This window comes from Sminthopsis crassicaudata, chromosome 2 (assembly GCF_048593235.1).
Source record: "Sminthopsis crassicaudata isolate SCR6 chromosome 2, ASM4859323v1, whole genome shotgun sequence".
NCBI lineage: Eukaryota > Metazoa > Chordata > Mammalia > Dasyuromorphia > Dasyuridae > Sminthopsis > Sminthopsis crassicaudata.
In genome coordinates, this window is record NC_133618.1 from 555,973 (window position 1) to 628,061 (window position 72,089).

General features: G+C 42.0%; 1 protein-coding gene and 1 long non-coding RNA gene across 6 annotated transcripts; both read left to right on the forward strand.

Annotated features, from left to right (window-relative positions):
* The first annotated feature begins 1,583 nt into the window (after positions 1–1,583).
* LOC141553862 (KRAB domain-containing protein 5-like) lies at positions 1,584–38,494 on the forward strand. 5 transcript variants are annotated; one of them, XM_074285283.1, is made up of 5 exons: positions 1,584–2,059; positions 3,160–3,212; positions 6,597–6,723; positions 8,959–9,054; positions 11,863–16,798. In XM_074285283.1, the coding sequence occupies exons 2-5, from the start codon at positions 3,180–3,182 to the stop codon at positions 14,232–14,234; spliced, it is 2,628 nt and encodes an 875-aa protein (XP_074141384.1). In that variant the 5' UTR covers positions 1,584–2,059; positions 3,160–3,179; the 3' UTR covers positions 14,235–16,798. The 5 variants fall into 5 exon arrangements, with proteins under 5 accessions (XP_074141384.1, XP_074141383.1, XP_074141385.1 ...); XM_074285284.1 differs by lacking the exon at positions 1,584–2,059 and adding an exon at positions 38,349–38,494 and having other exon boundaries at positions 2,066–3,212; positions 11,863–12,021; XM_074285282.1 differs by lacking the exon at positions 3,160–3,212 and having other exon boundaries at positions 1,978–2,059.
* A 13,539-nt stretch (positions 38,495–52,033) lies between these two features.
* LOC141553873 (uncharacterized) lies at positions 52,034–58,520 on the forward strand. The gene is made up of 3 exons (XR_012485699.1): positions 52,034–53,782; positions 54,292–54,346; positions 57,020–58,520. It is a non-coding gene; the product is annotated as an uncharacterized LOC141553873 (long non-coding RNA).
* The last annotated feature ends 13,569 nt before the right edge of the window (positions 58,521–72,089 follow it).

The window sequence follows — 72,089 nt, forward strand, 5'->3', positions numbered from 1 at the left end:
TCCCCATTAAGAATTGAGGTAACCCAGGCAGATTTTAAGTGCTTGCCAAGGGGCACAGAGCTAGGAACTGTCTGAAGCTTGAGGTAAGCTCAGGCACTTCTGACTCTATGCCCAGGTGTCTCTTAATTGTGCCACCAGCTCCCCTTCACTTCTAGATAATGGAAACCTTGGGAGGAATAATCTTCTATGAAGAAGATGCCCCCAAACCCAGGTCCCTGTTGGTCAGGCTTGAGGCTGCTCTGGCCCAGTATCACTCCTCTGTCCAGGTGCTGGATTAGGACTCTCTTCCAGAATGGAGCCTGGCAGGAGAGGAGGCGGGACATGGACAAAGGTTTTGGGCTTTGCATCCCTTGTGCCCAAGAGCACCGTGTACATGGCAACAGAAAGACTGTGCGATGATCCTTTCTAATGGCTCTTCTCAGTGACGTGGTGATTCAGCCAAACTCCAGTACACTTGGGCTGGGGAGAACCATCTGTGGGCACTGAAAGTCGATCATAATAGAGTATTTTACCTTCTTTGTTGTTATTTGTTTGCTTTTCCCCCCTTTTTGATCTTATTTTTCTTGTGCAGCATGACAAATGAGGAAATGTGCATAGAAATGTCTAACGTACTTTGGGTCCCTTGCTCCCAGAGGAGGGAGTGGAGGAAGAGAGGAAGAAAAGTTTGGAGCCCAAGGTTCTGCGAGGGTGAATGTTGAAGACGATCTTTGTATCTACTTTGAAAAAACAAATAAATAAAATTTGAAAATAAGATTTGAAAAAGTAAATGAGAATATTTTGAAACATATTAAAAATAATTATACAGCAGAATAATGTGGCGAGTTGTATTTTGGGTTAAATAAGCACTGATTGTTCCGGGCCAGAACTAGCTACTTGGAAGGATTCTTACAAGGTGTTCAGTCAGCGGAATTGAGCAGACAATGGTTCCCTACTTTAGCGGGTGATTAACAGTTCTCTCGTTCAATGTCTGTGCTTCCTACTTAATACACTTTTACCAGATTGACACCTGTGCTAATGTCATTATAATAGAGCCCGTAAGCTGGGACAACCTCAGCCAGATTTCCAAATGTTTCTGAGCAGGGGCGTCCTGGGCTGGTCCCTGAATCTGTGTCTCCCCTCTCTGACAGGAGGAGGTGCACTCTGGGCCCGGCAGGTCCCTTCCGGAAGTTCAGAGCGTGGGCTCCCCTCCTTTGGGTAAGTCTCCTGAGGCAGTTTCAGCAGGGGGGGAGGGGGCCTTTCTGCCAAGGGGGAGGAGGGGCGAGTGTGGGAAGGGAGGAGGAGGAGGCGGCCCTGGGGAGGAGGAGGAGGTGGCGGCCCTGGGGAGGAGGAGGAGGAGGCCCTGGGGAGGATCGGGAGGAGGCCGAGGGGAGGAGGAGCTCTCAGAGATGAGCAGCCCGGAGGGGGGTGTGGCCCAGGAGCGATTTGAGCCCTGTGGAGGACTCGGGAGGTCTGGGAGGAGTTTAGGGCCGAAGATCTTTGTGTGAAGGGGGGCAGGGCTGAGGTAGGAGAGGCGCCGGAGGCCCAAACCCAGCCCCTCCCTGTGATTGGAGGAAAGGGCTCCACCGCCCTGGGGGAGGGACGGGGCGAGGTTCTTGGGAAGACCCGCCCGCGCGGGGCTGCCGGAAGCAGGAAGTGACACCGCTCTCCATTCCCTGCACACAAACTGCTCTGCCTTCCTCTGAAGTTCCTGTCTGTCCCCGTCTCCCGGAGCTCGGATCTGCCCCGTCTCCCGGAGCTCGGACCTCTCCCCGTCTCCCGGAGCTCGGATCTGTCCCCGTCTCCCGGAGCTCGGACCTGTCCCCGTCTCCCGGAGCTCGGATCTCTCCCCGTCTCCCGGAGCTCGGATCTGTCCCCGTCTCCCGGAGCTCGGATCTCTCCCCGTCTCCCGGAGCTCGGATCTGTCCCCGTCTCCCGGAGCTCGGATCTGTCCCCGTCTCCCGGAGCTCGGATCTGTCCCGTCTCCCGGAGCTCGGATCTGTCCCCGTCTCCCGGAGCTCGATCTCTCCCGTTCCCCGGGATCAGCGACACTCGGAAGCCGGGCCTGTCCTTGCAGCCCCAGGTAGGTCGGAGCCTGCAGCCCCCGGGCTTCCTGGCTTCCGTGGCCGCCCTGGCCTTGGGGTCTCCGCTCCGGAACTCGCGGCTCGGGGCCTCCGGCTCCGCCAGGAGCCCTCCTCTCCGCCGCGGCGTCTGTGCGATGAGCTCCCCCAGCCCTAAACCTTCGCTTCCGCACTTGGCCAGATTTCCCGTCGGGTCGGACATTCCCAGACTTCCTCATTTCTGCCTTCTAATGAGGCTCCGGGCCGCAGTGCTCCCAAGCCCCCGCAGTCCTCCCCTGCTCCGCGCTCCGTCAGGAGCACTTCCCTCCTCCCCATGGACGTGCTGGCCTGTGGCCTCCCGGACCCTGCTCCCCAAGCCTCCTGCTTCCTCCGCCCCTCTTCTCCCTGAGCCTTGGGGTTCAGTCCCAGACTGGATCCAGTCTCCGGGCTCTAGCTTTCCAGATCATTCCCGATCATTCCCCGGGGGCTCCATTCCTGCCCCTCCTGCACTGTGCTTTTACTGCCCAGGGGACCACAGCCAGGGTTGAGGTACGAGGTGCCTGAGACCAGATTAGAACTCGGGTCCTCCCGAATTCAGGGCTGTGCTCCATCCACAGCGCCCCCTCGCGGCCCCTCCTGCACTGTTCTGCAGGGGGCAGTCTGGAAGCCCTGGGGGACCTCGCACTCCAGGAGTTGCTGTGGGCTCCTCCTGCTCAGAAAAGAGGGGAAAGTCCCCTCGTCCTCTGGGAGCGTTTCCCGCTCCAGCTTCACGTGACCAAGGACTGGCCCCAGCAGGGACCGAGTCAGAGACAGACACCCAGAGTGGGTGGGCCCAAAGAGCGGTCCCCCAGGCCGGGAGCCCCAGGCAGTCCGCTGGGCTTCTCTGGCACAGGCAGAGGGGGGAGGGACGCTCCTGGAGCTGCTGGCCTTGCTCTGGGATTTCTGAGGGGCTTAGAATGAAAGCCCCAGGGTCCCCTGGGACCTCTGTCTGGAAGAGCTTTGGCCTTGTCACTTCTGAGGGTCCTTCCAGGGTGGGAGCAACAGGACCCCGGGATGGAGACCGGGGCCCAGAGGGAGGAAGTGGACGCAATGAGTCACTCTGGTTGCTTTGCCACCTCCACAGGGAGCCGGGAGCCAGAGGGGATGGGCCCCGGGAGCCTCGGACCTCCTCCTCGGGTGAGTGCAGTCCATCCCCAGACCCCAGCCCATCAGCAGCCACAGCCATCCTGGAGACGGGGGATGGGCTGTGGCGGGGGCAGGGCCTGATGGACGGGTCATTTCTTTACAAAAAGGGGGACACACAGCAGTAACAACCCTGCCGTGCCCAGCGGATTCCTTGGGCCCCTGGCATCTGGGCACCGAAGCCCGTGCACGCCCCCTGCTGGGGGTTATTTCATTACAGAGCACTGAGGAGGTGCTCCACTTGCTTCCTCAGGAATCTCCTTCCCAGGGGTCAGATCTGCTCCCTTTGGCCCCCCCCAGCCCCCTCCCCACCCCAAGTCTCTCCTGCTCTTGGCCTCCTGTGGCCACGCTGCCCTGAAGCTCCCGTCTCCCCCTTTCACCTGCTCCACTTTCCCTGGGAACAAATAAATCCAAGCCCCTTCCCACAGGGCCCGGCCCATCCCCCCTTCCTCCCCCCCTCCTCCCTTCCCCCCCTCCTCTGGCAGACAGCTGCTGCTCCTCCCTGATCCTCAGCTCCTGGCTGCTCTTTGTGCTAAGCTGAGGTCCCCGCCAGAGGGCGCACCTCCTTTCAGGGCCTCCCCTTCTGTGCCCTTCCCCATCCCCCACACTTGCACTGGGCGCAGTCCCGGGTCTCTGTCGGGGCCTCGGGCTCCTTTCCCCCTCAGACAGAAGGAGACTCACTCAGCTCCATCCCTTCCCATTGTTTTGCTCAGGACTGATCCCTCCCTCCCCCTCCCCCCCATTTCCCTCTCCCCCCTTTTCACTGGGTGCGCTCCTCCATTCATCTCCTGTCACTTACTCTTCCTTCCTTGGGCAGGCTGGAGGAGGTTCCCAAGGTCCCTCCCTCTGTGGAGATTTCTGCCTGCCGTGGGAGCGGCCCCAAGGGGGCGCCGCTGGGTCCGAGCGGCCCACAGCGGGGGAGGGGAGTGGCGCCCCCACAGGGACTTCCTCGGTATCACTGCCTGCTTCACTTGCTGCCTCCTGCTCTGAGGCTGTGTCAGCCATGTTGGTACTTGCCTGGAAGCAGAGTCAGTTCTCCTTGTTTCCTTCTCTGCTTTCTGAATCATTTGTGCCAGACTTGCCTGGGAATGTCCAAAGTCTCCACAAGGGGGCGCGGAGGGAGCAGACAGGAGGGAGGGGGTGGGGGAGGAGGAGGCGGCCTCCCCCCTGTTCACTTTCTCCTCCCTTGTCTCTCTCTTTCCTTCCTCTTTACTCACCTGGTCCCGCCTCCTCCCGCTCCTTCACATCCGCTTCCTGCTGCCCTCTCACTTCCTCTTCCTGGGGTCACACCCGCTGCTGACAGCCTTCCTCCCAGCCCCTTCTTCTCAGATTCTGGACCATAAAGGGGCGTTCCTTGGACGGTTGGGCCTTTTCCTCCTCCTGGTTTTCTTGTGGTGTCTCCTCTGCTGTTCGGCCCCGGACTGGATTTCAGGCTCCGTCCCCTTGATCCGAGTGGGTTTTCTTTCTGTTGGTCATGTTTTATTTCCCTTCTCATCACCACATCTTGTCTCTTGGGTTTATTTGGGTTTATTTGGGATTCGTTCCCATTTTTCTAGGTTTTTGTATAATGCTTAATCTTCCCTTTTCAAGTGAGTGTTTCCCCCTGAGGGCAGCTTAAGCGGAAACTCAGAAATTTTGGAACATTATTTAATTAATCATTTTCATTTTTCTGTTGTTTTTTATTGTGAGGGCATTGGGGGTTGAGTGACTTGCCCGGGGTCACACAGCCGGGCAGTGATAAGTGTCTGAGAGCAGGTTTGAACTCGGCTCCTCCTGGATTCAGGGCTGTGCTCTACCCACTGCGCCCCCTACTGCCCCCATTTCCTTTGACGGAGTTATCGCTGCCGAGTTCTGCTCTCGCACTCAGCCATGATGGAATTCATCCTCACGGGTCAATCTCCTTTTGGGTTTGTATTTCCGGTGCCGATCTCTGAGCCAGTTTTCACTCTTATTTCATTAGGGAATGAGAGGGAACATGGACCATTTCTACCTTCTTACATTCGTGGGCAGGATCTGTGATACAGTGAATTTTTCTAAAAGTTCCTTGTGTCGAAAAGAAATAGGCGTCTTCCTCTGTGGTCCCCCGTCCTGAGTCTTTTACCTCCACCTTCTCTAGACCTTTGTCCATCTCTTCTCCTCGATTTCCTCCTGCTCGTCTTCACCTCCCTTTCCCTTCAGTTCTCTCACACATTCCCCTCCCCCTCTTGCTCTTCCACTGGTCCTGTTCCTTGGCTTTCTAACTGCATCCCTTTCTCCCTCTCTAACAGGGACCCCCCTCTCTGCCCTTGGCCTCCATCTTCCCCTCCTGTTTTGCCTGGATTCTCATTCTCGGGCCCGGGGCTCTCTGCCCACGGGCGCTTTCTTTTTCCTTGACGCTTCTTACCCTCAGAGCCTCCAAGGCCCCGTTCTGAGGCTGTGCTGCAGGGGTTTCCGCCACTGCGTGTTGGCCAACGGCACAGACGCCTTGCTTTCAGAGCCCAGGGCAGGTGTTGGAGAGAACCCTGCTTCTGCTGGGGAACATCCCCTGCACATGATCCATCCTGCCTCGCCGTCCTTTCATTTTTCTCCACGTTCTCCTCCCAATGCCAACCCTGTGTCCATGCTGTCCTTCTCCTCCAAGGGCTCGTGTCTCCCAGGAGGGACAGCTCCCCAACCCCAAGACTAGTAGATTTTTCAGGCACTTTAGGTCCCCTGGCTCCTATGAGACCTTTCATCAGTGGAGCCCACCTCCTAAATCCGGCCTCCTGCTTTTCTCCACCTTTCCTAATTCCCACCCTCCTCCCCCCTCCCCATGTGGGCTTCTCCTTGGCAATCTCACAAACTATAAAAAAGCAATAAATTCCTCAGATGTTCAGAGGTGAAATAATAGATTAGAAGAAATAACCTGAAAATTGTGGCTTACACTTAGACCATGATGAGGTCAGGGTGGCAATTCCTTGTTTGACATAAACATGTCAAATTTACAATGGCCATTCTCTTTGGCAGAGATGGTTCATTTAGGAGAAAAGGTTATAGATAAAATGAAAACATAAAATGGGCATGAGAGGGAAATATGAAATGCGCTTGGAAAAGCAGAAGGATCACCAAGGAAACGAGTTTGGAAGAATTCATTAAAAGGACATGCCGTGGGGCCCAAAGATGCCATCCCATTATGTGTTGCATGATAAGTCATTTCTCAGCTTTATTTCAGCTGATCCCAAATTCTCTCAGTCTCTTAATGACCACAGTGTCAAGAGCTGACCCTGACTCTCACAAAGCCTGTGACCTTTGGGCAAATCCCTGCTCTGAGTTTCAGTTTTCTCCAGCAAATTGGAGCAGTTTGGATTCTACTTCAGAAGGCTCTTTCTGCTCCTCATCTTATGACTTTTGATGGTTTAGGAGATGGTGACATTCAAGGATGTGGCTGTGGAGTTCACTAAGGAGGAGTGGGAGCTCTTGGACCCCTCTCAGAAGGAGCTGTACAAGGAGGTCATGGTGGAGAACGCCAAGAACCTGCTCTCCTTGGGTAAGGGCACTTCCCCTGATGACGGCAGGTCTGCACTCAAAGGGAAAATCTCCATTCCCCAGGGTGCGAGATTGGGGGATGGGGAAAGAGAAGAGCAAGTGCTGGTCTTTGCCTTGCATGATAGGACCTGGGGATGTCCTTTGTTGTTCCTGAAACTCTCTCTTACCCATTCCAGATCAAAGATTAAATCAGGGGAAGCATCTGAAACATGGAACTAATCTTAGAGGTTAGCCTCTACCTGGACACAAATTGTGTCTGCCAAAGGTCTGAAAATTTCTCACACAGCGTTTCCTTTCAACTCATTCCTTTGGGGGATGGTTCTAGTATTTGGAATATTCTTCTTTTTTACAAGCATCAATTTGTAGCTCAAAGCAACTGTTGGTCCTAGAGTATGGGAAGTTTCTCTTTAATCTGCCTTAGTATTGCCTTCAAATTCCAGCAAAAGTGGTGAGACTCAGACAGCTAGGTGGGCATTTCTAAGTGGTGGGAAAGGAATGGAAGGGAAAAAGCATATTTTTTTTACCTACTATGTGCCCGGTGCTGTGCCATATGCTTTCTTTACAATACTATAACATTCATTAAGAATAACTTCTGAAAATTAGTTATTTTGACTATTTCTAAGTACCTAAATTAACGATAAATGACAAATCAAGAAAGATGCCATTTTCATCTAGAGAAAAAACTGAGAAATAGAAATATGGTGGTTTTGTTCTGGTTGGTTTTCTGGAGGTCTTGGAGCAGCCTTCCTTTCAGTTGAGTAATCACCACAAGAATAGCCAGGTGTAAAGTCCAAAGTCCAAATTCTTTATTGTCTCCTTGCCTGGCACCTGGGCTAGCTTGGTCTCAGTGGAGGAAATGCAGGAGGACAGGCCATACCACAGTAGGGTAAGATGGAGTGAATCTCTCTGAGTCCAAGGATTGTGCTCCAGCCTCCAGCCACCACAAAGGTGGACAATGAAATTAATCTGTTTCTGAATCCCCATTGGCTTCTTATATGCTCTGTTATAATTACATCATCAGAGGTGTGAATCCATCCTAGGTGGAACTCTGTTAAGTACTAAGTACGTGTACTGAACTAGAGAACTGTGAATCACCATGCTAGACTAGATAATTATTGCTTATCAGTTCCACTGAGTTAACACCTTGTAAGACTCCTTGTTTCAGGAACATAATTCTGGCCCATAACACATGGTTATCATAATTTTACATAAATATGTGTGATTGTGTATATGCATATATATATTTACATGTCTCTGTATTATTTATGTGTATATAAAAACTTCTGTGTAGTGGCAGTCATCTCTAGGTTGGGGACAGGCAAAGTGATGGGAAAAAATTTATGCAATAATTTTGTTGTCGATTTGAAAGTAATAGAAAGTTGTACATTATCGATTTACAGTTTCACGTGCACTCATCTTTTTTTAATGTACTATCATACGGAAATGTTTGTTTGTAAATTAAAAGTAAAATAAGATATTGTGTCACCTTATCCTTATCTTAACTTTCCAAGTTAGGGTGATTTTGATATCCCCATTTAAGAGTTGAGGAAACAGAGGAAAACAAACAGAATTTAATTGATTTGCCCAGAGGTGTACAGTTAGTAATTGTCCAAGGTTCCCTTCAAACTCAGGTACACTTGTTCAGGACTCGCCACTGAACCAGGGGCTCTCTTTAAGTTATGGAAAATGGAAACTATGCAATGAGTCTATCCTTCTGTAAAAAAAAGGTGTACTAAGTTCAAGGTCTTTCTTGATCGAGTCTGAGGCTGCTCCTACCCAGGAAGTCTTTTTACCCAGGCTTGGGATTAGAAGTTTCTGCCAGGAGCAGCTAAGTGGCTCAGTGGATAGAGCACTAGCCCAGAATTCAGGAGGACCCGAGTTCAAATCTAGTCTCAGACACTTAACACTTCCTAGCTGTGTGACCCTGGGCAAATCACTTAACCCCAGCCTCAGAAAAAGAAAAAAAAAGAAGTTTCTGCCAGAAGGGAACCTCATAGGACAGGAGGTGGGAGGAAGAGCCTTTGCCTCTATATGGGAGGAAGCTGTACAAATAGTGGGCATGTCCTGTCTTAGGTGACTTGCTTTACAAACCCCAGTGGGTGAGTATTATTGGATATGTCTGAACATGAGGAGCTGAATTTCATCAGGGAACAGCTCTGGATCCTCACTTTTCCCTAAGGGGAACTCAGTGATCAACTTCTCTCCATCTTCTTCTCTTTCTGATTTCCCTGCCCAGGGCTTCCAGTTCTCAGAGAAGAGGTGACCTCTTATTTTGAGCAAAGGGAAGCACTGTGGATGCTGGACCAAGAAAGCCTCAGGAGCTGCTCTCCAGGTGAGTCAGGTGAAAGCAGGTCCATGAGAGCTGCGGTTACAAAACGCTTCTGGGAGTTACACTGAAGTTAATGCTCAGTTTGGGGGAGAAAGGCCAGACTTGGAATTCTGTAATGGATATTTCTTGGCAGCAGTGGCCAGGGCTCCTCAGTGTACCTTGGTTTCCCATCTACAAAATGAGTGGGTCATACTCCATGGCCCTGTAGGGCTCTTACAGTGCTCATCTGTGATGCTGTAAAAGCCACTGTTAGGGATTTGGCACAATGGAACTCTCTTTAAAGTGCCCCAAGGATTAGGTTTGGAACATGAGCCATTCTTAGAACTTCTGGTCAGTAAACAATTAATAGCCTGCTACAGGGCAGCCCTGGGCTAAACACCAGGAACACAGAGAGATGTGAGGGACATGCCCTGCTCTCCTGGAGGTCACAGAGTGGTGGGACAGACAATACACCAGCGACTGTGGAGAGACCCACTGTGCACCAGATGAACTGAATAATTTAGTGCTTCACTGCATCATTAATTGGCGATGATCATAATGGTTTAAGAAGGAGAGCAGAACTGGGGAGGAAAGAGCCAAAGTAAAGTAAAATAGCTAGCATTTATACAGCCCTGTTTACAATGCTCTGCATTGTCTTATTTTATCCTTATGGGAATCTGAGGACTTAAGTGCTATTACTATGCATTTGACAGATAAAAAAACTGAATCTCACAAAGGTCTTATAACTTGACCAGCAAATTAGTGAAGTGGGGTTAAAATCCTGGTTTCCCTGTTCAACGCACTATCCACATGCTATCCACTGTAACTGTATTTTTATTTTTATTTTGAAATAGATATGATGAACATAGTCATATATGTATGAGATAGAAAACAGGAGAATTGGACAAGTTCCTTTGGAGACATGAAAATTCCTTTTTTAAACTGTAGTTAGTCAAAGCAATTGCTAATTAGTATAAAAAAAAGATTTATATTTATGTTGGCTCTTGACAAATATTGCACTAAATGACAACTGTACTCACGGGTCCATTTCAAATATTGCTTTATGTTGCTTTTCTATAATATTTACATACTCACAACGTTTGAAAGGGTAGTAACTGAACCTGTACTGAATTACCAACCCATGTGCCCAACCAATTCCTTTGAGAAACTACTCAATAGGAGAAGAGTAATATAATCAGAGGAAACGTTCAAATTAGAAAATAAGCTTACACATGTCAATGAGTGGCACTTTAAGGTCTGATTTTCTGGAAAGATTGTGGCCTTTCATGATGATTTCATTATGGCCTCTCCTGTCCCTGCCTCCTGACCATGGTTTTCAAGTAGCCTGCCAGCACTGCTGCAGGATTGCAGACCCAAGTCACATCTTACTCAGGCAATTAGAGATGGAGTTGCTAGGTAACCCAGGAAGGAAAGAAATACACTGGTCCAGGGAGAGACAGCCCCAAGGGTCTTTGCCCTCCTTTGGCCATTTGTATATGAATGTTCAACCTTCCTGGAATGGTGGGAATACTTTGGTTTCAATTTGAGAAACCAAAAATTAGAAGCATTTAGAAGTAGCCAGAGTTTGATGGGATCACTGCACAATCCTCCTCTGCAGTGTGTTGGTGATTCTGAGAGCTTGAAATTACTGAAAGACAACTGTTAAGGTGGAAATGTGCACATCTGTCTCAGAGGACAGCTACCTGTATAACAAAGTAAGACATTTATTTACCACTGAAGGTGCCACTGAGACATTTTTGGGTCAGATCCCTTGAATCATTATCTCAATCCTTCAAGGGATTTGTGAGGTTCTTGAAGGGAAAGGATTGCCATAGTGGAACTCCCTTCCATATCACAGGATGAGGAACTCAATTTTCCATATGAAACCCATTTTCAGATGTGGATATTTTTGTACATTTAAAAAAAATTGTGTTTGTTGTGTTATGCAGGGGACACATAATGATAAAGGGTTTTTTTTTTTTTTTTCTCCTGAGGCAATTGGGTTTAAGTGACTTATTCAGGATCACACAGCCAGGAAGTGTTAAATGTCTGAGAGCAGATTTGAACTCGGGTCCTCCTGACTTCAGGATGTTATTCACTATGCCACCTAGCTGCCCCATAATAATTGTTTAAAAAAGAAATAACTAGTAGCTATCTTTAAAAAAAGTAATGTCAGTACAAAATTACTTTTCTATAAGTTATACTCAGGTATAAGTTACAAATTATAACAAGTGGGTTCTGTAACAAGTAGCCTTCTGAATATGACCTCAGATGATGTAATAGAAAAAATTAAAGTTGAAAGTGATTATCATGGAAATTTGTTATGATTACAGTTAAGATGGATCATAAAATAACTTGAGTATTTAGTATATATGCACCACATGACATGGTGCATATATGGAAAAAGCATTGAAAGTACAAATAATGAAAGGAAAAGGGAAAAATTGAGTGGAGATTCTTCATCGCATACTGTGGGGAGAGCATGTCCATTCACATTATGTCAATCCTAGTATAAGCTGCTCAGATTAAGGTCAATCACTCAGCCATTCTGACCTGAGTTGTGCACCTGATCAGAATGAAGGTTTATTCTGAGGTTCCACTGTAAATGTGCATGAAGCTTCTTATTTATATTTGGAATGTAAACTAATGAGATTTAAAGTGATTGTTTCTGCCTATTTAAAATTTTTCTCTTTGCCTAGGAAAAGAGAAACAACTGAGTTTCTCTTTTACTCATGGAAAGAAGGGGATATAAACAAAACATTTATATATATGGCCTGCATCAAGTTTCTATTTCTTTAATTATTTGTTGTTTTCTTTCTTTCTTGGAAGCAGAGATCAGACTTGGAATGAAGGGAACTCCTGCAGAGCTAAGCCATTCTGTGTTTGAAACTCACAAGCAAAGACTCATGGTTGATGGTCCCTGTGACTTTACTTGGAGAGAAATCTGTGAATCACATGAGAGAATCCAGATTAGAGAGAGACATTATGAAGGTAACCAAAGTGGAAAAGATTTTATAAAAAAGGAAACTCTCATTGTACATCAGAGAATCCATACTGGAAGGAAGCCTTATAAATGTAATCAATGTGGGAAAGCTTTTGTAAAAAAAGGAAATCTTACTAGACACAAGAGAATCCACACAGGAGAAAAACTTTACGAATGTAATCAATGTGGGAAGGCTTTTAGACATAAGAGTAGTCTTACTACACACCAGAGAATCCACACAGGAGAAAAACCTTATGAATGTAACCAGTGTGGAAAGGCTTTTAGACAAAATAGAGGTCTTATTATACATCAAATGATACACACTGGAGAGAAACCTTATAAATGTTATCTATGTGGGAAGGCTTTTACAGACAAGGGAACTCTTACTGGACATCAAAGAATCCACACTGGAGAGAAACCTTATGAGTGTGAACAATGTGGAAAGACTTTTAGAAGAAAGGGAGCTCTTAGTAAACATCAGAGAATCCACATTGGAAAGACACCTTATAAGTGTGAACAGTGTGGAAAGGCTTTTAGAGTAAAGGGAACTCTTACAGCACATCAGAGAATCCACACTGGAGAGAAATCATATGAATGTAACCAGTGTGGAAAGACTTTTACAAACAGCGACTCTCTTATTGGACATCAGAGAATCCACACTGGACAGAAACCTTATGAATGTAACCAATGTGGAAAGACTTTTATACAAAGGGTATCTCTTACTATACATCAGAGAATCCACACTGGAGAAAAACCTTATGAATGTAACCAGTGTGGAAAGGCTTTTACCAAAAGGGAATCACTTACTGTACATCAGAGAATCCACACTGGAGAAAAACCTTATGAATGTAACCAGTGTGGAAAGGCTTTTACAGAAAGAAAAACTCTTACTGTACATCAGAGAATCCACACTGGAGAAAAACCTTATAAATGTAACCAGTGTGGGAAAGCTTTTACAGGAAGGTATGCTCTCACTGTACATCAGAGAATCCACACTGGAGAAAAACCTTATGAATGTAACCAGTGTGGAAAGGCTTTTACAGGAAGGTATGCTCTTATTGTGCATCAGAGAATCCACACTGGAGAGAAACCTTATAAATGTAACCAGTGTGGAAAGGCTTTTAGAGGAAGGAATGGTCTTACTGCACATCAGAGAATCCACACTGGAGAGAAACCTTATGAATGTAACCAGTGTGGAAAGGCTTTTACAGAAAGAAGAAGTCTTACTGAACATCAGAGAATCCACACTGGAGAGAAACCTTATGAATGCAATCAGTGTGGAAAGGCTTTTACAGGAAGGAATGCTCTTACTGTACATCAGAGAGTCCACACTGGAGAGAAACCTTATGAATGTAACCAGTGTGGAAAGACTTTTAAAAAAAGGTTATCTCTTACTGAACATCAGAGAATCCACACTGGAGAGAAACCTTATGAATGTAACCAATGTGGAAAGGCCTTTAGAAGCAAGGGAGGTTTTATTGGACATCAAAAAATCCACACTGGAGAGAAACCTTATGAATGTAACCAGTATGGAAAGGGTTTTAGACAAAAGGGAGATCTTATCAAATATCAAAAAATTCACACTGGAGAGAAACCTTATGAATGTAACCAGTGTGGAAAGGCTTTTACAGAAAGAAAAACTCTTACTGTACATCAGAGAATCCACACTGGAGAAAAACCTTATAAATGTAACCAGTGTGGGAAAGCTTTTACAGGAAGGTATGCTCTCACTGTACATCAGAGAATCCACACTGGAGAAAAACCTTATGAATGTAACCAGTGTGAAAAGGCTTTTACAGGAAGGTATGCTCTTATTGTGCATCAGAGAATCCACACTGGAGAGAAACCTTATAAATGTAACCAGTGTGGAAAGGCTTTTAGAGGAAGGAATGGTCTTACTGCACATCAGAGAATCCACACTGGAGAGAAACCTTATGAATGTAACCAGTGTGGAAAGGCTTTTACAGAAAGAAGAAGTCTTACTGAACATCAGAGAATCCACACTGGAGAGAAACCTTATGAATGCAATCAGTGTGGAAAGGCTTTTACAGGAAGGAATGCTCTTACTGTACATCAGAGAATCCACACTGGAGAGAAACCTTATGAATGTAACCAATGTGGAAAGGCCTTTAGAAGCAAGGGAGGTTTTATTGGACATCAAAAAATCCACACTGGAGAGAAACCTTATGTATATAACCAATGTGGAAAGGATTTTATATAAAAATCTGATTGTTAATTGCCAGATCTGTGAAGAAATGTAAAGGCATTAAAATAAGGAGGAAAATGAATTAGGGAGAGACTCCTGGAAGAAGATGTGGTAGTGCTGATGCCTTTTGTACTTGGCCACCTCTAACTATAACGGGAAAGTGAGGAAGGTAAAAGAGGACTAGAGGGGGCTGTTAACTTCTTAGGCATATTGGATCCTTTTTTTCCACCTGGTCACCTACTTGAAAGGCAGCATCAGAATGGAAGGGCACTATATTTGGAGTCAGGACATGGGTTGAAATTTTGATTCTGCAATTCTGGGCTTGGGAAAGTAATTTTATTTGACTGGAGCTCAGTCTAGGGTTATGTTCTGTTCCCACCCTAAATCCTTTAAGAAGCCAAAGAAGAGTTTTAAAATGAACCCTATGCCTCCATGCCAATTATTACTGGTTCTCAGCTTCAGATTAGGGGTAGTGACTTAGATGACATCATTAAACCTTCTGGGTAAGATATGGCAGTTTTGAAGAGTCAATAAGATATCACCAATTCTAATCGTAGATCATTGTTGATGTAGGAAACTTGCACATCCTTCTTAAATAAACAACTCTGTGCAACTAATGAAATAGGATTCTTGCTATATTTGTTCAGGCAGAAGATATTTTATTAAGATGCATTTAAAAATGAAAGCTTTCAACTTTGAGGTTTCATCTTAAATCCTTCCAATTGACAGTAATAATCCCAAAAGCTGGAAATAGCACTGGGGAAGGGTGGTTTATTGAATTAGATACACAGTAATACAATATATGTAGCTATGTATTGATGGTCCAACTTTGTGATAAAGAGACCCTGCAACAAGGCACGAACTCTAAGGAAGTGATGGAAAGAAGGATTCCATCTACACTAAAATATTCATTGCCGTGGATTTTTTTAAATTAGTTTGTTTTTTTTTGTTTGCAAATAAAAAATTGATGAATTTTAGTTGGAGAATGTCTAAACAAGTTATGATAATGCACATACTGGAATATTGTGCCATGAAAAAAAAGTGGATAGGAAGAATTCAAAGAAGTATGGGGATATGTAAATGGAGATAGACTGAATTGAGAATAAGCAAGAAAAACTAGCTACATGGTGATTCCCTCAAATACTCAGATATCCTGATTGATTTCTTCAATTCGAATTTCTTCCAACAATGTAGATCCAGCAATGTCTGTCTGTCCATCCTCTGCGACTCTTGCCCAGGTTTCATGTAAGTTCATCACAGAGCATCTATCATGTATGATGGAATCCTTCTTATTCCTTTCTGCTACCATTTCAAGGGCACTTGTAAAGTGTTCTGGCTAACTACTCATCAGCCCTCTTCCTTACCATGTGACCAGCTCCTCTCCTCTTGTCCCACAATTCTTTAATGTGAAGAATGAGCAAAGTCAGTTATTCCAACAGAGGACACAAGAAAGTTCACAAAGTGCATTGTTTAGCAAACATCTGACTCCCTTAACAAATGGAGAGAGGCAGCTGCCAGAGATGGTACCAGCTGGAGTATAAATGAACTTGTGAAATCTTGTAACTTGGTAATCTGTTTTGCTAACAGTGGAAAAACACAACTTTGCGACCCTACAATCTGTCAGTTATTGATAGGTTGATACATTAGACAGAAATGGGGGACCATCACATTCGTCTTGGCTGGTATCTTGCCACTGGGCTCAGATGGTCCAGAATTAGATAGAGTAAGGCTATTGACTTTGCCCAAGTCACTTGCCAATCAAGACATCACTTGCTGATGGCATCAACCCTCTTTGAGAACAAAAGCCATCTTCAGGGGGGGAAGCTCATGAGTTCAAAAGTTCAATTAAAAGCTAAGTTCAGTTTTCCATCACTCATTTTTAATTGGAAGAAAACTCTGGCTGAAGTTGAAATGTGCATTGTTTCTATAAAACACTCAAATTCCAAAGAAATTGTTCTCTCAGCACCACTTGCAAATCATTTCATGCCCAGGAAATTTATTTTCTACTTGGTTCACTATTGTGATTTTTTTCTAAATCATCTATTGTTATATTTAACATGTGTTGGTAAACCTGCCATCTAGGGGAAGGGGTGGGGGTAAGGAGGGGAAAAGTTGAAACAAAGGGTTTTGCAATTGTCAATGCTGGAAAATTATCTATGTATAAAATTTTTGTGAAAATTAAATAATTTTTAAAAAGCATCTATTGCTACCTGTACTAGCCCAGACAGTGCCATTTCTGGAAATGCTGTCTCTATTTTTGTACAATTGGAGGAAATTTGCTATCAGTTATTTCTGCAAGATCCAGGTGGCAAGTATCAATGTTTTTGTGATAAAAAAAGATGTTGTTCCCAATTCACATTTCAGACTTTCAACCAATCAAATTGTCCCTGTCCCCGTGATACTGTTCGTCCTTTACCTATTTAGATTGTTTTCCCCACCTACCAACTTCTGTTTTTTGTTCAATCTTTAAAATGGGGAACAAGAGAACTTTTCATCCTTCAGGTCATTAGCTCCATTAAGAATCCATTAGTCCTCTTTACTATTAAAATTGTGCTTACTTAATAAACTGCTAATATTCAGAGCTTTGTCCCTCACTTGACTTGAGTTGTGACAATTAGGCCTGGTGGTCTTTAGATCACTCATACAATCTCTCCTGAAAGAAGGTTTAAGTTTATAGAATGAATGCTTGGAGGAGACCATTGCCATCAAATTGAACCTGATAGTCTTTTGCCTGATTTGTTGTTCAGTCACTTCAGTGGAACCAAAGATACTGGAAATGGCTTGAAAAAAATTTTTTTTTTTTTTCCCCAGCTCATTTTATAGAAGAGGAAACAGGCAAACAGGGTTCAGTGAGGTGGCTGGACTGACACACCTAATCTGAGACAGGATTTAAACTCAACAGGCAATTGAGTCTTCCTGGTTTAGGGTGAGGGTTGGGGCTTTGAGCACTATGGGCTCCTAGCAGCCCTTGGTCTTACCTTAAAGGCGGCTGTAAGTGTGGAGAGCATTTGTCTTTAAGTCATTCAGTCTTGTTCCACTCTTGAGGGTCAGGAAAGTTATGTCATTCTGTCAACTTCAGGTGATCAACTTGAATCAAGTTGCTGAGACTAACAGTGGTTCAAAGGTATAATTTGTACACAAATTCTTCCAGATTCAGTTTTATAATTTTTGCCATCAATGGTCAATCTTATCAGACAACAATCATTCCTATATTAAGAATAAACTAAACACCACCACCATCTTGGATATTGAGAGGTCTTTCCCAATCAGAATTGGACAGTTTTCCTTTAGCAACGTCTTCCCCAAGGCTGATAAGATTTTCTGACCTTTTCCAAAGAGAACCCACCTGTTAAATCCCAGGTCTTTCCATATAGAATTTTCAAGGTCTCTCCCTCCCCAAATCTTAAAGTATTGTTTTAAAACAAAGAATGGTCAAATAATTCCTAGTGTTGCTAAGTATTGTAACCCTACTCTTGAGCAGCTGAATTCATCATTTGGCATCCAGATCCAAAGCGAGTTAGTTCAGTAAAGGTATAATTACATCACCCTCTAGAAGTCATTTGTTCATTAGGAACTTTTCCTACACAAGGGTTTCCCCAAAATCCCAATACAAGCAAAATTAGAAAATAATAAATGATATAGATTTGAAATATCAGATGGCTATTAACAAATTATATCAATTCGGTCACAAATTCCTTCTCCACAGATCTGAGGTCAAGTATCCTATGGTCTATTTTGTTTATAATATTCTTTTTGTCTAGATCATAAACCCATTTTGATCTTATCTTGGTAGGCGGTGTTAAGTATGGGTCTATGTGGGTCTATGCCTACTTTCTACCATATTAGTTTCCAATTTTCCCAGTAGTTTTTGTCAAATAATGAACTTTTTATCCCAAAAGCTGGGGCCTTTGGCTTTGTCAAACACTACATTACTGTAGTCGTTGACTATTTTGTCTTGTGAACCTAACCTGTTCCACTGATCAACTATTCTGTTTCTTAGCCAGTTGCAAATGGTTTTGATAACTGCGGCTTTCATAACATAGTTTTTGATCTGATACAGGTAGGCCACCTTCATTTGCTTTTTTTTTTTTTTTTTTCATTAATTCCCTTGAAAGTTTTGACCTTTTTTTCTCCCAGTTCAATTTTGTTATTTTTTTCTAGGTCAGTAAAATAATATCTTGGGAGTCTGATTGGCATAGCACCGAATTAATAGTTTAGGTAGTATTGTCATCTTTATTATATTCATTCCACCTATCCAAGAGCATGTGATATTTTTTCCAATTGTTTAGATCTGACTTTATTTTCATGGAAAGTGTTTTGAAGTATTGCTTATATAGTTCCTAACTTTCCCTTGGCAGATAGATTCTTGAATATTTTATCCTGTTGACAGTTGACATGGAATTTCTCTTTGTATCTCTTGCTGTTGGCTTTTGTGAGTGATATATAAAATGCTGATGATTTATATGGATTTATTTTGTATCCTGCGACTTTGCTAAAGTTGTGGATTATTTCTAATACTTTTTTAGTCATTTCTCTAGGACTCTTCATTATTTATTTATTAATCTGGGTGGATTCTTACCAATCAGGGATACTGCCTTTACCAAAAGGATTTAAGCATTCAGGGTTGTACAGCTTACACACAGGTTGGACATATTTCTGCACCTGATCGTTTCCTTCTTTCCCAAGAGTCTAAAACATCTCAAGAAACAATGTGAGAGGACTTACCTCTTCCTCTCTAAGATAAGGGGACCAACATCCTCTTAGCTAAGGGCTTAGAGGGAGCTGCTAAGTGCTAGTTAAACCAATCCACCCAATCCTCCATTTGAGATGGCCTCCTGAAGGCACTGTCAGCATCCTGGGGTGCTGTCTGGGATCATCCGCTTCACTTATAATCATCTCCCATTCCTGTATGCTATTGTCAGGATAGCTCATTGTTGCTTTTCCTACTCAGTGTCCATTAGATCAATTCTAATTCTACTTTCAATGCTATCTCTCCCTTACAGACCTCATTCAGCTTTGAAGGCTTTTTTAAAAACAATTTTCTAGCTTCACCTTTTCCCTAAGCTCCTTTACTTCAATCCAACTATTTATTAGACATGTCTAATTCAATTTTCTGCCAGGATCATGAACTCAACAATTAGAAAATGAACTACTTAAGTAGATACAATTCTGGATTTGAAGTCACAAAAACTTGAGTTCAAATTCTACCTTAGACATTTATTAGATATGTATACCTGCTTATGTCACTTAACCTTTATCAGTAAAACAGCAAACATTGTTGTTTTTATTCACTCCTTTCCTCTCTGTCTCTCTCTCTCTATATATATATATACACTCACGCACACACACATACACACATACCACTGAATCAAAATTATAAGGATACATTTCCTAATTGATAAAAAGGTCAAAGTATTTGAACAGGCAATTTTCAGATGAAGAAATTAAAGTTATCTATAGTCATATGAAAAAATGTTCAAAATAACTTCATTTCAGAAATGCAAATTAAAATTACTCTGAGGCATCACCTTACACCTATGACATTTGCTAATATGATAGAAAAGGAATATAATAAATATTGAAGAGGATGCGGGAAAATTGGAAATCTAATGTAATGCTGGTAGATTTGTGAACTGAGTCAACCATTCTGGAGAACCATTTGGAATAAAGCCCAAAGGGCTATCCAACTCTGTATACCCTTTGATCCAGAAATACCACTATCACTATTGGGTCTGTATCCCAAAGAACTCTCGAGAACCAAGGAGAGAGACAGGCCTCTATTAAAGCTAACTGGGCCCAAGGAAGGAGATAAGATTTCAAATAAAGGATTTGGACTTTAACTCCTGGCTGCACTTGGGATTATTGAACTGAACTGAAACTAAGGCTGCTTCCAGAAGCTCCCCAAGAAATCTGCTCCCAGAGAATGATTATAATTTAGAGAAGAGAACATTAGATTTTGGTGCCCCAATGTGGGACAGACAGGATCCTGATTTCAGTGGAAAAGTCTCTCTGTCCCAGAAATTATGGTGAGTACAAGAAGGAAACTTTGTTAAAGAGTTAAAGTAGAATTTCAGCGAAATGGGGAAAATTTTTAGAAAACAGCCTTCTGTTCAAGGAAAATGTTTAGAGGGCATTGTCAAGGTTATGAAAAGCCAAGGATTGATTATAATTTTGGAGTAGATCACTGAATTTTTAGAAATGTGCAGTACATATCTCCTTGGATCTCTATGGAAAAAGAATTGGATCTAGAGGAATGGAAATTAGTGGGAGAGCAACTTTGTCAAGACTACAACAAAAACAAACCTGACTCAATTTCCAAAGACACACTTAATACACACAATTTAATACAACTGGCTATAGGAAATAAAATAAAGTATAGAATAAGGAAAAAGAAGAAAGAGCAGGAGGGGGAGGTTTCAACTAAACTAGGTGAAAAGGATGAAGAATCAGATAAGAATGGAGTTAAGTATAATTCTGAGAGTGGCACTTCACAACAGGAGCATTTCCCATCGCCGCCTCCCTCAATTAACCCTTCATGGGTGGAAGGGGAAGGAGGAGGGGGAGAGGCAGTAACAAATTCAGAACACCTAGTAAGCAGCCTATGACAAAATTAGAAAAAGCATTGGTTAAGGCAAAAAATGAAGGAGAGGATATATCTGATTTTATAGATGTGATTGAAGAGCTTGACTCTTCAGGTCAAAAATGGAGAAGATATACTCCTATTGATTTGATAAAATTAAGGATTTGAAAAAAGGTTGCACTCTTTATGGGGCTACATCATCTTATGTTAAAATGTTACTAGATGGTTTGTCTTATGAAGTCCTATCCCCAAATGTTTGGAAGTCCATAGCAAGGACATGCCTGGAACTTGGACAAAACTTGTTGTGGCTTTCAGAGTATCATGAATTATGTAGGATTCAAGTCAGATGCAATAGGCAAAGAGGAGTTAACACACAATTCACTTTTGATCAACTAGCTGGTGAAGGTCAGTATGGAGAGAATTCAGAAGAGATTAATTATCCCATAACAGTGTATGAGCAGATCGCAATGGCTGCAATAAAAGCTTGGGGTTCCCTCCCCAGACAGAAAGATAGAGGTGAAGCCTTCACAAAAATAGAGCAAGGTCCCAATGAACCTTTTGCGGATTTTGTGGGACATTTGCAAACAGCTCTAACAAGAACTATTGGAGAAAATGCAGCTACAGAAGTAATGACCAGACATCTGGCTAAGGAAAATGCCAATGAGGTTTGCAGAAGAATTATATGGGGACTACACAAAGAGGCTCCTTTAGAGAAGATCATATGATGCTGTGCTACACTGGGAACAAATACTTTTTACACCCAGACTATGATGAACATGGAATGACAGGGTCCTGGCAAAGGACTTCTAGAGAAACTCGTCGATGTTTTCAGTGTGGGAAAAGCTGGACATCTAAGAGCTCAGTGTAGATATGGAGATAGAGTGAGAAGACAGGCTGAGAGAAGACCTAAAACCCCATGTCCAAAATGCCACAAGGGCTTTCACTGGGCCTCAGAATATAGATTGACCCAGGGACATGAGAGGTGGGGCCCAGCTCCAAGATATCAATCAGAAGACAGGTGGGGCATGATGGCAGCTGAGATTACACCCAGGGGGTCTTTAGAAGGTCAGGACTCTGATGTGATCAATCAGCCCAAAAGCAATAACATGGAAGAAAGGGATTACCTGATCAACCAACAGAAAAGGAATCAGCAGAAATGGATTATGATTGGGGAGAATACAGGATTTTTAAACCAACAGGGCAGTGTGCAGTGTAATCAGCTCCAATGTAATTGCCAGATGATGAGAAGAGAGTTAGAAAGTGGTAAATAGAAGGGAATTAGTTAGGTTAACTGCCTGGGAGAGAGGGTTTGCTTGTTTTTTTACAGACAGAGAAGGAAACACATGGGTGGCAACAAGCACCTGGAGAGAGACAGGAAAGGAGAAAAACCTCAAAACAAAGGAGAAGATCTCAGAAACATGTGACACTGAAAGAGCATGGCTGATGATAGACTGTTGCAGACTTGGTTCCAGTGTTCTCCACAGGACAGCTGCCACTACTTCTCTGTCTTCCTTCCTTCTGCCCGACTGCCGACTCTGGCTTCTGAATCTCCCCGACTTCCAAGGGTTTGTGCTTTAGCCTCCAGCCACAACAAAGGAGGGCGAGGGAATGAATCTGTCTCAGCCTCAGAGAGCTTCTAATGCGCTTGTCCTCTCTGACCCTGAGAGCCTCTCCTTATGTGCCCCATACTGAGTATACACCAATCATTACATCACTAGGAAACCACTAGTCTCCTCAGTCCCACTCAGTACCTTGTTTCAAGTTCTGGCCCAGAACAACCATGCAACAACCTAATGAAATTGTTTTCAATTCTATGAATCATCTCTGGCAACAATAGAAAAGCGGACACTATAATCTTACAGTTCTGAGATGACGCACACACAAGATCCGTCAGATACTGGCCATCCTTTACAAGTTACCATTGAATTACTAGCAGGGGAAGACCCTTTGTAAATGGTCAAGAAAAAGAGTTTGCCTTTGGAGGTGGGGAGCACTCCTTCCTCTTCTTTCACAGCCCTTATTTTGAGCAGACTGTTGCTCTCAGATAGTTGTTATAGTAGGGAGGGAATTTAGAACTCATAAATACATCTCTAGGGAAATGTTAATTTAAAGGCTCCTGACATTTCTAGGAAATCTGTATTATTAGAGATATTATACATTATGTATGTATAAAAGATGTGATGGCTGAAAGGGCTTAAAGGCTAGAATCCTGTGCTATGAAGGGAAATTCAGGCACTTGTGAAGACTCGTCAAGATGGTACAACAGAAATAGTTTTCCACTTTGAAGAATAATCTTATTGAGACTGTATTTTTAAAAAAGCCTTTTATCTAGGAAAAAATGGATCCCAGGAAGTACAAAGAGTATGGGGTAACGTTCTAGGTTTGCAAGTTTGCTTGTACAAATGAGACATTTAGAGAAAGAGCAACAATTCAAAAAGTCACTTTAAGACTATAGATATTCAGATACAAAAATACATGAAATCAATTCACTTCCAAAATATGTTCTGTTTATCCTTGTGAGCACATCTGTGTCTGTAAACCCCATCCTTGTTTATAGTGTTTGTTCTCCCATGTGGTCCTAAGCACTGGTGTCATCGAAGTGCTAGAGACTAGGGATGAAAAGACCAAAACCCTTCAGTGAAGGGTGTTTAATTTCTCACTGTGATAGTTGATGGCTCTCACCCGCAGCTTCCTAACTATAACCTGGAAATAAGAACAACTGTTATAACCACCTCACAGGCAATGAGATAACACCTCTTGCTACTTAAATCGCATGGAATAATTAAGAAATGACAAGGTGGGGTGGTCTCAGAAATATGTGGGGAGACTTATATGATCTGATACAAAGTCCAGTGGGCAGAACCAGGACCTGGCACACAAAAAAAGTAATCCTGTAGCATAATCAATTGGGAGACTCAGCTATTTTTATCAATACAAAGATCCAAGTCAGCTAATGTCCATCTTCTGCAAGAAATCTGATCAGAAAATCTCAGAATCAGAGGTTAGATGACCTCAACGATCTAATCCAGGATATTAGACAGAATAATAATCCCATCGACATTATATACTTGACAAATTGTCGTCTCTGCTCTGATTAAAAAATCTCTAGGCAGGGGCATCCCAGTACTTCTCCAAGTTCCACCTTAGCATATCTGTAATTGTTACAAAGATTTTCCCAGACTGGCCCTTCAGGTTCTATGTGGTGATGCCTGAGTCACCTGACTTTTGTGGACATAGTTTCTTTATCATTGGGATGAGAAGAGAGGAAGTGACTTGGAAGGGTAAGAGTTGTCACTGAAGCTCTTGCCCAAAGCAACCGATTCTCTCTCCCAGCAGAGAAGACTCCCTCAGCTGACTCCTACTGTGAGCTGAGGACGTCTAATTGCTGGAACTTGAGCAGCCTTGAAGCCCTCGGGAGCTGCCTTCAATTCTCCTCAAGCTCAGCCATCAGTCTTTTTAATCGATCATTTCCTTTTCCTAATCCTCATAAATTTCAGGAGAGCCCCCGAATATCAATGGAATCATGAAAGATTCCATTCCATTCCAAAAGCACTTCCCCAACTTTTCCCATTCAATCAAAAGCTCTTTAAAAAACATACTTCAGTCCTGACACGTTTAGGTGATTTCTTTCTTTTGAGGTTTTGCCCAAAGTTAAAGTGTTCCTTACAATTGAATGAAACATGGACCATGCTGGGAGCTGGGAAGCTTCCCCAGGAACATCCATGACTTTAGCACCTTGACACTGTGTTCCTATACATTCATTTATCGAGTTTTTAATAAATGAAAGATCTTTCCCTGCGGACTCAAAATGTGAAACTGCTCCCAAACAATGAGGTATCAGCTTGTATCATTCACAAAGAGATTTGACTCTTTTTTAATCACATACCACAGGGTTGTTTTTTATCCAAAGCCTATTCATTTGAAAGCTGTTGACACATTTATATGTATATTAGGGGTATATTCTAAAATAAGTTCCTTTTGTTCCTCTTTAGCTCAATCATCACTTTGAACAGTCACAACATCTTACAGCCTTTAATAATCGACTTTAGTCTTTCCTTTACACAGAAATGTTTTCTGCCCTTTTCATCCCCAGACTGCAGTCATCTTCCCCTCTGAATGAGCTCCTAACTATCACATGAAAGCACCCAAGTCACACCTCGGGTCTGTATCCATGGAAGGAGAACCCGAAGGGTGGGACAACTAAGCATCATCCCCACCCTGTGCCCACCCAAGACTCCCTATTGTTCATGCTTTAGGGCAAAGAACTCATTTTGAAGGAATTCTTCATGGAAACCACTAAGCTCCTGGAAGGCTCGGCTCAAGAATCACCCACATCAAGACGTTCCTGGGTTTCCCCTGGGTGTCAGAGGCCCACTCTCCCTGGCACCACAGACTCCAGAAAGTTTCCAGACATCAGTAGCTCAGTACAAGAAAACATGGGAGCCACAGCCAGAAAATAAAGAGGCCCCAGCTTTGCTGAGTCCCCCTCTGGCTTTCTAGAAAGTCAACGAGAGGACTGTATTCCTTACACAGCACAAACAAACAACCCTGACTGGTTCTCCCAGGCTCTGGGTGCACTCACCTGGGGAGGACTCGACGCCCCGGAGAAGCTGTAAGCTCGCCGTCCCTCTGGGCCCTTCAGTTCCTAAGCTGCAAGGACAGGGTCCACAAGCAGGGAAGCCTTGGGCAGCAGGAAGCCTTGGGCAGCAGGTCTGGCGGGTTGGACCAGCCCTTGTTCAGTGAGTGACTCCTCCCCTCTCAAAAGTCTTAGCTGCAACACCTGGGGATGCTGTGCAAGATACAGAATCACAGCCCTTCCCCGCATCTAGGGGTTGGGTTCCCCCCTCCCCCATAAGTCACTGGCCTCCCCTCCCCCTCCTCTGCCACTGCAGCAGGGGTGCACCCGCCCCAGCCCCGCCCACACAGAGCCAGATTCGAGACTAAAAATGAAGCTCTTACCTCTTTCTCTTTACATTCTTTATTTTAAAACCTTTCTCTGGCTCCATCCTATGTACCCGCCGCCTGTACTGAGGCCACAAGAAAGGGAGAAGATGCTCACTGTACCTAAGATGACCCGTTAGAAATACTCCCACGTGTCCACATCTTAAAGGATCAGGGCAGGGCAATGGTCAGGGAACAAGTGATCTTCCCACTGGCTTGGCCCTGGACTCCCTGGGAAAAAGCAAGAGAGGAGAGGCCTGACCCATGCTGCTGTCAACCACCCAAAGAACCTGGGGAATCCTTCCTCATTTTCCCACTACCCACATCTGCTTTGGAGAAGACATTTCTTTTTCTTTTTAATTTCTCTTCAGCCTATCTCCCCCTTTGATTTAATGAATCCTGTCTCTACTTCAGTTGCTTCCAGACATCACCCCCAGTCCCACTGAGAGGAGCAGAAAGAAATAAAATGGATTTGACCCGGGGCAGCAGAGTAAAAAAATAAATCCCACTTCATCCATGTCCTCAGGGAAGGGAAGTAAGGAGGGAGGGAGAGGGAGGGCCAGGAACCAAGTTGTTTTTTCTTCCAGATGTGGAGCAATGCCACGAGAAACCTGGCAACTGGAAACAATAAAGAATTAGAGAATGATTAATATGGAATCAGCTGTAACATTTCCCTAATGGCACCACCAGTGGATGGGCTAATGTTTGAACCTCGCTGGGATATTTTCAACATGAATTAGTTTATATTTCACTTCTATTGGGCACAGTGGTTGATACCAAGTGACTTCTATCCTTCTGGTATTCTTCCTGCTTATCGACTGACTGAAGGAAGGTAAAACAGGAGGTCGCCCTATGCTGTCCACAGGCTTATGTAGGAATCCATGGATTCATAGCTTGCAAAGTTCCCTGGGGGAAGGAAATATATGCCCCAACCCCACTCCATCCCACCTTCTCCCAAACCTCCAGTCCAACCTAGGTATTCTTGCATTTAAAAGTTAGAAGGAAGACTTGATAAATGTGATTTTTATTTAATTATAACTTTGAACTAAGCCAGGGGAATAAAAATAAAAGTTGAAAATCTCTGGTATCTTAGAACCTGTTTTTAACTATATATATATATATATATATATATATATATATATATATATAGCAATGAACCACATTTTGGGGTCTACTTTTCTTTAAAAATAAGAATTATAGAGTTCTTTTAGTTATAAAGTAACTGGTCCAGGAAAACCAAGGACAGCTAGCACTGATGGAGCATTGGAAGGCTCGCTAACTTTCACATGTTATTTCATTTGATCTCCACAACCACCCTATGTAGTACTTAACACCCATTTTACAGATGAGGAAGCCAAATTAGTTAAGGATCGAGTATTTTCAGGAAATAAATTCTGAGGTAGGATTAGGACATAGGTCTTCCCTTATGCACAGTTAAAGATATTTCCTGTCCCACTGCTTCCTGGAGATTATGAATTCGTAAAAAATAAACCGAGATCCTTCCCTTCAAGACTTCTCTCTGAGAATTAGAGGGTGGTGCAATGGGAAAGCATGTAGATGGGGAATTGGAATTTCAAATCTGGGGGCTACTACCTGTTACATGTGACCTTGGACAAGTCACTTCTCTCTATGGGACTCAGTTTTAAAATGAGGGGTTAAAGCAGATTACCTCTACAATCCTCTTCAATTCCATGGTCCTCTGATGGTATCACTGGAACCTGAAATGGTCTAATTCAGCAACTTCTAGAAAGTTACCTCCTTCCAGTGATCAATGAGGAAATGATGCCCTTTAAGGGGACATGACTTGGTGAATGTTTATCTAACAGGTGAGCTTGGACCAGAACTCAGAATTCTTGACTCTAATAGTCAATGCCAGTGAACAGATTCCCATTTGGGGACCAATTTTTTAGGTCAGTGACCACTCTGGGCCCTCTGAACCCATCTCACCTGACCTCGATTCTTCTTGAACTGGACATTTCCAGACTGAAGGCTACAATTCTGTTTATCTCTAATTTTGTATGTGAAGCTGATTCTTTGGATAGGACTATTTATAGTATTCTACCCGGTCCCTTCTACATCAACAGAGCTATGCAACAAGGTCTAATCTCAACTCTTTGAACCTTGACATGGCATTGAATTATGTTTCTTGTTATTTTATCTGCAATGGGAAAACAATTTGCATTGAAGGGTTCTGATAAAGGGTTCATTTCTCAAATATATAAAAAATTGACTCAGATTTATAAGCATTGAAGCCATTCTCCAATTGATAAATGGCCAAAGATATGAACAGGCACTTTTCAAATACAGAAATTAAAACCATTTCTAGCCATAAGAAAAGATGCTCTAAATCACTATTGATCAGAGAAATGCCAATTAAGTGAACTCTTAGGTATCACTACACACCTCTCAGTTTGACTGAGATGATAGGAAAAGATAGTGACAAATGTTGGAAGGGATGTGGGAAAACTGGGACACTAATACATTGTTGATGGAATTGAGAACTGATCCAAAGAATCTGGAAAGCAATGTGGAACTATGCTCACAAAGCATTATCAAGTCGAGCACACCCTTTAATCCAGGGTGTTTCTTTTGTTTTTTGTTTTTAATTTTTTATCATAGCTTTTTATTTACAAAATGTATACACAGGTAATTTTTCAGCATTGACAATTCCAAAACCTCTTGTTCGAACTTTTCCCCACCTTCCCCCCACCCCTTCCTCCAGATGGCAGTTGACCAATACGTTTTAAGTGTGTTAAAGTATAAGTTAAATACAATATATGTACACATGTCGAAACAGTTATTTTGCTGTACAAAAAGAATCGGACTTTGAAATAGTGTACAATTAACCTGTGAAGGAAGTCCAAAATGCAGGCGGAAAAAGGTAGAGAGCTTGGGTATTCTATGTAGTGGCTCATAGTCATCTCCCCGAGTTCTTCCGCTGGGTGTAGCTGGTTCAGTTCATTACTGCTCTATTGGAACTGATCTGGTTCATCTCATTGTTGAGAATGGCTACGTCCCTCAGAATTGATCATCATTTAGTATTGTTGTTCAAGTATACAATGATCTCCTGGTCCCGCCCATCTCACTCAGCATCAGTTCCTGTCAGTCTCTCCAGGCCTTTCTGAAATCATCCCGCTGGTCATTTCTTACAGAGCAATAATATTCCATAATATTCACATGCCACAATTTATTCAGCCATTCTCCAATGGATAGGTATCCACTCGGTTTGCAGTTTGCTCCATCAGTTGTTTCTACTGGCCTATATACCAAAGAGATCTAAAAAAAGGGAAAGTGACCCACATGTGCAAAAATGTGGCAGCCTTTTTGTAGTGGCCAGAAACTGGACACTGAGTGGATGCCCATCAGTTGGAGAATGGCTGAATAAACTATGGTATATGGATGTGATGGAATATTATTATTCTGTAAGAAAGAACCAGCAGGATGATTTCAGAGAGGCCTGGCAAAACTTACTTGAAGTGATGGTGAGTGAAGTGAGCAGAACAAATCATTGGACATGGCAACAACAAGATTATACAATGATCAATTTGGATTCAAGTGGCCCTTTCCAGCAAGAAGATGACTGAGGCTGGTTCCAATGATCTTGTGATGCAGAAAGCCATCTACACCCAGAGAGAGGATCCTTTTGGATCTGATTTTTCTTATGCAGCATGATCATTTGTATACATATATTTGATTAAATGCTTATTTTTATGTGTTTAACATAAAACTGGATTACTTGCCATCTAGAGGAAGGGTGAGGGAAGGAAGAGAAAATTTGCAACACAAGATTTTACAAGGATTAATGTTGAAAAATTATCCTTGCAAATGTTTTGAAAATTAAAAAAAACTGCACATGGGGTTCCCTTTCCCTCCTTTAAGATCTCTTTGGGATATAAGCCCGGTAGTAGCACTGCTGGATCAAAGGGGATGCACAGTTTGATAACTTTTTGGGCATAGTTCCAAATTTCTCTCCAGAATGGCTGGATGTATTCACAACTCCCCCAACAATGCATCAGTGTCCCAGTTTTCCCACAGCCCCTCCAACATTCATTATTATTTGTTCCTGTCATCTTAGCCAGTCTGACAGGTGTGTAGTGGTATCTCAGAGTTGTCTTAATTTGCATTTCTCTGATCAGTAGTGATTTGGAACACTTTCATATGAGTGGATATAGTTTCAATTTCATCATCTGAGAATTGTCTGTTCATATCCTTTGACCATTTATCAATTGGAGAATGGCTTGATTTCTTATGAATCAGAGTCAGTTCCTATATATTTTGGACATGAGGCCTCTATCAGAAAATTTAACTGTAAAAGTGTTTGCCCAATTTGTTACTTCCTTTCTAATCTTGTTTACATTAGTTTTGTTTGTTCAAAATCTTTTTAATTTGATGTAAACAAAATTTTCTATTTTGTGATCAATAATGATCTCTAGTTCTCCTTTGGACACAGATTTCCTCCTCCTCCACAGGTCTGAGAGGTAGACTATCCTCTGTTCCTCTCAGAGGTTATTTCACTACATCTCTACCTAGACATGAATTTTATCTTCCCATGGCCTGAAATTTGCTCAAGCAGCTTTTCCTCACAGCCTATTCCTCTGTGGGATAGGTTTAATATTTGGAATGTTATTCTAACAAGCATCAATTTGAGCTCAAAGTATCTGATTGACCCTAATATAGAAAGTTGGTCCACAATCTTCCTTCCCTATTGCCCTCAAATATCAGCAGAGGCAATAAGAAAGCAATGGAAGAGAATAAGCATTTATTTTCTTGTTTGTCAGGTGTGGTATGCTTTTTTTTTTTTTTTTTTTAACAACACAGTAACAACAATATTGTTTAAGAACAACATTCATCATATTATGTAATATTATTGTTCTGTAAGAAAAGATCAGCAGGAGGATTTCAGAAAGGCCTGGAGAGACTTACATGAACTGATGCTGAGGGAAATGAGCAGGACCAGAAGATTGTTAGGATTACTAAGTGAGAACTGAGGTTGTCTGGATAGTGACAAGGTGAGAATTCAGGTTTTCTGGACAATTACTAGGTGAGAACTCAGGTTGACTTGATAGAGGGGGCAAGCTCATTGGCTGGGGTGGTTCTTCCCAGAAGCCCTTGCATTATCCCACACCCATTCTTTGGGAGGATAAAAGAGACAGCACTGGGCGCAGAGAGCAGATCGACCTGGAGAAGGATAAGAGCTGGAGGAGATTCAGAGCCAGGAGTTTCAAGGAGAAGACTTTGCATTACATCTGGCTTGACGGGGCTCTCTGCAGGAAGGGAAGTCACTTCTAAGGACAAGAGTTAACAGCAACTGCCTGGAGACAACGGTTCACTACAGGAAGAAGAATCTGTCTGAGAGATTTGAGTAGACACAGCAGATCTCTTCCCAGAGAGTGATCCGGCAGCTTCTAGAGACGACAGCTCGCTACATTTGGCGCCCAATGTGGGGCAAGGACTTTTGCTTATCCTGACAAGAGGAGCTAGACGAGACCTTTGCAATTTGGCGCCCGAACAGGGACAGACACAGTCCTGATTCCAGTGGAAAAGCCTCCCATCCAGATCTCAGTCTCTCTGACCCAGAACCGTGAGTAACGAGGAAACTTTGTTAAAGATTAAGTGAGTGTGCTAATAGATAAATAAGGAACTTGTTAAGGACTAAACCAGGAATCTCTTATAGCTGAAATGGGGCAAACACCTTCTGTTCAAGGAAAATGTTTAGAGAGCATCATCAAGGTTATGAAAAGCCAAGGATTGATTATAATTTTAGAGGAGATTACTGAACTTTTAAGAACTGTGAACGTTATATGTCCTTCTTTTTCTCTGGAAGAAGAATTGGATCCAGATGAATGGGAATTAGTAGGAAAGCAATTAGGTGAACACTACAATTCCAGGCCAAACTCAATTTCCAAAGATACAATTCATATATACAATGTAATCCAATTGGCTTTAAACAATGTTATTCTAAAGGAAGAGATGAAGGAGCAAAATGGGGAAGTGTCAACTAAACTAGGTGAAAAGGATGAATCAGATAACAATGAAGTTAAGTACAATTCTGAGCAACAGGAGCACCTCCCATCTCCTCCCTCAATTAACCCTTCATGGGTGGAGCAAGAAGGAGGAGAGGAAGAGGCAGAAACACAAACAGAATTGCCTGTGAAGCAGCCTAAGCCTATGACAAGATTAGAAAAAGCATTGGTTAAAGCTAAGAGAGAAGGACAGGATATAAGTGATTTTATACATGCATATCCTGTGATTGAAAATATTGATTCTGTAGGTCATAAAATGAGAAGATATGCACCTTTAGATTTGAATAAAATTAAGGATTTGAAAAAAGGTTGTACCCTTTATGGGACTACATCAGCTTATGTCAAAATGTTACTAGATGGTTTGTCTTATGAAGTCCTAACCCCGAATGATTGGAAATCCATAGCAAGGATATGCCTGGAACCTGGAGAAAATTTATTATTGGTTGCGGAATTTCATGAATTATGTAAAATTCAAGTCAGATGCAATTTGGAAATAGGAGTTAACACACAATTCACTTTTGAGCACTTGGCTGGTGAAGGTCGGTATGGAGAGAATTCGGAACAGATTAATTATACCATGACAATATATGAACAAATTGCTAAGGCTGCAATAAAAGCTTGGGGTGTCCTTCCTGGACAGAAAGATCGTGGAGAGGCTTTCACTAAAATACAGCAAGGTCCCAATGAACCTTTTGCAGATTTTGTGGGACGTTTGCAAACTGCTGTCAAAAGAACTATTGGAGAAAATTCAGCTACAGAAATAATGACCAGACATCTGGCTAAGGAAAATGCCAATGAGATTTGCAAAAGAATTATATGGGGATTAGACAAAGATGCTCCTTTAGAGGAGATCATAAGACGCTGTGCTACAGTGGGAACAAATGCTTTTTACACCCGGACAATGATGAATGTGGAAAGACAGGGTCCCTCCTGGCAAGGGCCTTCTAGAGAAACTCGGCGATGTTTTCAATGTGGAAAAATTGGACATCTAAGAGCTCAGTGTAGATATGGAGATACAGTGAGAAGACAGAGTGAGAGAAGACCTAAAACTCCATGTCCAAAATGTCACAAGGGCCTCCACTGGGCCTCCGAATGTAGATTGACCCAGGGAAATGACAGGTGGGGCCCAGCTTCAGCCCCCCAAGTGGGGCATGATGGCAGCCGAGGTTACATCCAGAGAATTTTAAGACATGATCAATCAGTCAACCAAAAGGCAATCAGATTGCAAAAATGGATTACACTTGGGGAGAATACAGGCCTTTTAAACCAACAGGGCTGTGTCCAGTGCAAACAACTCCAATGTAATTGCCAGATGATGAGAAGAGATTTAGAAAGTGGTAAATAGAAGGAAATTAGATAGGTTAACTGCCTGGGAGAGAGGGTTTGCTTGTATTTCTTCAGCAGGAGAAGGAATCAGATGGGTGCCAACGAGTCATATTCGCCTTGTCCATCAGAGAGACAGAAAAAGAGAAAAACCTCAAAATAAAGGAGAAGATCTAAGAAACATCTGACACTGAAAGAGCATGGATAATAAGAAGACTGTTAAAGAACTTTAAAAACCGGCAGGAATCATTGGACTTCCTCACACAAGATGAGACTAATGGACAATGGACTTATGGACATTTATAAATTTTCAATTTATGATTATTTGATTATGATTATGTTATATACTTCTAGCATGTGTTATGTTACTATGTTACTATGTGCTTATGTAATTTATGTAATTATCTGTAATACTTCCCATATTGATGGATTTATGTTTCAAGGTCATGACTGTCCTATGTTCTAAATCAAAAGAAAGGGGGAGATGTTAGGATTACTAAGTGAGAACTGAGGTTGTCTGGATAGTGACAAGGTGAGAATTCAGGTTTTCTGGACAATTACTAGGTGAGAACTCAGGTTGACTTGATAGAGGGGGCAAGCTCATTGGCTGGGGTGGTTCTTCCCAGAAGCCCTTGCATTATCCCACACCCATTCTTTGGGAGGATAAAAGAGACAGCACTGGGCGCAGAGAGCAGATCGACCTGGAGAAGGATAAGAGCTGGAGGAGATTCAGAGCCAGGAGTTTCAAGGAGAAGACTTTGCATTACATCTGGCTTGACGGGGCTCTCTGCAGGAAGGGAAGTCACTTCTAAGGACAAGAGTTAACAGCAACTGCCTGGAGACAACGGTTCACTACAGGAAGAAGAATCTGTCTGAGAGATTTGAGTAGACACAGCAGATCTCTTCCCAGAGAGTGATCCGGCAGCTTCTAGAGACGACAGCTCGCTACATTTGGCGCCCAACGTGGGGCAAGGACTTTTGCTTATCCTGACAAGAGGAGCTAGACGAGACCTTTGCAATTTGGCGCCCGAACAGGGACAGACACAGTCCTGATTCCAGTGGAAAAGCCTCCCATCCAGATCTCAGTCTCTCTGACCCAGAACCGTGAGTAACGAGGAAACTTTGTTAAAGATTAAGTGAGTGTGCTAATAGATAAATAAGGAACTTGTTAAGGACTAAACCAGGAATCTCTTATAGCTGAAATGGGGCAAACACCTTCTGTTCAAGGAAAATGTTTAGAGAGCATCATCAAGGTTATGAAAAGCCAAGGATTGATTATAATTTTAGAGGAGATTACTGAACTTTTAAGAACTGTGAAGGTTATATGTCCTTCTTTTTCTCTGGAAGAAGAATTGGATCCAGATGAATGGGAATTAGTAGGAAAGCAATTAGGTGAACACTACAATTCCAGGCCAAACTCAATTTCCAAAGATACAATTCATATATACAATGTAATCCAATTGGCTTTAAACAATGTTATTCTAAAGGAAGAGATGAAGGAGCAAAATGGGGAAGTGTCAACTAAACTAGGTGAAAAGGATGAATCAGATAACAATGAAGTTAAGTACAATTCTGAGCAACAGGAGCACCTCCCATCTCCTCCCTCAATTAACCCTTCATGGGTGGAGCAAGAAGGAGGAGAGGAAGAGGCAGAAACACAAACAGAATTGCCTGTGAAGCAGCCTAAGCCTATGACAAGATTAGAAAAAGCATTGGTTAAAGCTAAGAGAGAAGGACAGGATATAAGTGATTTTATACATGCATATCCTGTGATTGAAAATATTGATTCTGTAGGTCATAAAATGAGAAGATATGCACCTTTAGATTTGAATAAAATTAAGGATTTGAAAAAAGGTTGTACCCTTTATGGGACTACATCAGCTTATGTCAAAATGTTACTAGATGGTTTGTCTTATGAAGTCCTAACCCCGAATGATTGGAAATCCATAGCAAGGATATGCCTGGAACCTGGAGAAAATTTATTATTGGTTGCGGAATTTCATGAATTATGTAAAATTCAAGTCAGATGCAATTTGGAAATAGGAGTTAACACACAATTCACTTTTGAGCACTTGGCTGGTGAAGGTCGGTATGGAGAGAATTCGGAACAGATTAATTATACCATGACAATATATGAACAAATTGCTAAGGCTGCAATAAAAGCTTGGGGTGTCCTTCCTGGACAGAAAGATCGTGGAGAGGCTTTCACTAAAATACAGCAAGGTCCCAATGAACCTTTTGCAGATTTTGTGGGACGTTTGCAAACTGCTGTCAAAAGAACTATTGGAGAAAATTCAGCTACAGAAATAATGACCAGACATCTGGCTAAGGAAAATGCCAATGAGATTTGCAAAAGAATTATATGGGGATTAGACAAAGATGCTCCTTTAGAGGAGATCATAAGACGCTGTGCTACAGTGGGAACAAATGCTTTTTACACCCGGACAATGATGAATGTGGAAAGACAGGGTCCCTCCTGGCAAGGGCCTTCTAGAGAAACTCGGCGATGTTTTCAATGTGGAAAAATTGGACATCTAAGAGCTCAGTGTAGATATGGAGATACAGTGAGAAGACAGAGTGAGAGAAGACCTAAAACTCCATGTCCAAAATGTCACAAGGGCCTCCACTGGGCCTCCGAATGTAGATTGACCCAGGGAAATGACAGGTGGGGCCCAGCTTCAGCCCCCCAAGTGGGGCATGATGGCAGCCGAGGTTACATCCAGAGAATTTTAAGACATGATCAATCAGTCAACCAAAAGGCAATCAGATTGCAAAAATGGATTACACTTGGGGAGAATACAGGCCTTTTAAACCAACAGGGCTGTGTCCAGTGCAAACAACTCCAATGTAATTGCCAGATGATGAGAAGAGATTTAGAAAGTGGTAAATAGAAGGAAATTAGATAGGTTAACTGCCTGGGAGAGAGGGTTTGCTTGTATTTCTTCAGCAGGAGAAGGAATCAGATGGGTGCCAACGAGTCATATTCGCCTTGTCCATCAGAGAGAGACAGAAAAAGAGAAAAACCTCAAAATAAAGGAGAAGATCTAAGAAACATCTGACACTGAAAGAGCATGGATAATAAGAAGACTGTTAAAGAACTTTAAAAACCGGCAGGAATCATTGGACTTCCTCACACAAGATGAGACTAATGGACAATGGACTTATGGACATTTATAAATTTTCAATTTATGATTATTTGATTATGATTATGTTATATACTTCTAGCATGTGTTATGTTACTGTGTTACCATGTGCTTATGTAATTTATGTAATTATGTGTAATACCTCCCATATTGATGGATTTATGTTTCAAGGTCATGACTGTCCTATGTTCTAAATCAAAAGAAAGGGGGAGATGTTAGGATTACTAAGTGAGAACTGAGGTTGTCTGGATAGTGACAAGGTGAGAATTCAGGTTTTCTGGACAATTACTAGGTGAGAACTCAGGTTGACTTGATAGAGGGGGCAAGCTCATTGGCTGGGGTGGTTCTTCCCAGAAGCCCTTGCATTATCCCACACCCATTCTTTGGGAGGATAAAAGAGACAGCACTGGGCGCAGAGAGCAGATCGGCCTGGAGAAGGATAAGAGCTGGAGGAGATTCAGAGCCAGGAGTTTCAAGGAGAAGACTTTGCATTACATCTGGCTTGACGGGGCTCTCTGCAGGAAGGGAAGTCACTTCTAAGGACAAGAGTTAACAGCAACTGCCTGGAGACAACGGTTCACTACAGGAAGAAGAATCTGTCTGAGAGATTTGAGTAGACACAGCAGATCTCTTCCCAGAGAGTGATCCGGCAGCTTCTAGAGACGACAGCTCGCTACATTTGGCGCCCAACGTGGGGCAAGGACTTTTGCTTATCCTGACAAGAGGAGCTAGACCAGACCTTTGCAGAAGATCATTACATACTTCAACAACAATACTGTATGAGGATGTATTCTGATGGACGTGGCCCTCTTCAATAATGAGATGAACCAAATCAGTTCCAATAGAGCAGTAATGAATTGGACCAGCTACACCCAGTGAAAGAACTCTGGGAGGTGACTATGAACCACTCCATAGAATTCCCAATCCTTCTATTTTTGTCCGCCTGCATTTTGGATTTCCTTCACAGGCTAATTGTACGCTATTTCAAAGTCTGATTCTTTTTTTACAGCAAAATAACTATTTGGAAATGTATACATATATTTATTTAACTTATACTTTAACATATTTAACATGTATTGGTCAACCTGCCATCTGGGGGAGGGGGTGAAGGTAAAGAGGGAAAAAGTTGGAACAAAAGGATTTGCAACTGTCAATGCTGAAAAATTACCTATGCATATATCTTGTAAATAAAAAGGTATAAGCAAAAAAATAATAATAATAAAGAAGAACAACATTCAGCAAATAAATGATTTTGACTTTAATTACCCAAATTAATGATAAAGGAAAAAAACATGCTATTTGCCTATGAATGGTAGCCATCTCTAGGGTGTGTGAAGGCAGAGGAAAGGAAAAAAATTATTTGATAAATTTATTGTCTAAATGAAAAAAACAGCAAATCGTGCATTATAGATTTACAGTTTCATGGCCAATCATTTTTTAAATTGTACTATAGTATAGAAATACTTGTTTTGTTCCATAATTTTAAAAGAAAACTAAATATTATGTCACTTTACCTTCAAAACAACCTTCCAAGTTAGGTGGTATTATTCTCCCCATTAAGAATTGAGGTAACCCAGGCAGATTTTAAGTGCTTGCCAAGGGGCACAGAGCTAGGAACTGTCTGAAGCTTGAGGTAAGCTCAGGCACTTCTGACTCTATGCCCAGGTGTCTCTTAATTGTGCCACCAGCTCCCCTTCACTTCTAGATAATGGAAACCTTGGGAGGAATAATCTTCTATGAAGAAGATGCCCCCAACCCAGGTCCCTGTTGGTCAGGCTTGAGGCTGCTCTGGCCCAGTATCACTCCTCTGTCCAGGTGCTGGATTAGGACTCTCTTCCAGAATGGAGCCTGGCAGGAGAGGAGGCGGGACATGGACAAAGGTTTTGGGCTTTGCATCCCTTGTGCCCAAGAGCACCGTGTACATGGCAACAGAAAGACTGTGCGATGGTCCTTTCTAATGGCTCTTCTCAGTGACGTGGTGATTCAGCCAAACTCCAGTACACTTGGGCTGGGGAGAACCATCTGTGGGGACTGAAAGTCGATCATAATAGAGTATTTTACCTTCTTTGTTGTTATTTGTTTGCTTTTCCCCCTTTTTGATCTTATTTTTCTTGTGCAGCATGACAAATGAGGAAATGTGCATAGAAATGTTTAACGTACTTTGGGTCACTTGCTCCCAGAGGAGGGAGTGGAGGAAGAGAGGAAGAAAAATTTGGAGCCCAAGGTTCTGCGAGGGTGAATGTTGAAGACGATCTTTGTATCTACTTTGAAATTTTTGAAAATAAATTTTGAAAAAAATAAATGAAAACATTTTGAAACATTAAAAATAATTATACAGCAGAATAATGTGGCCTATTTGTTTTGTGTTAAATAAGCACTAATGTTTGAGGAAAAAAGAATAATATGTGTGCACATAATAGAGCAAATCTCAAAATGGAGTAGCTCTGGGTCCTCTCATCTTTCCCTAAAGAGAACTAAGTGACAGCTTCTCCCCCTCTTCATCCCTGACTGATTTCCCGCCAAGGGCTTCCGGCCCCAAGGGAAGATAGGATCTCTGGTTTGGGGCCTTCATGGGGGCTGGACCAAGAAGGCCTGAGGAGCTGCCCCGCCCCCCAGGGAGGGGAAAGCAGGGGCAGGAGAGCTGCGGTTACAAAACGCTTCTGGGAGTTACACTGAAGGAAATGCTCAGTTTGGGGGAGAAAGGCCAGACTTGGAATTCTGTAATGGATATTTCTTGGCAGCAGTGGCCAGGGCTCCTCAGTGAACCTCGGTTTCCCATCTACAGAATGAGTGGGTCACACTCCATGGCCCTGTAGGGCCTTTCCAGTGCTCATCTGTGATCCTGCAAGAAGCGAGTGTTAGGGATCTGGGGCAATGGAACTCTCCTGAAAGTGCCCCAAGGATTAGGTTTGGAACATGAGCCATTCTTAGAACTTCTGGCCAGTAAACAATTAAGGGCCTGCTACAGGGCAGCCCTGGGCTAAACACCAGGAACACAGAGAGATGTGAGGGACATGCCCTGCTCTCCTGGAGGTCACAGAGTGGTGGGACAGACAATACACTAGAGACTGTGGAGAGACCCACTGTGCACCAGATGAACTGAATAATTTAGTGCTTCACTGCATCATTAATTGGTGAGGATCATAATGGTTTAAGGAGAGCAGAACTGGGGAAGAAAGAGCCAAAGTGAAATAAAATAGCTAGCACTTCTACAGCCCTGTTTACCATGCTCTGCATTGTCTTATTGTATCCTCATGAGAATCTGGGGACTTAACTGCTATTATTACACCCATTTGACAGATAAAAAAACTGAATCCAACAGAGGTCCCATAACTTGAGCAGCAAATTTCTGAAGTGGGATTAAAATCCTGGGATTCCTTCTATTCACTGTGACTGTATTATGATTTTGAAGTAGGTATGATGAACAAAGTCATATATATATATATGGTGTATAAAACAGAATTGGACAAAAAATGGCGCCATGGAAATTCATTTTTAAAACCCTAGCCAGTCAAAGCAATTACTAATTACTATTAAAAATGATGTATATTTTTATTGGCTCTTGACAAGTATTGCACTAAATGACAACTGTACTCACGGGTCCATTTCAAATATTGCTTCATGTTACTTTTCTATAATATTTACATACTCACAACCTTTGAAAGGATAGTAACTGAACCTGTACTAAATGACCAGAAAGTGTCAGATAGAAGAATAACATATTCAGAGGAAACATTCAAATTAGAAAATAAGCTTACACATGTCAATGAGTGGCACTTTAAGGTCTGATTTTCTGGAAAGCTTGTGGCCTTCCATGATGATTTCATTATGGCCTCTCCTGTCCCTGCCTCCTGACCTGGTTTTCAAGTACTCTGCCAGCACTGCTGCAGGAATGCAGACCCAAGTCACATCTTACTCAGGCAATTAGAGATGAGGTTGCTAGGTAACCCAGGAAGGAGAGACCGACACTGGTCCAGGGAGAGACAGCCCCATGGGTCTTTGCCCTCCTCTGGCCATTTGTATATGAATGTTCAACCTTCCTGGAATGCTGGGAATACTTTGGTGTCATTTTGAGAAACCAAAAGTTAGAAGCACTTAGAAGTAGCCAGAGTTTGATGGGATCACTGCACAATCCTCCTCTGCAGTGTGTTGGTGATTCTGAGAGCTTGAAATTACTGAAAGACAACTGTTAAGGTGGAAATGTACACATCTGTCTCAGAGGCCAGCTACCTGTGTAACCAACTCAGGCATTTATTTACCACTGAAGGTGCCACTGAGACATTTTTGGGTCAGATCCCTTGAATCATTATCTCAATCCTTCAAGGGGTTTGTGAGGTTCTTGAAGGGAAAGGATTGCCATAGTGGAACTCCCTTCCATATCACAGGATGGGGAACTCACTTTTCTATATGAAACCCATTTTCAGATGTGGATATTTTCAGGTATTATTTAAATATTGTGTTTATTAAGCTATGTAGGGGACACATAATGATATAATTTTTTCCTGAGGCAATTGGGGTTAAGTGACTTGCCCAGGATCACTCAGCCAGGGAGTGTTAAGTATCTGAGACCAGATTTGAACTCCAGTCCTCCTGACTTCAAGGCTGTTGCTCTATCCACTGCAGGACCAACTGCCCCATGATAATTGTTTAAAAAAGAAATAACTTAGCTATCTCAAAAAAAGTAATGTGTCAGAAAAAAATCACTTTTGATATGTTATACTCAGGTATAAGTTACAAATTGTTTTGTTACAAATAACAAGTGGGATAGCCTTCTGAATATGACCTCAGATAATGTGATAGAAAAAAATAAAATTGAGAGCGATCATCATGGAAATTTGTTATGGATCATAAAATAACTTGAGTATTTAGTATATATGCACCACATGACATATCTATGGAAAGTACAAATAATAATGAAAGAGAAAGGGAAAAATTGTGGAGATTCTTTGTCACATACTGTTGTCAGCGGATCCCCATTCACATCCTAGTCTAAACTGCTGGGATTGAGGGCAAATCACTCAGCCATTCTGACCTGACTTGTGCACCTAATCAGAATGAAGGCTCTTTCAGAGTTCTCACAGGTTTATTCTGAGGTTCCACTGTAAATGTGCATAAAGCTCCTTAAAAAAAAATTTTGTTTGGGATATAAAGTAATGAAATTTAAAGTGATTGCTTTTGCCCATTTAGAATTTTTCTCTTTGCCTAGGGAAAGACAAAAAAAAAAAAACTGAGTTTCTCTTCAGCTCACAGAGGAAAGGGGATGTAAATAAATAAATAAACATTTATGTGCCTGCATCATGTTTTCATTTCTTTAATTGTTTGTTGTTTTCTTTCTTTCTTGGAAGCAGAGATCAGACTTGGAATGAAGGGAACTCCTGCAGAGCTAAGCCATTCTGTGTTCAAAACTCACATGCAAAGTACTCATGGGTGATGGTCCCTGTGACTTTAAGTTGGAGAGAAATCTGCACATCACATGAGAGAATCCAGATTAAAGAGAGGCATTATGAAGGAAACCAATGTGGAAAAGGTTTTATAAAAAAGGAAACTCTCATTGTACATCAGAGAATTCACACTGGAAGGAAACCTTATGAATGTAACCAGTGTGGGAAAGCTTTCGTAAAAAGAGGAAAACTTACTACCCATCAGAGAATCCACACTGGAGAAAAACCTTATGAATGTAACCAGTGTGGAAAGGCTTTTACAGGAAGGTATGCTCTCACTGTACATCAGAGAATCCACACTGGAGAGAAACCTTATAAATGTAACCAATATGGAAAGGGTTTTATATAAAATTCTGACCATTGCCAGATCTATGAAGAAATGTAAAGGCATTAAAATAAGGAGGAAAATGAATTAGGGAGAGAATCCTGGAAGAAGATGTGGTCGTGCTGATGCCCTTTGCACTTGGCCAGTTCTCACTATAACCCTAAGGGGAAAGTGAGGAAGGTAAAATAAAAGAGGACTAAAGGGAGCCGATAGCCTCTTAGGCATATTGGATCCTTTTTGCCACCTGGTCACCTACTTGAAAGCAGCATCAGAATGGAAGGGCACTATATTGTGTTGAAATTCTGGTTCTGCAATTCTGGGTTTAGAAAAGCAATTTAATTTAACTGGAGCTCAGTGCATCACTAGGATTAGGCTCTGTCCCCACCCTAAATCCTCAAAGAAGAGTTTTAAAATGAACCCTATACCCCCATTCCAATTATTACTGGTTCTCAGCTTCAGATTAGGGGTAGTGACTTCGATGACTTCACTAAGCCTTCTGGGTATGATTAGCAGTTTGGAAGAGGCAATAAGATATCACCAATTCTAAACCTAGATCTTTCTTCCTTCAGGAAACTTGCACATCCTTCCTAAATGACCAACTCTGTGCAATTAATGTGTAAAGTCCTGTGTAAAGTAATGTGTAAAGTCTCTCAGTTGTAATCCTTCTCTGGGAGGAGGTTTCTTTTCTCTGTGAATCCTTTCCTCTATGAGCAGGTTTCTTGGGAGGCTTCAGGAGCCTCCACCCAGAGTGAAGGTAGAATCTGGAATCCTCTTCTTCCTGGATCCTGGCTCTGAATCTCCTCCAGCTCTTGTCCTTCCCCAATCCAGACTGCCGTCCCAACTCAATGTCCCAGACTAGACTGACTTCAGACCCAAAGCTGCCCTCTTTTATCCTGATGCAGGGAATGGGCTTGTGAGAACTCAGGGGCTTGTGGGAAAATACTTCAACCAATGAACTTGCTCCTTTTAAAGGTGTAAACTCCTTTAAATATGTAAACTCCTTTTCAGAAGTCTAAAGGTGTAAACTCCTTTTGAAGGTTTGAACTAAAGGTGTGAATTCTGAGCTCGAGAATTGTTTAGACAACCTGAGTTATCACCTTGTAATCCTAACATTAATGAAATAGGTTTCTTGCTATATTTGTTCAGGAAGAAGATGTTTTATTAAGATGCATTTAAAAATGAAAGCTTTCAACTTTGACGTTTCATCTTGAATCCTTCAAACTGACTGTGATAATCCCCAAAGCTGGAAATAGCCCTGGGGGAGGGTGGGTTATGGAATTAGAGTCACCGTAATACAATGTATATAGCTATGAATTGATGGTCCAACTGTTCTGAAAAGTCATTTAGTATCAGGATTTATTAAAAGGTGACCAAATGTCACATACTTTGTGATAACAAGACCCTACAACAAGGCATGAGCTCTAAGGAAGTGAGGGAAAGAAGGATTCCATCTACACTAAAATATTCGTTGCAGTGGATTTTTGTTTGTTTCTTTTAGTTTGTTTGTTTGGTTGGTTTTTTGGTTGTAAATAAAAAATTGATGATTTTTATTTGGAGAATGTCTAAACAAGTTATGATAATGCACATACTGGAATATTGTGCCATGAAAAAAAAGTGGATAGGAAGAATTCAAAGAAGTATGGGGATATGTAAATGAATAGAGATGGACTGAATTGAGAAAAAGCAAGAAAAACTAGCTACATGGTGATTCCCTCAAATACTCAGATATCCTGATCAGCGATCTCTTCAGTTTGAAATTCTTCTAACAATGTAGATCCAGCAATGCCTGTCTGTCCATTTGGTGCGACTCTTGCCTAGGTTTCACATAAGCTCATCACAGAGCATCTATTGTATATGATGGAGTCCTTCCTTACTTTCTCCTACCATCTCAAGGGCACTTGTAGAGTGTTCTGGCTATCCACTCATCAGCTCTCTTCCATACCATGTGACCAGCTCCTCTACTCTTCTTGTCCCACAACTCTGTAATGTGAAGAATGAGCAATGTCAGTTATTCCAACAGAGGACACAAGAAAGTTCACAAAGTGCATTGGTTAGAAAACATCTGACTCCCTTAACAAATGGAGAGAGGCAGCTCCCAGAGATGGTACCAACTGGAGTAGCAATGAACTTGTGAAATCTTGTAACTTGGTAATCTGTTTTGTTAACAGTGGAAAAACACAACTTTGTGTTGTTGATAGGTTGATACATTAGGCAGAAATGGGGGACCACCACAGTTGTCTTGGCCTGTATCTTGCCACTGGGCTCAGATGGTCCTGAAGGATGGAGTAAGACTGATGACTTTGCCCAGTCATCACATCCAAATCACTTGCAAATCAAGACATCACTTACTCAATCCTCTTTGAGAACAAAAGAACAAAAACCATCTTCTGGGGGAAAAGCTCATGAGTTCAAAAGTTCAGCTTTCCTGTCAGTTAAAAGCTAAAGTTCAGTTTTCCCATCAATCACTTTTAATTACAAGAAAACTCTGGCTTAAGTTGAAAAGTGCATTATGTTTACAAAACACTCAAATTCTAAAGAAATTGTTTTCTCAGCACCACTTGCAAATCATTTCATGTCCTGGAAATTTATTATTTTTTATACGTTTCACTATTGTGATTTGTTGTTATCTGTACTAGCCAAGATGGTGCCATTCCTGGAAATGCTGTCTCTAGGAATTTTTGTACAATTGGAGGAAATTTGCTACCAGTTATTTCTGCAAGATCCAGGTGGAAAGTATCAAATGTTTTTGAGATGAAAAAAGAGGTTGTTCCCAATTCACATTTCAGACTTTCAACCCCTGATACTGTTAGTCCTTTACCTATTTAGATTGTTTTAACCACCTACCAATTCCTGTTTTTTATTCTATCTTTAAAATGGGGAACAGGGGAACCTTTCATCCTTCAGGTCTTTAGCTCCATAGCTAAATATGCTCCTTAGCTCATTGATTTGGAATATCAAATTCTAAACTCTATTCTTTAAGGATGGTTGTTATCAAATTCTGTGTGATCCTAATTGTGGGCTCCTTGGTACTGGGATTATATTTGAATTTTTTATGGCTCCTTGCAGTATTTTTCTCATTGACCTGAAAGCTCTACATTTTGGTCATAATGTTCCTGGGAGTTTTAATTTAAAAGTTTCTTTCAGAAAGTAAACCATGGTTTCTTTATTTTTATTTTATGCTCTAGTTTTAAGACATCTGGGCAATTTTAAGTTTTCTTCAAATCATATGTCTAGGTTTGTAAAAAAAAAAAAAAAAAAAAAAAAAAAAAAAAAAAAAAAAAAAGACAGGAGCTTTTCTGGAAAAAGAAACCAGTCTTTATTAAGTGAAACAAAGATGAGAACTACAGTCTGCCTGGTATGGCAGACTAATATCCTGAGGTATTTATAAATCACTTGGTTAATATATGGGGCAACAAAGTCCTCTAAAAGCTGATTCATATAAGGTTGCAGGGATTGATGCCTTAACTTTATGATGTCCTACCTTAGTTTTTTCTATGAAGTCTTAATTGGCCTTTAATAGGACTTTCTTAATCATTTTGACATAAAGATTAAAATATAGGTATGATTATTATGGTCATATATTTAAGATACATACTTTGTAATGATTTTATTATACTTCTGAGTCTACTAACATAGGAATTTTCCTGGAACTACATCATAGTTTAAGTAACACAGAGGTTTTTACCTGAGACTATGTTCTTACTATAAATCACACCATTATTTCTTATCCTAATAATGATAGTTGATAAAAGATTAGTAAAGCAATACAGAACAAAGCACTCAAAACAGTGATTATTTATATTTTTCTTTCCCCTTTAATCTTTTTTCTCAATTTAGTGAGAATTGGTCTAAGCATAGCATAGAATATTCTATATATATAATTCTATATTCTATTATAATATAATATTCTATATAGAATATTCTATATAATATGTTATAGGTACAACATCTATATAGAATATTCTATATAATATATTATAGGTATAACACCAAGTCCGATAAGATTGAGTCTGTGAAATGAGTCCCTGCGTCTAAATCGATGGGGGAGTGGGAATGGGAGCGCAAAGGGAGAGAACACAAATCGGGAGCAACCTCTTTGAGGACAATTGTGGCAACAAAGGTCGAGGTAGCCCTAGGTGGGAGAAGGGCCTCCACCCATCTAGTGACCGTGTTTGTAAATAGCTGACTTGGGGCAGGGTAATGTAGTTAATTTGGACATATTTAAATAAGGTGTAGGCCAAGGGATGCCCTCCAAAAGAATCTTTATTAAGAGCATGGTTATAAGACTGACACGTATGGCGAGATACACCTTTAAAGTCAACTACAGAGGAGATACATGGAACCTCCCACATTCAGTTAATTTTGTCCACCATTCCCAGAATGCCCCTGGTTTTTAATTGAAAGACAAATTTAATGGTACAATCTTTTAGTCGTTTGCTAGTTTCAATAATCCATACTGGCTCCATTCATTCTCTGGAAACCTGTTTCACATTGCACATCTCAGGAGACTTCAGTTTCTTTCTACTAGACGTCTCTGTTCTAGACGCTCACATTTTCTTTTTCTGATAAAGACTTTATAGTCAGAGAGGCTTTGCATATGGTATTTTGGTTCACAAACAGTGCAATCAAGTCCTCTAAAAGCTGACTCTTAGAGGATTGTAATCCTTTATGATGTCCTCACTTTGATCTTTCCATGTTGTCTCAAGTTGCTTTTAATAGTACATTCTTACTTCATCAGTTTAACATAAAGATTAATATATGGGTGTCATTATCATGACTACATACTTGAGATACATGCTTTATAATGATTTCGTAGACTTCTAACGTTAATTTCCCATGAAGTGCATCATAGTTTGTTTTACACAGGTTTTTACCTGAAACTGTGTTCTTATTATAAATCACATGCTATTTTCACTTTCTTTCATTTTTTCCCCTTTATTCCTGTCTTCTGGTACAAAATGGTTTACATAATAGCAAATATCTGGTTGCTTACTATTCAGGGATCAGGGAAGAGAGGAAAGGATAAAACTTGAAACTTAAAACTTTAAATGAAAATGTTAAAAATGTGGAAAAAAAAAAAGATAATTACCATTTACATAGCACCTACTAAGTGTCATCCACTTTTTTTTTTTTTGTGAAGCAATCAGGGTTGTGACTTTCCCAGGGTCACATAGTTATAAATGTCAAGTATCTGAGGCCAGATTTTAACTCAGGTCCTTCTAACTCTGGAACTGGTTCTCTATCGACTGTGTCACCTAGCTGCCCCCATTCACTTTAAAATGATCACATTTGATCTTCCCAAGAAGCTATGGATTGAGGTCCTTTTACTACAGATTTCATAGATAAGAAATGGAAGAAAACAGAGATCCTCTGACTTGCTGAGAGTCATAGGACTATCAAGTTTCTGGACTTGAGGCCCAGGGTTTTATCCACAGTACCACCAGCTAAATTCTGATTTTTAGACAGAAATCATTCAAATGCTCAAACATGTATGTGGTAAAAACTGAGAGGAGAACATCTCCTGCTGAGGGATGGAGATTCATTATTTTATTGTGGTTGTTTTAGTTCCCTAACCAGTTGGAGGAGGAGGAGGAGGAGGAAGAGGAGAAAGAGGAGGAGGAGGAGGAGGAGGAGGAGGAGGAGGAGGAGGAGGAGGAGGAGGAGGAGGAGGAGGAGTATAAGGGTCCATTAGAGAGGTCTGGCAAGTGCAATTGGGATGTAAGTAGGCCAATGGTCTCGAGGTCCCCAGATGTGATTGGGTATGAGTACATGGGGACTTCCTTCATGGGTGGGACCTCCAGCCAGGCGGGAATTCCAATTACTCTGATCTAGAGTCAAGTTGGGGATGTAATCTCCATCATCGATTGGCTTGTGCCTCATAGATCCTGTGTAAGCTCAGAGCTCAGTCTTGGAGAGCAATACCAAGATAGTGCAGGAGGTCATAGAGGGAGGTGTAAACCACGTAAAGTCTAAGCTTGTCTGCCAAAACCCTCGGTGCTCTGTTGTGCTCAAACTGCATCCGTATGAGATAGCAGCCAGAGGACTTCTGAGGACCCCAAAAAAGAGGTAAGATTGGTATTATATTTACCAGAGTTTCTCTGATTAGACCTAGGAGCCAGGATAGATTAGTGGTAGTTGAGTGCAGGAGTGGCACTTAACATATAGTGCCCAACATGGGGCGTAATAATAAATCACTAAGTTTCGAAATATTAATTATCAAAATTAATATTCAAGAAGGCATAACAGCTCCTCCACCAGAAGAGAAGGTGGGAATACATTATGGGTCAAACTGTGACCAGACTGGAGAGTAGAGTTGTAAATACAGAGCAAGCTTATGAGTTAGAAACTACAGGGGATGATTCTTTAACAAAAAACACCCCCCCAAAAAAAAGAAAAACAGGAGAAGTGCTCCCCAACACCAAAGAGTATTTATCCTTCATTAGGAGGCTTATCGGGATATGTGCCTCCAGGTGATCAAGGCAATAAAGAACCCTCCCTCCCACACTCCTTAGCTCAATCCGGAGAGGATGAGGGAGGAGGTTAAACTGATGGAACAAAAGACCTTCAAGCAAAATTAGGAGATAAAGCAAAGGCTAGACTACAGCAATTAGACCAGAAGTACTACAGCTCCAGCAAAAAACGGAGGTAGAAGACAGAGAAATTAGAACAGAGAAGCAAGAGCTCTGGCCACAGATGGAGCCGGAGAAGAGACAGGAGACTGCTTTGCAATGACCAGCTGTTTTTCCCATTGAGCACAGAAAAAAGCATCCCTGAGCAGCTTTACCGGAAGCTTTCATGAAGGCAACTGCTGAAGGGGAAGATAGAGTGCCGTGGCATTCTGACTGGGCTTTGCCATCATTCCAGATTGCCCTCCAAAATGGTTGCGTCAGTCCACAATTCCACCAGCAATGAATGTTTTTACCGCAAGCCTTCCAACACTTATCACTTTAATCAATCTGATAGGTGCGACATATTTCATGATTATTTTAATTTGCTTTTCTCTAATCAATGGTGACTTAGAACATTTTTAAATGAGTATATTTTTTCTTCTTTATTCTTATCCTTTGACCATTTATCACTTGAAGAATTTGATTCTTATAGATTTGACAAAATTCTTTATGTGTTTTATACTTTATCTGATTGTCTACAGAAATTATTCCCAATTTTTTTGCTTTCCTTCTCATCTTGGCTACATTTGTATAAAGGTGATCAAAATTATGCATTTTACACAACTTTGTTCTCTGTCCCTTCATAAATCATTCACCTAGCCACAAACTGAAGTTACATGTTCTATTTTTCCTGTAAAATCTATATCTAGGTCATATATCGATTTTGACCTTATTTTGGTAAATTAGGGTATAATTTTATACCCAGCCTCTGCCACACTACTTTCTAGCCCTCCCAACAATTTCCACCAAACAATGAATTCCTGTCCAAAATACTATCTTCATACTTTGTCAAATACAAGATTTTTTTTTGCTGTTGTAAATTATATTTTTATTCTATTCCACTGATCTACCTTTCTATTTCTAAGCCCTTATTACTGCCTTTATAGTTTATCCCTGAATTTGTCTTTTTGAGTTGTCATATTTTCCAGAAACATTATATCCAAAGCATGCAGGAGACCTGAAAGTATCAAGAAGAAGCCCTCTCCCCCAGCGGACATAATTTGTTTACACTCCAAGCTGGATTCTCTGGGGTCTTGGGAGGCAAGATAGGCACCAACCAGTCTGTGAAAAATGTTTGTGCACCTCTCCCCCTCCTCTTTTCGGCTCCTTTTGTTGTATTGTCATAAATATGCAAACGTCTAATATGACTGTGAGCAATTTGGGTTCCACAAGTGTGTTCCTTCCGCTTGTAATAAACCTAGTTTTCGCCTGGGCTCCAGACGTGGTGAAATAGGGGCAGTGCTGGACAATGGTTAGAGAAAGTGACTCAGACAGACCAGCAGTTCAGATGTGGGGTTGGTCCCAGCGTGTGGGTCCCCCCACACTCCCTGTAGCATATCTCAGATTAGGGACTTTCACTTCTCCACTCAGATCTCAGGCTCTTCTCACAAGGGAAATCAGGCTGTCTGCGGTAAAAGGAAGGCCTTGTTTGGTCAAGGGCATTCCAGCCAGAGATCAAAGTTGTCCCAGCTGGGTCAGGATGTGGAGCAGCCTTTGAGCTGGCTGAAGAGGGTCCAGGGTGCTGGCCACGGTGCTGCAGTGCAGGAAGGAACATTGAAATGAAGTGCCTTAGTTCTCCTGAGTAACCAACCAAAGAAAGAAGACATTTAAGACCTCTAGACGTGTACGAATTGTAAAAACCATTGGTTTTTGTGGCCGCTTTTGTGTCTGTGTGGTTTTTTTTCATGGATACTGATGAGTCTTCTTTGCCTTCCCTTCCCTCCTGTTCACATAGGGTAAACATCTTTACCTGTGGGGGCTATGCCCAAAGGCATGTACATTTTGATCACTGAAACCTTGCCAGGTATGTTGAGTTCAAGGACTAGGACCACACCTTAAATACAAATGACTCTGGCTCTCATTGACAGGTCCAACAAGCTCAAGAGTGAGTATGAATAGCCCTGAGGGTCCCCCCTCCCCATTGATTTGGGGAGGGATTGTTTCCTTTAGTTTCTCCTTTTTTGATTAGATGAGATACCTTTTTTTTGCCTCAACTCTTCCCTGACTTTCCACAGTCGAACTGAAACCTGTTAGAAATCTTAGCTTAAGAGAGCCAAGCTCCCCCATTACATGCAGAGCCATCTGCAGCCATCCTGATCTCTCTCTTGTCACTGGACCCGCGTGGCTTAAGAGGAACGAGTGAGACTGGTGACTTTGCACAGCCCTCCCCCTTCAATCCAGTTTGTTTGCATGTCATGTTGTGGTGCTCTTCCAGAAGAAGGAACAAACCACAACCATTTCAACTCTATGATGGCAGCTACCGTGCTCTGGTCTTCGTTCTGTAGTCCCCAAAACCTATAAAAGAAAACTCTCCTCCTCATTCAGGGTCTTGGTTTTAATGAAGCTACAATTTATTGCTGAATTCATGCTTTACTGATAAATGATCATGCTTGGAACTTTGTAGCTCAGTTCTTTTAACTGTTAAAAATTCACTTCGTTTTTGTACCTCTTGACCAACTTTGCCTCTTCTGTCCTTACCTGGGTAGACCAGCCCAGTTAACCCTTAGTGATTGCATCCCATGCAGCCAATTCCCACTCCTCTGAAAATGGAGGTTTGGGGAGTGATGAGAGAAAGGAGTATGCTAAGCATGGGGCAAAGCCTAGGGATGTTTCTCTTGCTCCTGGAAAGGTCCAAGATATGGGGCTCACATACTTGAACCAGACAAAATGTCCAGGGGAGAAAGGCAACAGAATTGCCCAGAGGCTTTCAATTCACAGACCAGACTGGATGTGTTTGTGAGCGTGCCCGATCCTGCTGGGAGTCACCAAGACAAGAAATTGCCACCTACCGTAATCCACTTCTCCCACTTTCACAAGCATCCGAAGTGTGGAAAATACAGCTATGATTCACTGAGCTAAGGGTGGATCCATAGTTTCACAACAGGGAAGACTTGGGGGCAGTCAGACGACCCCGCTGGTCTGAGAAGCAGAAGGACCAGGTTCAGATCCAGCCTCAGACACTCAGACAACATAATAACCCAAACATTGCAGGGAACCCTGAAGGATTTGTACACCTCCCTTTGGAGAGTTAGGGTCCTGGACTTGAACACTAAGGACGCACACAGACAGAATGTGAGTGAGACCAGTGTGTGTGTGTGTGTGTGTGTGTGTGTGTGTGTGCACATAACTATACAGCTCAAGCCAAAGGCAACTGTAGATCATCGCACCCCTCTCCCCCCATCCCCTGCTGTAACACACATTCTGAGGACGAGAACTTGTTCCTTGGTAAGGACTGGAACGTCACTCATGTGCTAGCTTGCGTATGCTTTCATTCCAAGACAGAAGGCAGCCCCGCTTCCCAGTGATCCCTGAGCTGCTCCCCTCATTCCAGGGCCCACGTCCACAAGCAAACTCCCGGTCTTTGCGCAGAGTAAAGCACCACATTTATTATAGAACCTTTTAGGGCAGTTGGAGCTGGGGGCTGAGCAAAGTCGACCTGCCCCTCCCTCTCACCCACTATCCACCGTGGCCTGAGACCACCTTCCCTCCCAGAGCAATTCCACTTTGCCAGCCCGGGGCCCTGAGAGCATGGGGGGGGGGGCGCACAAGCCGAGCCGCTGGCCCTCAGCCACTATTTACTGTCGTTTTTGAGCATTAGCATGAGACTGTTCTGTCACAGGCTTGGTTTGGTTCCTTTTATTTATTTATTGTTTTAATGTGTCACTGGGCCGGATTGCGCGCTGTGCTCCCATCCCTCTGTGACTTTCATTGTGTGATTTTGTGTAGTCAGGGCTGTTTCTGTACAGCAGAACAGACTGAACAGGGAGGTCTGCTTGGGCTCTGCTGCTGCCTTTGATTGCTGAACCCCGTCCCTTCTCTGCGGGATCTGCTGCCCGCAGGGTACAGTTCTCTCCAGGTGCTTGTCCACTCTTGCTCCACTGCCTTCAGCCAGGTGTTTCACTTCAGTTTGGCTTTTGGAGACGCCCGGGGCCATCCATCCACCGACGATGTAAGATAGAGGGTCTTTCCCCAGATCTCAGACCCCCACAGTCGGTATGGGGTCCCTCATCAAGAAGAGACTCCTCTTCCGCCAACCAGATGTCAATAGCATCCTTTGCTCTCCTTCCCCCCAGCGCGAGACTTCCTTAGTCAAGGGAAACCTGCACTTTTGAGGGCCCTTTTGACAGAGATTGGCTGAGCTCAGCAGAGTCTCCCCAGCCAGCCACCTTAGACAGCTGCTGGGAAAGCTTCTTCAGTCTTCCTAATCAGAAGCTTCCTCTCCTCCCCAAGGCTCCATGCTCAGCTGCTCAGATGATGAGAAAACTTTTTTCTCCCTGGGTTCACTTGCCCAGGAAGGTTGAAGGTTCTAGGCTGAATTCAGGCCTTCTTAGAATTCTTTTCCTAACTGAATCTCTGGACATTTTACTGGACAAAACGGCTGAGACCCTCCGCTGTGTCCTCTGGGGCTCTGCATCCAAAGTCACCGAACCGATGTCAACAAAGCCATTTCCACTCTTCAATGGGATCACCTGGAGAAGGCCAACTCCCGGGGCAGTTCTATTTCCTCGCCAGAAAAGCCGTTTGGGTCGTCTTGCCCACTGGGAGCTTCATGATCCATGAAAGGTGGCAGTGAGACCCAGCACCTCAGATCCATTTCAGAAGTGATGTAATGGGGAGCTCCATAGGACAGGAATGGCCATGAGCTCCTCCAGGGCTGCAGAGACTAGTAGGGACTCCGGAAAAAGGCCCGAAGCCTATGTATTCTTGGAGCAAGGGTGTGTCGGCACCAGCACCGTACCCCACTGACTTCTGTCTTGGGGGGCTTATTCCTGCTGTCAAGAGCAAGGCACGTTTCAGAATCCATGGGTTGTCGGGAGGGGAGCAGGCCCCTCGAAGCATCCCTGTCAGAGCACCCACAGGCCCTTTGAAAACCTGGGTGGGAATTGTCGTACTTTAGGGGAATGCCAAAAGGGCTATAAATCATTTCAGATAAGGCAAGAAGAGTTTAGCAGGAATTCTACGTTAGGCTTACAGGCATCATAAATACTGAAATTATGTAAACTTGGTATATGTGAGCTGGCCGTCCTAGCAACTAAGCACTTAAAGAAAAAACTGGTCAAAAAACGAGAAGCAATGAGAAAACCCATCATGAAAGGGGCCCTCAATTTGTGAAGCTCAGGTAAGCGCCTTCCAGGGACCAAATCCAGTATGCCCTCATGGCTATTTCTAAAGTTTCACCTTAACCTCTGGCCCTGGTGAAAGAGAGGGAGACAGGCCCTAGGGACTCTGCCCATCCTTGGATTGTGGGTTATCTGTCAGAGCTTGCTATAAGGTTCTCCTGGGAAAGCAGAAACATGGAGTTCTTCCAGGAACCAAAGAAGGCAAGAAGGGAGGGAGGGGTGGGTAGGCTCCTCTTCTCTTGCTCTTGCTCAAAAAAAGAGCAGCTGCCCAGGAACCAGCCTCCTGTCTGGTCCCTGTAGACTGTGAGCAGCCCCATCCCACGCCCTCTGGATCCTAACAGAGGATGGGCTTGCTCTCTGAGAAGGCACTAGGAGCAAGCCTGTTGGTGCTTCTCCTCCATCAGCTCTCTTCCCTGCATGGGTGAAGGAAGCTAAGGATGTCTTCCTCGAGAACAGGGGGTCTAAACGTGGGGATCCACTGATCTCTTGCTTCTCTTTTTATCTGCAGGCTTATCTCAGCCCTTCCCCAGCACAAACCAAGCCTCCAAAACTGAAAAGTGAGGGTAAGTAAACAAGTGATAAGGATAAATAACTGGAAAGAGGGAATGAGTGGTTGGGTCTGTCTCTTACATCTCATCACCTTGTAGACTTTCTAGCCACCTCTACCTCATCTGGCCTTCCTCCTTCTAGAAGTTGTGCCCGACTGCAGATTCACAGGGGCAGGCAGGACAGGACCAGAAACATGCTGGTCTTTGTCTGTCATCTCTCTGCCCTCTAGGCATGGATGGAGACAGGACTCTTCCCTTCCCAGAGCAGAGCAAGAGACTCACTATTCATCCATCCATTTATCCAACCATCCACCTACCCACTGATCCATGCTTCTTTCCATCTATCTATGCTTCTTTCCTTCAATCCAAACTTCTACTATCCATGCATCAACCTAGAACAAAAAGCTGGAAAAGGCCACACATGAACCACATTTGTCACTGACTGACGGACCTGATGCTCTGCCCTCTCCTTTATTCCTACAGTTTAGGCCCCATCCCCACACAAAGAATATAAGACACAGTTTATTTGGTTACGTGTTTTCTGATTGCTGCATCAAAGGAGATCTTGGTGGATAGAAATGGAAAATCAAACCACAGAGCAAGTGTAGGGAGACAAGCAGAGTGATCTCGGGTTCTTCTCCTCCACCCTCCTCCCAGTTGAATTACAAATACTTTGTCTGCAGAAATATTCCTTAGCTAGACTGAGTGATGTGCAGGAAGAGTGGGCAGCAGCAGGAGACCAATGACCTAAAGCCACTAGAAGGGCAAAGAATTGTGCAGGTCTCTCTGGGCCTAAGAAGGAGCAGCTCTGTGGGCATCCCCCCTCCCAACCCACACTCATCACCCATGTCAATATTATGTGCAGGGAAATTCTCGCTCTATGCCAACCAATTTATACACTCACAACACGCATACATGAACATACATGTACCTGTACATCTATGTTAATACACTGACTTATGTGCACAGTCACATATAAGTGTGTATTACATGAGAAAATGTAGATAGGGTTCACTATCCTCAACTCCTCTGTTTCTCTTATTCTCTTTACATTAAACAAATCTACACAGGAAGTAGGGCTTCATGGTTTCACACATCACCTTTTTTGGTAATTCTTTGTATCTGCACAGCATTGAATTTTCACATTTTTCTTGTTTGCTTGGCTTTTTTTCTTTCTCATTTTTCCCTTTTAATCCAATTTTTCTTGCACAGCATGGTAAACGTGGAAATGTTTTAGAAGAATTGCACACATTTAACCCATATTGCTTTTTAGGGGAAGGGAGAGAGAAAAATTTGGAACAAAAGGTTTGCAAGGGTGAATGTTGAAAACTATCCTTGCAGGTATTTTGAAAAATAAAAAGCTAGGGGGCAACTAAGTGATGCAATGACTAGAGCACCAGGTCTGAATTCAGGAGGACCTGAGTTCAAATTTGGTCTCGGACACGGAACACTTCCTAGCTTTGTGACCCTGGGCAAGTCACTTAACCCCAATTATCTCAGCACAAATAAATAAATAAATAAGGGGGGGGAATATATATATATATATATATATATATATATATATATATATATACATATTTAATTAAAATTTTTAAAATACTATAAAATTCTTTGTATTTGGAAAGCCTCAGCTTCATGAATGTTTACCATAGGAAGAAAATTGGGAACAAAATGAAAATACCAAAATGTTAAAGGGAACATCGTCCCACAGTGCAACAAAAATGTAATAACTAATTATTAACCAGGGTCACACTGCTGGCAAATGTCTGAAGCTACGTTTGAACTAGGTAAGTCCAGATCCCGATTTTGTGCAGCGGTGCTGAATGCCATCACTTCCAACAAACAGGATTCTTAAACAATGCAAAGCCTAGATAGTAACACAACACTTTGTAAGCAGAATAAAAGCACTGTTAGAGCTTACATATCAATGGTGCTTTCATAATTTTTCATTTTGGCCCATACGAAAAAGGGATTTTGTATAAAGACAAGCCTATAATTCCAAAATTGCTCTTAATACCCCCCAGGTTCCTGTGTGCACATTAACAATTGGCACTGTGGAGCCTCCTTGACAACCACAGGTCCCACAGCTTGGGGGGCAGCCCAGCTGTGAGCTCTCATGGATCTCCTGTTAATCTGTAGCGGGCCACAAGCACTGCTTAGCTCCTTCTCACCTGGCAGATGAGGAAACAGAGACACTGTGTGCAACCCTCCCCACATCTGTTGCCCCATCTAAACACAGGTCCACTGGACCCCGGCATATTGGACAGAGTGTCTTGGCCCTTTGCTGCTGGCTACAAATGTTCTTCCTCAGGCACCCAAGTGATGCCAGGGAGAAAGAGCCGGCCCTGGAGCCAGAAAGACAAGGTCAAATCTCACCTCAGCTGTGTCCCAGCTGGGAGATTCCTTCACATAAGACCTACTTGGCAAGTTGTGGGGAGGAACAAACGAGATCGTAGATGTCGTGGGTCTGGCAAACCTGAAGGTGCCGTTACGGTCCTTGCTAGTGAGGGTCCTCCTAGTGTACAGAAGCGGGCAGCTTCCCATCCCTTCTTTACTTTCTGGCCACAGCAGGTGGGCACTATCCGGTCCCAACTGTTCTGTGATGTAGAATGCTCTCTCTACTTCCTCATCTTGGAGGAGGCATTTACACCATGAGAAAAGCTATTTCTCTTCCTTTCTTTCTTCCAGTTGGAGACACCAAAGCCCTTTGGAAGGAAAAATACAAGGGTTACTTTCTACATGAAGAATGAGATGGATCGTGGAGCTGTCCTCAGTCCTGATCAAGAAAAAAGAAGCTTCCTAAGGCTCATTTTTGGAGAAATCAGGAAATGTTTCAGAAGAGCGGGCCTTGTAACTGATGCAGGGGGAAAAAAAATAACCAATGTGGAAAATCAAGAACAATTTATTGTAAAGCTAGTTACTGAGAGAAGAAAGGATGTTCTACTGAGATCTATTCACATTCAGATGATATCCAAAGGGAAAAATGATTATGCTGAAAAGGGAAGGGAAAAGCATTTATAGAATGCCTACTGTGTGTCGTGCACTGTCTATGCTCAATGCCTTTACAAGTGTTACATCAAGTGATTTTTTTAAGAGCCCTGCAAAGTTAATATTATCTTCGCAATAGTTAATTATGCTGTTACCTCCACTTTACAGTTGAGGGCATGGAAGCAAATAGAGGTTGAATGATTTGCCCAGGCTCCCACGTCTAGAAAGTGTCTTGCCATCTTCCTGAATGCAGGCCCAGTGCTCTAGCTACTGTGTCACTCAGTCACCTCTAAAGGAAAAAATAGCACCACAGTAAAACAGGATCGTACAAAGGGACAAATGTACACTTCTTAAGGAAAAAGCCAAGACCAAACTACTCGTACTTTGTTGGTTGCTCAGAAGTTGACAAGAAAATGATTTTTATTCACCAAATTGCTCTATTTTCTGTTTAAAGCTGGGGGGGGACAGGTTGGGGAAAGGCAAGTTAGGGTGGGAGAAAAAGGACATTGAGCATTTACCATATTAACCCTGAAGGAATTATAAGCTCAGAATGTCTCTATGTTCCTGTTAAAACAGCCACTGGGAAAATCTGCCTTTGTTTCACATTAAGGTCAGTAGTCATTAACTGAGTCCCAAAGATTGTACAAAGCCTTTTTTAGCCTAATTCTGAGATTTTATATTTGGAGCCCTTCTGGCTCTAAATGAACAAGATGGCAGAGAAGATATTTTCTCTGACCCCAGAATCTCTCAGACCTCTTCAAAATCAAAAATATGTACCAACGATGAAGCAACTCTAGCTGTTTCCATGGTGTAGACTCCCAGAATCCAAAAGAAAGGGGGAAATTGGCACTAACCCCATAATTCTTCAGGAGAAAAAATACTTCTGGGGACTGCATCCTAGAAGTGCCAGTCCCGCAAAGCTCCGAGCCGCAGGTGTGAACTGCCAATGCTGGGCCAGACAACTGAGCAATTGAGGGAGCAGGACAGGTCACCAGGGCAGGAAGCTGTGCATTTGGGCAGCTGTGTAGCCCTCTAAAGTCTGAGAAAAGAGCCCAGTATACAACTGGGGCCAGTTTGGACAACCCAAAAGTCAACTGGGATTGAAACTTTTGGTGAACTATGAATTAGCCAAGGCAGAAGGAGGCTAAGACATTGTGCGATACAGTCCTTAAGGAAACTACAATCAGAGGAGACAAAGAAATGAGAGCTAAGAAAAATAGCGGGGAGTAAAGATTGAAAAAAGACCCCGATCACACAGATCTATCAATCTGTGAGAAAACGAGTAAAAACCGAAGGAAATATGGCCCCTAGATCCACTAAAATTCAGACATCAATAAGTCCATACTACAAAGTGAAGAAAAATAAACCAGCCCTCCGGTGAATCCTGTGGAATTTGAGAATGTGTGTGCTTAACGAAGAAATGAGAAGAATGAGAGCAGAATTTATATCCTACAAAGTAAAAATAATGAACAGAATAGAAATACTTGGCAAGCCTCCAAAAAAAAAATCATTGATGGGAAACACAAATGCCCCAAAGGAAGGACAATTAGCAGAAGACAAGCAAAAACAGTTATTAAAACACAAGATATAGATGGGATGTTGGGTCTCCCACAATATTACAGAACAAACAATCTGTATAACCAGAGAAATAGAGTTATGGAGAGAACTTCCCAGAGCTTCTGAACATGGAAAATGAAACTCCAATCCACAGAATTCTCAGAAAAAAAGGCTGCAAATTCCAAGACAAATTCAGAAACTTCAAGTTCTGCAGCCATCAGGAGAAAGAGCTTCCCATAGAAAGGAAAGGACATTCCTGCAGGCCAGAGGGACCTATCCTGCAAATATGAACTTAATCACATAGGACAAAAAAGTGGACATTCAGTAAGAGTTGGAAGCATTTTTAAGTTTATTTTTAATACACATTGCTTTATGAATCAAGTCAGGAGAGAAAAATGGGAGCAAAAGGAAAAAACACAAGAAAGATTTTAAAAAATGAAGTGAGCATAGCATGTGTTGATTTTATTCAGTCTCTTTAGTTCTTTCTCTGGTTGCAGATGGCATTTTCTGTCCAAAGTCCATTGGGGCTGCCTTGGATCATTGAACCACTGAGAGAAGTCATTCCTAGTTGATCACCTCACATTCTTGCTGTTATTGTGTGCACTGTATTCGTGATTCTGCTTGTTTCGCTCAGCTCACTTCGTGTAAATCTTTCCAGGCCTTTCTATAATCAAGTTGTACATTATTTTTTAAAGAAGAATAATATTCCATTACCTTCAGGTACCACAACTTGTTCAGCCATTCCCCAGTTGATGGGCAGCCACTTCTTTTGCAATTCTTTGCTACCACTTGAAGCATTTTTAGAAAGAAAACCAGAACTGAAGGACTTAACTTCTTGGACACCCCAAACAACAAAAATGCTGGAGGAATGAATCAACACAGCAGGCAAGGATAGAAATGGCAAGGTACACAGAGACTGGAGCGATAGCCCAAATGGCACAGGTCACACTGAAGAGGTGGACGAGGGACATTACGGACAGAACATGTCGCCACCTGCCTCTGGATGAAGTCGTCATTGTGGACCACAGTACCACACGGGAGGGTATGTGCAAGGTGGGGAGGAGGAAAGCAGGGGATGGAAAGAAGGGAATGGTCCCCTGAATCAAATCAAGGGTTAGGGTTAGGGTTAGACTAGCAATGAGAGAGGACTTCTGTGAGCTCAGAGGAGGAAAGACTTAACAAAATGAGGAAATGAGCCTTCCTTTGGAGATGACAGGGGCTTCCACTGATGGAAAGCTCTTATGGGTAAAGGAAGACGAGGACTTTACCCTGGACGAGCCTAGGAACCTAAAAAGCTTGCTTGTTCTGGGAGAAGGGAGTTGGGCAGCTGGCATCAGGAGAAGTGGGAGAATATGGACATAGACTACTTCCAGACAAATATAAAGAAGAAAAGCTCAGTAAGACAGAGGGTATAGATCTGTGGTGGGGGAAGGCCTTAACACTGGGCAGTGCATAAATGGCTCTGTTCTGAGAGTAAGACACAATGGAAAAGGGGATTCCATAGGGTAAGCTGAACAAGGCATTGGCAGAAAGTGTCCAGAAGGAAGAGGGCAGAGCCCAGCATGAAAACTTTTAATTGTATAAAGAATACAGAAAAAAGAGGACTACAGGGGTCAAGAATTAAGGAGAATAAGGATCTAGGAGAAATGGAAAGAGAAGATGGATAATGAAGAGAAATCTTTTTAGAAAGGGGTACAAGAATGATTTTTTTTAAAAAATTCATGAACACACTTGCTGAAGGGGAGGAGAGAAAGGCAAAATTTTCTTGAGTAATGAACAGGGCAAAAGATAGGTAAGAAATATATAGCCAGATAAAAATAGGAGAGAATAAAATCCTAAAAAAATTAGGGTTAAAAGGAGTCAAAAGACCAGAGATCATTAGCACTGATCTCAGAAAAAGAAATAGATCTAGCTGTTAATCAAAAGCCAAATCCCCAAATAATGGAGCTTTTCTGAGGGTTGGATGCGGGTTATGGGAACATAAGACTGGAAACTCCCTTAGTTGGTTTGGGTGTGTAAGAAGTTAAGCCAAGAGAAGTATCCCAGGCCTCCTTTGTAAAGTGGAAGAAGAAAGGCCTGCTTTCCCTTTGCGGAATAAGATGGACCCCTTTCATGCCTGCACATTTCCATGACTGCATGGCCTAATTAACAAGAGTTCAGTAAAATGGTCTTAGGGTTCATGTGACTTATCTTCATTTTCCTATTGAAGCAGGCTCTGATTTTAGGCATCTAGGTTTGATAATTATATATTAATCAATCTGAATGAGGTATTATATTTAATGCTGAAGTTCTGACTGTGTGTTCAAGACTGCTAGAAGTTTCAAGAAAGAATTTTGTGGGTTGGTAAGAAGCTCACAAATTATTAACCTTTGCTTTACACTTTCCCTTTTACACGTAATGTTCTCCATTATTATAGCCGTTATAATCTTTGTAATTCTTTAATAGTGTCAAGTAGGAAATCATTATTTCAATAACCTTCTACCCTATTACTACTTAGCAAAAACAGCTCTTATTTTATACTGAAATGCAACTTTTGTAGTGACCTGTATCCCTTGGCTCACCTGGTCAAGCCCCCAGGAGACTTTCTTAGCCAGTAATCATCTGGAAGTGGCCAGATCAAGAAAGGGTTACACAATTCTTACAAGTTTTGGAAGTGATACGATCTTAGATTGAGAGAACGTCTAGGTAGCAGGTGGCTTTAGAGGGAATTAGTTCCTAGCTGGCGTTTTGTCAGTTCAGCCATTAAACTAAGTGACTTTCAAAGATAGTTGCTGTTAAAAAAAAAAAAAAAAAAAAAAGGGGAGAATTCGTTTAGCAGACTTCACCACAGTAATCCTTAACAGTGGCAGGATAAAAGCCTTCCCATGCTCTACGAAAAATATGACCGTGTGGATGGATGGTAGCCACCACAGGTGAAGCCCATGCTTGTTTCCTAGTCAGTTCAGAGAGGCATTAAACAAAATGACTTTAAATATAAATAAAACCACGAATAAGAAATCAAATTGATGGAGAACTTCAGCAGAAAATCTTTGAAACTCCCTTTTTTATGACCTTAGTTATTTTGGAACAGCAATAAAATGGGCATAAGGACCACACCCAAACCTATTTGGGCTGCATAGAGCTTTCCCCTTCCATCCAGCTCTAGAGAATTCCTCATCTTTATAGAGAACTCTCCCAGAGTTTTATAACTGAATTGGCACCTTGAAAAGTCCACTGGACCTTTAGGGCAATACTGCTGTCACCTCTCATCAGCTTGTTTAAACAGGCCACATTTGCCACATTTTGGTCCAAGGCAGATAAGATGATTAGATATTTATGTATTTTCATGAAATGCAACAATCCATTATATGTTGCTAAAATTCTTTAAAGAACTGGGACAGAAGGACAAGGCTATAGGAAAATTGCTGGGGTTTCTACCTATTGATATAACTTTGTGACTATTTTTTCCTAATGCATGACTTTATCTAAAAACAGGGATTCAGTAAGTCATTTGGTACAGCTCAAATGCATTTTCCCCATACTTAATCTATTGATGGTGGTGCAAAGATCAGAATTCAAAGATTGAAATAAGGAAAGAAGAGTTGTTCTGATTCGTCTTAGTTGGATAAAAATGGCAGAATCTCTAATAAGGCCATGATTTGAATTACTGGACTCTTCATATTCTAAAGATCATTGAAAGATTCCAAGATTTTGATGTTTGGAACAATATGGATTTCAAAAAGAGTAGCTAGTTGAAATTGGTTTCAGTGAAGTAGTTCCATGAAAGTCCCAGCTTAATCTTGTATGGATGGTCAGAAAGTGAAAAAGTTTGGAGAAAGAGAGAAATGTATTCCCTGTGCATCGTCCCATTCATTTTGCCCTCAAAGAATCACCATAACCCTAAGTCTCTTGTTCTGGAATGGGATGTGATAGAAAGTCATCATGGAAACTAATTTTTAGCAATCTATTGTTGAGCAGAAGCAATAGAAGATTGTCCATGATTTGCTTTTAATGTAGTGAGAAAGCCAATGCTTGCCAAACTCACCATCTGAGGGTTCATCTCGGGACAATGAGATTTGGAATTCCTTCCCTAAATACTTTAGTCATTTTGTGACCCTAAGAAAAATGGCAGGGGAACCAACCCCTGCTCACTTTGAACAAGTCGTCCAGCTTTGTGGAGAGTCCTTCCTTAGTCCTAGAGTTTCACAACCACATTACCCAAGGTGCTTTCACCGGAATGGGCAGATGGTGAGATGTCTATAAACATTCAGGGAGGCGGTCTGATGCTAAAATTCTTTAAAGATGCCCACACTTGGAAAACTCGTTTCAGGAAAATGATGATTTTTGTTTTTTAACTTTTGGGCCACTGTAAAAGTGGTGCTCAGCATTGCTTAAACAAATGATGAAATTAACAGAGCGGCCCCCATGTGATCTTTGCAGAATTCAGCTCTTTTCTCTAACATCTCTCATCCATTTATTAAAATGGGTTTCATTTTGACCCAAGGTAGATAGATGACAAGATGTTTCTACATCTGCAAGAGTCATTATACTCAATTTGATAATGCTGCAATTCTGATATTTTGCTTGGAATTATCTGAGTAATTTGCACTCTTTATAACTGATATAGTAGTTCCAGGAAAGAATTAAGAATTTTCAGTTCTGTGAATGTGTAGACAATGGGTTAGACATGGTAAAGAAATTCTGAAAATGCAATCCACCACTATTCTCTGTCTTTTCATTTTGCTTCTCATACTTACCATGACCTAAGTTGGTAAGTATTTGCAGTGCCTTCATTGGAAGGAGGGGACACGAGAGGAATAATGTGGGGCATCTGGGCACTGGGAGCATTCTTGCGGCTAGAGCATCTGTGTGAAGAGATGTCCCTGTAAAACACAAGCATGCTGGGGTAACTCATGCTTTGGGTGCTGGAAAATTGCTGATATTTTCTATAGATAAGTTCCCACTGTTCTCTCTGGGACTGGCTCCACTGGAGGCTTTGTAGCCACTGTTCTCCGGCTCTTTTCCTAGGATTGATTGCTCTCCACTGAACCTAAAGATTATTCTTCCTTCTAGGTGTTCCTCAACTCTGGCTATTTTGAGGGCCACCTGATTGCCTAAACATCACACCCTTCAGGATCCTACGGTTTCAGCTCTTTTCCCAGCTCTTGGAGCCATCCACAAGATCCACTGGGATTGTTGTGGTTAATAAGCCTCTCCCTTCCATAGGAGAACCTAGATCCCTTTCAATTAGCTGGCTGAGCCTGCTCTTTCAGGCTCTTTCTGTCCCTGGCTAAGGTGTTAGTTATCACCAGGACTGTCTGCCTCCCTAGTCCTCTATTTCCTGAAGGTGCTCTCTTCAGAAGTTTATATGGGATTGAAAACTGAATCCTATCTGTTGAAATTTCCTTTAATAAAAGAACTTTAGGAATGTGGAAACCATTCTACCTTTATGACCCTCAAGAGCTGGCTCTTTTATATTTGGTTCAAAACTCCTTGCCCTGGCCCCTGGATCATATATCTCCTTTTAATTAATAGCTTGAACGAAGAGACAATGTTCTCCATGAGTTGTTGGCAGTCTAAAATAGTTCATGGACATGTTAGCTCAAAGAATCCTCTGTCAAATACACCTCAGCTGGAATGAGAATTGACTCAATGGAGGAAATCTGGGTTCTTCTCAACCATCTGGAAAATGTCTTGGAGGAAGAGGGCTAAGGAATAGGGGGGGTCTGGCTCCCGAGGACGTGAATGGGAGTTCCAAGGAGTGAGTGGGTATTCTAAGGTGATGGGCTTCATCTTCAGCGTTACTGCTCTAGCAGAAGTTAGTTGACTCTGTTGGAAGTGTAGGAAAAAAGAGGTCCTAAGAATAGAAGCCTTGAAAAGCCTCTTCCTCCTAATTGAGGACAAAAAAATTCTACAAAAGGGATCAGAAGTAGGATTCCCACATTATCATGGAAGGAGAGACAATTCATAAGAAGACCATTATATCTTAGGAAAGATCTTGTGCTTCCTCACAAAGGGAGGCAATGCTGTTTTCTGATGGATTGCTAGGAGTTGGGGCATAAATCCATAAACTTAAACTCATAAAATCCATGGATGAAGTTCTGTCTGCTACCTTAGTTTGGCTCAAATAAGGACTTAGTCAATTCAGACCTCCCTTCTCTTACTACTCTCCCTACTTAAATAGAAAGATAGGTGGGGGGAAGGAAAAGAGGAATAGAAAGAAAAAGGGATGTGAAAAAATAAAGGGAAAGGGATTCTCAACTTTGGAAATAACTATTTTTCTAAGGCAAGGAAGATGGTTTCAATCTGCTAGCCTGAAGATCACTCCTAAATATGAAAACTGAGGAACTAAAATAAGATTCATTTCCTTCAAAAGGTAGTTGACTCAGATGTCCCTCTTTTAATGTCCATGGTCACTTGAGCTGACACGGCCAACAATACAATTTCTAACCTACATCCCGAAGATTCACGAAGTTTTCCTCTCTTCTCTCTATACTTTCACAAGCAAAACAATCTATCTTGATTCTTTAACTTATTGGATGTTACTCTAGTTTTTGAAATTATGAAAGGATGAAATTTCCAAACAAGTTTCTTTACTTTCTAAATACTCCCATCTTATTTTCTCTTAACTCTGATTCCTGAGTTGATGATGTCTACCCACTCGAACCAGCATCCCTATACTTTGAACATATTCACCATTAGATAGACCTGAGGAGATCAAGCTGAGGTGGTGATAAAGACTTGGCTTTATTGTGTGTTGAATCTTGTGGAGAAAGATGCCTATCCTGGCACCCTGTGGTTTGGGGAACCTTGAATGTTACTGATCCACATACCCATTCATTGCCAACCCTAACCCTAACTTAGCTTATTAATGGTAGGGCCCAGAAATCTCTGCCTTCAGCACACCAGATGCCACCTGGTGTTCTCTTTGGTGCCCTTCAGAAATCATCTTGATTGTTTGGGGAAATCCCAGCTCCGACAGTCAGTATTGGACACACACATTTCCACAGAGATCACTGTTCTCTTCCAGTCCAAGACAGTCAAGAAACTTAAAAGCACACACACGTGCACACACGATATGTACATACAGCCGGCATGGATTCTCCACTGGGCTCCATGAGTTCAGTTTCTAAGGCACAAGAAAATCAGCAGTGGGAACCAACCAGGCCAGAGTTAGAATTTATACGGAAAGGAAGCAAGGTCAATCTTCTACTTCTGGTTCTAGCCAGGACTTTCAATTTTGTAGACACCCATAATAAGCAGAATTTCAGAAAAGAAAGACAAAATACACAGAGTGGTGCTCCAACTTATTACAGGGACAAGATTTCCTTTCTCCCATCACTAATACACCACAGCCTATTGCACTATAAACTCCCATTTTTTTTCTGTAGCCAAGGCAGAAAAGTGAGCTATTTCTAGGTCTGTCTGAGGGAGCATGTATGAAGTTGTATAATTCTGAAATTCTATAATTAATGCAAAAGTTCCCCAAGTTACTGGAAGAGGTTGAGGATTTCTTATGCCTTACATTTTGCAACTAATACCATGAACCAAGTTGTTATAATATTACTGTTAATAAGATTGGATATTACTGTTAATAAGATTGGCAAATTGGAAGATGGCCTTTGTCAATTATTATTGAGCAAGAGTAGCATTTTTGCAATGATACCAAGCTCTTGACTATAGTAATCCATACCTGATCTGAAGACAATTGTCGCATTTATTCATCAACCCAAATGGAGACTGGAAGCTTACTTCTCAAGGAAAGGGGGTGTAGAATATCTGACCATCCTCAAGGGAAAGACTATTGGAGAAAATTCTAGGCTTCAGGGGTGGATTTTCTGACTTAAATTTGGCAAGACATTTACAGTTTGGCTACTTACTGAATGGCTTCCAAAAGTCAGCAAAGACAGGAGAAATAGGACAGTGAACTTTACCATAAGAATCTTTAAGGAACAATATTCCTAATTAGAGACCAATATATTTCTAAAAAAAATCTTTTGTTTTGTTGCTTGGTAAAAAGTTAGCAAGGAGGAGTTAAAAAAAATTTCCTTCCATAGTAATTACACTTAAAATGGGAAATGGAGGGGAAAGCAATGCTTCTCCACTTTACATGGAGTTATAAAAGATGATTACTTCAACAACCAGTCTATGGAAATTAGCCTCATTCCTTTATATCAGTTTTGTCAGACATCAAAATACGTATAAAAACAATCCTCCAAATAACACTCATTTTGGAGAAATGGGTTACAGAGAATGTTGTCAATCTTTCTGAACAGATCAGCTTCCCCTCCTGCTGCTAGATTGTCAACTTTGTAGGTTTTATCACATCCAGAGTTCTACATGTGATCTTGATCGGAATTAGGATGTTCTCTCTGACATCTGTTGTCCTGAGATCCATTTTGGTGTATCTCAGGCTGGCAGATGATCAGATGTTTCTAAGTTTACATCAGGGAACATATCATATAATTCTGAAATTCTATGCAAAAAAGACTTATAAGCTCCCCAGATAATTTGAAGATAGTGAATATTATATAACAATTTGAATTTACAAATACCATTTCTCATATATGATATTTTTTTTTCTTAAAGGGAAAACTCAGTGATGATTGCTTTGGAAAGGATCAAATGAATTTTTAATTTTTAATCTTTGTTAGTAACATTTTGACTTCAATTGGTAGGATCACAGTGTCATAGATTTAGAACCGAATGAGACTTTAGAGTTTAACTAGTATGGATACTATACTTGCTCAATCTGTAAGAAAAACCACCGGGGCACATCTCGTAGCCAATGGCCCTTTATTAAAGGGTCTGTAATCTCTTCTAATGAAGTGGATCTCAGATGTTCCTCCTACTCAAATGCCTCCTTCTTCCAGGGCCTTATTTATATAAGGCCTGATGCTAGATTTAATACTTGAACACTCCAAAGGGGCTACACAGAATACAGAATCCCATCGATTGATAGACCTCTCTTTGAGAGCCAGAAATTATGTATCAGCCCTCCCAAAATGAAATAACAGAAGGGGGGAGCATAGAGCATCTCCACTGATTTAAGTGGTCCTAAGAAGATGGTCACCTTCTCATGGTGTACATGTTGGTCTGGAGGTATAAAATAAAAGTTGGGAGACTTTCCATGCAATTGAATCACCTTTGCCATGCTGGGCTTGGTCATAATAAAGAAAAACAAGGATGGAGGGCCTAGTCTAGTTAGCTTCCTATAATTAAGCAAATGAATTTGCAATCTGCAGGTCACAGTTCTGGTGCCTAATATATAGAACTTAGAATCACTACCCCTAGGGAATCATAACAAACTGATTAATAGTGATTGGATTAGAGGAGGGGTCTAAATGAATCATTTTTCACACTAGTTAACAAAGGAGGATTCTAAAATTATTCTGTCAGAATATCCATCTTCCAAAGCTTTGGAAATCAGAGAAAGTATGAGTACAGATTAATATTTTTTTTCCTGATTTGTCTTAGTGGGGTAAAAAGAATAGCACTTTGATTAAGCAATTATAGAGATCTTTGTAACTGGTCCTTGACAACTTATTATATAGATCACAAAAAAGAAAATTATTTTTATCTTGTTAGAATCCACTTAAGTGAAGGACTTGTTGAAAACTCTCATTTACTAGTTCTTTAATTGTGTGAAGTATAAAGTGTAGAAAGCTTAATTCTGTTACTAGAGACATGGCCTTACAATCCCTTAGTCTGCATGAGCAGCAGATCACCATCTGTAATCACGTTTGGGGAGGGATCGGCCATGCCCATGCTTGAGAACCACAACTTATTCACATGACCAGACACCATCATGACGTTTCTGCCAAGGCAAGAAAGGGAGGCCCTACCTGGACTCCCAGGATGTGCATAACTTAGAAATTTAAAATGCTAGAGCTGGACCATCCCTACAAGAACGTAATAGATGCTCAATAAATGCTTTTTCATTCAATTCACTGCCATCAGCACCTTTGAGAGCACACTTTTGTTCTATAATTTTATCAACCTTGTTTTTTCCTTTGTGCGGTGGGAGATTGCTGGGTGGATGACTTGGTCATGAGCTGGAACCTTTGAAGTTGAGGCACCAAGACCACCCTTGTCATATCATCTTAGACCCCTAGAATGTTCGAGCTGGAAGAAAGCTGAGCGGTCAGCTGCTTTAAGCCTCGCATTCAGCGGCACACCTCTACAGTTTTTATTTGTCACACACCTCCTTCTTGGAGGGGAAGTTATGGTCAACAAGCTTCTTTTTGTTGTTGCTGTTGTGAGTATTTGAGATCCTTTAACTACTTTACTAAATTGCAGGCATAAAAAAGAGCGGAAGGGAAGAATGGGGACCAAGCCCAATCTGTCACTGTGCAAGATATAGGAGGGCACAGGGACCAATGTATACTTGGCTTCTACTTGGAGGCAGAAGATCAAAGGAATTGGATTTCTGGAAGAGATAAGAGTTAACCATCACACACAGTCCTCAATGAGCTGGACTGCTCTTATTATTCCATCTCCTTCACCTAATGGACCAAGTTTCATGTTTAGGTAGTCAGGATGGAGATATGATAGACATTTCTACATTTCAGGAGGCGATAATATTCCATTTTGTAATGCTGAAATGCTGTCATCCAAATGCTAGCTAATTAGACTAATGTTGTGTACTTAATTTCATGGAAAGGTTGATCTCCTCTGTGCTCCTTACTAGATTCTGGAGCAGACATGAACAAGAAAGTTTGAGAACAGGTTGCACAAGTACCTCCTGCTTTATACTTCTCATTTTGCATTTCTTAGCTTCCACAAGCCAAATGATGAGCCTGTTGTTCTTTATTGGTGTGAAACAGATTGTCATGGCCCAAGACGGCTTTTGGATTAACTATTCTTCAAGAGGTGTATTTATAGAGATGCGCCATTCTTGACTGTAGTAACATGTCTACATTGTGGAAGACCCTTGTTTCACTTGATTATCTCTCCAAGAGAGCACAGGAATCTCTTTCGATCAATAATCATCTGTAAACTATCAGATCAAGAAACACTTTTCTGTGGAGAATAAAATAGAAAAATGATAGGACTCTCATTAAGCACTTCCGATAAGAAGGCCAATATCTTGATGACTCAGCCTTGATAGCTCATTTCAGTGATCATTAAAAGACCTGGTGTGAATAGTATGATTGGAAATAATTTCTAATTCTCAAAGTTAAAATAACTTCCAGTGATGGATTTCCATAAAAGTGGGGTGGGACTTCTGGTTTGGGTGATAGTGAAGGTAAGAATTTTTGGAGAATAAAATATGTTTCTACTCTGTGCCTTGCATATGATTTTTCGGTGGTTTTAAATCTATTATTCTTTGTTGGTGTGAAATAGAAAACTATTGTGGAAGCTGTCTTTTTAAAGGCAACTCAGCCATAAGTCCATTTCTGCCAAAATGAACCAGAATCAAACCGGGCAATCTGATATTTGGAGGGTTGGTTGAAGAGGAATGAAAGTTCATAATGCTTCCTTTCATCACATTGATAGTTACACCCAGCTTGGAATTTGGGGATTTGCCATGTTGATTTCCCAGAATTGGTTTCCCTGAAGAGTTTCCTCAGAAGTCCCAATCATTTTGGCAGAATTGGGATAAGGAGGTAGGAGAAAGAGGCTCAGGAAAGTGGAGAGTGGAGCCCACTTAGATTGCTATCCTGTGCTTTATATTTAATTTCCATGCAGTATTCTCCAAAAAACAAGTTAGTGTAGCTTTATTCTTTAATACCCTCCGTGAAGTTTATGTGGAATCTTTTCTTCAGCAGCAGATCTGTGAATTAATGAGTCATGCCTGTGCTTGAGAACTATAGGTTGACTTCTTTACCTGACTTGTCCACACTGGTAGATTTTCTTTCTTTTTTTTTTTTATAATTATAACTTTTTTTTGATAGTACATATGCATGGGTAATTGTTTACATTATCCCTTGCACTCCCTTCTGTTCCGATTTTTCCCTTCCTTCCCTCCACTCCTTCCCCTAGATGTTAAGTATGTTATAGTATATCCTCGATACAGTGGTAGATTTTCTTGACCAATAAGTGTCTGTAAACTGCCAAGTCAAGAAAGGAAGAATACATTTAAATATCTTCAGAATGTCGTCCACTCTTCAAGCTCTCCAAGCCCGTCTGTTGTTCAGTCACAGTCATGTCCAACTCTCTGCGACCCCCTTGCATACCAACGCTGTCCAAAGAGCTTTCTTGGTGAAGATCCGGGAGTGGTTTGCCATGTCCTTTTCCAATGGCTTGAGGTGAATTGCCCGGGATCACACAGCTAGTAAGCATCTGACTCTGAGCCCATCGCTCTCTACACCGAACCATCTCTCTGCCTTACACAGAGTAAACATATAATAGAGGCTTCTTCATTCAATCAATCAATAAACATTTATTAAGCACCTGCTATGTACACTGTGCTAAATTCTGGGGATGGCTAGTTTTTCTTTGTGCTCAAAGAGGACCAAAATGGCATCGCTATGTCAGGGTCAAGATACGGTGTGTCCAACTGTGGCTGATCAGACCAGTAGGAGGTGAGAGAAGGTTCTACCACAGGTTGGGCATAAATAGTCCACAGGAATGTTTGAGTGGAAATGTCTGTTGAAATTTGTGCATCTTCCATTTCTTTTGAGCTATTGCAATTCTGCTCTGCTCACAGAGCACAGTGCCGCCTTTGGTGAGGGCATGCTCTGATAAGTAGTCCTGAGTCAGGCTTCTCCAGTGCTTCAGAATTAAGTTCTTCAGAGAGACCTTGAGAGTGTCCTTGCATCACTTCTTCTGACCTCCACGTGAACACTTGCCCTGTGTGACTTCTGCATAAAATAGTCTTTTGGGCAAATGTACGTTTGAGATTTGACCTGTATGGCCAGCCCATTGGAGTTGTGTTCTCTGTAGTAGGGTTTGAATGCTTGGCAGTTTAGTTCAAAAAAGGACCTCAGTGTCCCTCCTCTTGCCACATGATCTTCAGTGTCTTCCTAAGGCAATTCAAATGGAATTAATTCAGGAGATCATCCATACACTAAAGAGCTCAGCACAACAGCTCTGTAGACCTTCAGTTTGGCGGTCAGTCTAATGGCTCTCCTCTTCCCCACTTCCTGTGGAACCTCTCAAACCCTGAGCTAGCTCTGGCAATGCGGGTATCAATCTCGTCGTCAGGTGGAAAGTGTCCTGCCCAGGCAAAGGAATTTATCCAGAGTGCTAAATGGTGTCCAATTGCCATAACTGACGGACCCACAGATGG

Bases quoted from the DNA above. Each gene is read 5' to 3' on its own strand.
- LOC141553862 (XM_074285280.1), top strand. From the start codon at position 3,090: ATGGAGACCGGGGCCCAGAGGGAGGAAGTGGACGCAATGAGTCACTCT. The intron at 3,213-6,596 runs GTGAGTGCAGTC...TTGATGGTTTAG, and splicing joins GCCTCGGACCTCCTCCTCGG to GAGATGGTGACATTCAAGGA. The intron at 6,724-8,958 runs GTAAGGGCACTT...TTCCCTGCCCAG, and splicing joins CAAGAACCTGCTCTCCTTGG to GGCTTCCAGTTCTCAGAGAA.